Source organism: Felis catus, chromosome B1 (assembly GCF_018350175.1).
Source record: "Felis catus isolate Fca126 chromosome B1, F.catus_Fca126_mat1.0, whole genome shotgun sequence".
NCBI lineage: Eukaryota > Metazoa > Chordata > Mammalia > Carnivora > Felidae > Felis > Felis catus.
In genome coordinates this window covers 149571581-149643669 of record NC_058371.1, presented here as the reverse complement: position 1 = coordinate 149643669, position 72089 = coordinate 149571581, and the positions used below count along the sequence as shown (strand labels likewise).

General features: G+C 36.6%; 1 protein-coding gene across 1 annotated transcript; it reads right to left on the bottom strand.

The window, feature by feature from the left end:
* Positions 1-15229: 15229 nt before the first annotated feature.
* TMPRSS11A (transmembrane serine protease 11A) lies at positions 15230-68153 on the bottom strand. Its single transcript, XM_019829427.3, has 10 exons — positions 67901-68153; positions 54044-54168; positions 51426-51544; positions 36757-36824; positions 34663-34823; positions 31629-31667; positions 29536-29707; positions 21951-22210; positions 17266-17408; positions 15230-15519 (listed from the first exon to the last, which is right to left on the bottom strand). Exons 1-10 carry the CDS (start codon positions 67909-67911, stop codon positions 15358-15360), a joined length of 1260 nt encoding a protein of 419 aa, XP_019684986.1. The 5' UTR covers positions 67912-68153; the 3' UTR covers positions 15230-15357.
* Between the last annotated feature and the right edge of the window lie 3936 nt (positions 68154-72089).

Here is a 72089-nt window from a genome sequence, read left to right as displayed (position 1 = left end):
TCATGTCTTCTATTTGTTTTTTGGGTGTTAAGTTTGACAAGTTCTTTATAGATTTTGGATACCAACCCTTTATCTGATATGACATTTTCAAATATCGTTTCCCATTCCATTGGTTGCCTTTTAGTTTTGTTGATTGTTTCCTTTGCTATGCAAAAAAATTTCATCTTGATGAGGTCCCAATAGTTCATTTTTGTTTTTGTTTCCCTTGCCTCTGGAGATGTGTCTAGTAAGAAGTTGCTGCAGCTGAGGTCAAAGAGTTTGTTGCCTGTTTTCTCCGATAGGATTTTGATGATTTCCTGTCTCACATTTAGGTCTTTCATCCACTTTGAATATATTTTTGTATATGGTGTAAGAAAGTGGTCCTTGTTCATTTTTCTGCATGTTGCTGTCCAGTTCTCCCAGCACCATTTGCTGAAAAGACTGCTTGTTTTCTCTTGGATATTCTTTCCTGCTTTGTTGAAGATTAGTTGGCCATACATTTGTGGGTCTGTTTCTGGGTTATCCTTTTTGTTTCATTGATCTATGTATTTGTTTTTGTACCAGTACCGTTTGTTTTAATGATTACAGCTTTGTAATACAGCTTGAAGTCTGGGATTGTGATGCCTCCAGCTTTGGTTTTCTTTTTCAACATTATTTTGGCTATTCAGGGTCTTTTCTGGTTTTGAACTGTTGCAGACTATGAGTCTAGAGTTCTTTCTTGTCCAGCAAGAGAGTGAACATAGAATTGAATATGAGAGGGGCTAATGTCTAGGGGGAGAGAAGAGCCTTGAACAGGGGTTTTGTCTTCATATTTATTGAGCTTACAAGATATTACCCACATGGTGAATGAGAAGAAAACAAGATCTTGCACATGTGGTGAGTGTGAAGAAAACAATTAGATAGTAATCATTAACTTGTATGTGTAAGCAAAGGGTCTGGGGTGGGGGGCAAGTGGAGTTTGTGATCAAGGTACATTGGTGCCATATAGAAAGTAATTCTTTAAATGTCTGGTAGAATTCCCCTGGGAAGCCATCTGGCCCGGAACTCTTGTTTGTTGGGGGATTTTTGATAACAGATTCAATTTCCTTGCTGGTTATGAGTCTGTTCAGATTTTCTATTTCTTTCTTCCTGTTTCAATTTTGATAGTTCATGAGTCTCTGGTAATTTGTCTGTTTCTTCTAGGTTGCCCAGTTTGTTGGCATATAAATTTTCATAGTATTCTTTTATAATTATTTGTATCTCTGGTTTTGTTTGTGGTCTCTCCTCTTTCATTCATGATTTTGTCTACCTTTTTCTCTGTGACAAGTCTGGCTAGGGATTTATCAATTTTGTTAATTCTTTTAAAGAACCAGCATTTAGTTTCATTGAGCTATTCTGTTTTTTTTTCTATATCATTTATTTCCCCTGTAATTGTTATTATTTCCCTTTTTTCTGCTGACTTTAGGGTTTATTTGCTGCTCCTTCTCTAGTCCCTTTAGGTGTAAAGTTAGGTTGTGTATTTGGGACCTTTCTTGCTTCTTGAAATAGGCGTGAATTGCAATGCACTTTCCTCGGAGGACTGCCTTTGCTGCATCCCAAAGGTTTTGTACTCTTTCATTTTCATTTGCACCATGTATTTTTTTTTATTTCTGCTTTAATTTCCTGATTAACGTATTCATTCTTTAGTGATATTCTCTAACCTCCATGTATTTGAGGGTTTTCAAATTTTGTCTTGTGGTTGATTTCAAGTTTCATAGCATTGTGATCTGAAAATATGCATGTTATGATCTCAATCTTTTTCTACCTTTTGAGGGCTTCTTTGTGACCTGCTGAGTTTGTAATCTATTCTGGAGAATGTTCCTTGTGCACTTGAGAAGAATGTGTATTCTGCTGCTTTAGTATGAAATATTATGAATATATCTGTTAAGTCCATTCAAAGCCATTTTTTCATGTTGATTTTCTGCTTAGATGATCTGTCCATTGCTGTAAGTGAGGTATTAAAGTCCCCTACTTTATGGTATTATTCTCAATGAGCTTCTTTATGTTTGTGATTAGTTGATTTATATATTTAGGTTCTTCAAGTTAGGGGCATAAATATTTATAATTGTTAGATCTTCTTGGTGGATAGACCCCTTAATATGATAACAATGCCCTTCTTAATCTGTTATTACAGTTTTTGTTTTAAAATCTAGTTTGTCTGATATAAGTATGTATACTTCAGCTTTCTTTTTTTTAATTTTTTTTTAATGTGTAGTTATTTTTTTTTTTTTTTTGAGAGAGAGAGAGAGAGAGAGCAAGCGAGCATGAGTGGCAGGGGCGGGGGCAGAGAGAGAGAGAGGGAGACACAGAATCTGAAGCAGACTCCAGCCTCTAAACTGTCAGCACAGAGCCTCATGTGGGGTTCAGACTCCCAAACCAGGAGATCATGGCATGAGCCAACATAGAAGCTTAACTGACTGAGCCACCCAGGCACTTCTAGTTTTCTTTTGATGCCCATTAGCATGATAGATGTTTCTCCATCTCATTCCCTTCAATCTTCACATAACTTTATGTCTAAAATGAATCTCTTGTAAGTGGGATATAGATGGATCTTGGTTTTTATCCATTCTGATACCCTATGTCTTTTGATTGGAGCAAGTAGTCCATTTATATTAGGAGTGATTATTGAAAGATACAAATTTAGTGCCATTGTTTTATCTGTAGAGTTGGTGTTCTGGTGATGTTCTCTGGTCCTTTGTAATCTTTGTTGCTTTGGTCTTTTTTTTTCCCTCTACTCAGAGTACCCCTTAAATTTTCTTGTAGGGTGGTTTTGTGGTCATGAACTCCTTTAGTTTTTGTTTGTTTGGGAAACTCTTTATCTCTCTTTCTATTCGGAATGACAGCCTTGCTGGATAAAGAATTTTTGGTTGCGTATTTTTCCCATTCAGCTCATTGAATATTTTCTGCCATTTCCTATGGCCAGCAAATTTCAGTTGACAGGTCTGGTGCTAACCTTATATGTCTACCCTTGTAGGTTAAGGACCTTTTGTCCCTAGCTGCTTTCAGAAATCTCTTTATCTTTGTCTTTGTAAGTTTCACTATGATGTGTTGTAGTGTTGACTTTTTTTTTTTTTTTTTTTTTGGATATTGAGGGAAGTTCTCTGTGCCTCTTGGACTTGAATGCCTGTTTCCTTCCCCAGATTAGGGAAGTTCTCAGCTATAATTTGCTCAAATAAACCATCTGCCATTTTTTCCCCCTCTTCTTCTGGAACTCCTACAATATGGATATTTTATTCTGGGGAGTATTCCTACATCTTGTCATTTTGACTAAGTTTCTGTCTTATGCATTTTTTTAAAGCTTGTTATGTTTCCTGCACCTGAGAGTACTGCTATATTAAAAAAAGGTCATGCACTGTCCAGGGTCTGGCACTTCAGGAAGTGTTTCTGGTATGTACTGTATGCACTCTGATGTTGCATTCTGGGTGCTCTTTGACACTGGTCAGTCCTGTGCAGAGCTCCTCCTTGCTTGCAGTGGGGACTGTTTGGATCTTTAGGTGTACTTTGGTTTGTTGAAATAATTCCTGGAAAAAAGGGCAGAGGGGAGCCCGATTCCAAGAAAAGAGAAAAGGAAAGGGAACAAAAAACCCCAGAGAATCAAAAAACTGTAATGTTGATTCCAAAGAAAAAATGAAGAAGAAAAAGAAAAAGGAAGTAGAAGAAAATAATAATAATAAAAAAATCCTGATCCAAAAAGAGAAAGGGAAATAAAAAACAAAACAAACAAGAAACTATGAGCCTGATTCCAAAAGAAAAAGAAAATAAAGAAAAAAGTAAAAAAAAAAAAAAAAAGTAAGTCTGAATCTATTTCCACCAGAACTGTAAGTAACACTTTGAAGCACTTGATTTTCAGTATACTTGGTCCATGTGGGGTGCTGGCGGTGCTGCTCTCCTGGAAGAGGGCCTACTGCATTGGCTCAGGGTCAGTCTCCTCCCAATAATTAACCATTTGCCAGGCACAGGGGTTAGGGTTTGGTATAAGCAGGTCCCGCTTCTACTGGGGGCCGCTGTACTGCTCTCTGAAGACACACTGTGTTGGTGTTGGGGGGAAATGGCACCACCCCAATTTCTCAACCCCTGGACTGGGGATCTCACACTTCACACTGTTTAGGCGGCCCTCACAGAATATCTCAGTCAGTCAGCTTGCTCTAGGCCACAACTTTCCTGTGTTTATTCTTTGGCCTGTGGCTGGGATTCAGAGCTCAAGTCTTAAAGGACCGGGCACCACACAGATCCTACCCCTCTCCTCCAGAATAGAGCCTCTCCATGCTATGTCTGAAATTCTTTGTTCCTGAAAAAAAGTCTCAGGCATGCACAGTGTGTGGAATCTATGATGTAGCACTGCTAAAAGCAGCAAAGGTTGTATTCCCTCTGGGAGCACCTCTGTCCCCTGCTGATGAAAGACCACCTACAGGGTCTGCTGTACTTGGGGAGGCAATATACTCCAAAAGTACTCCAGGAAGGGGAATGTTCTTTCCCTATATGCCCTGGAGATTCCTACACCACCCTATGCACTATGGGGCCAGTTCTCTTCTGCTCAGGAGCAGGTGCTACAGCTCCACTCTGGAGAAAGGTGCACACTTCCAAAACCTCAGAGTTTGAGCTCCAAATGCTATTTGCCAAAAACAAACAAACAAACAAAAAAAAAACAAAAACAGAAACAAAACACCCAAGAAACAAAAAACAAAAAACTGCGACATTCAGGTTGCAAGTACTTCTTGCTCCCCAGTCCGTGGTCCAGAGAGGTTTTCCTCTCGTGCAAATTTGATGCTGCACTTTCTCAACCCCTCTCTTCCTCTCCCTTTCATCTCTCCATGGAAAGTGTACCTTCCCCTCCATGGCACTGCCATTTTTCTCTCCCCTAATTCACTTCTCACTTTGCATCTGCCATGCTCTCTCCCTCCAGCTGTGGAGATCCTTCCGCCACTCCACAGATCAATTTCCTGGGTGTTCCAAGTGATCTGACTTCAGTACAGCTGTGTTTGAAGGGCAAGGAAAGCCCAGGGTCCCCTTATTTCTCTGCCATCTTCACTCCTCCAGCTCCCATTTCTTTTTCTAGATGTTTAGTGCTAAATTCAAGGTAATGTACTGATTTTTCCTCTAGGTTAATTGAGATAATTGACACATAATATTATGAAAGTTTAATGTGTATAATGTGATACTGAGAAATGTTGTCCTTCATGTCAATTACCGTTTTGTTGTTGTTGTTATGAGAACATTAAAGCTCTACTTTCATAGAAACTTTGAAGTATATAATCCAGTATTATTTTTTTTCAACGTTTATTTATTTTGGGGACAGAGAGAGACAGAGCATGAACAGGCGAGGGGCAGAGAGAGAGGGAGACACAGAATCGGAAACAGGCTCCAGGCTCTGAGCCATCAGCCCAGAGCCTGATGCGGGGCTCGAACTCCCGGACCGGACCGCAAGATCGTGACCTGGCTGAAGTCGGCCGCTTAACCGACTGCGCCACCCAGGCGCCCCAGTATAATCCAGTATTATTAAGTATTGTTACCATGCTGCACTTTAGATCCTGGAACTTATTCATCTTCTAACTGAAAGTTTGTACTCTTTAACCACCATCTTGCCATTAAGCCCCTGACAACCTGACGTACACAGTAGTGACTACGGTTAATAATACTGTATTGTATACTTGAAATATATTGTATACTTGAAATATCTGTGATGACAGCAGAGAGCCTGATGCGGAGCTTGAACTCACGAACCACGAATCAGATTGTGATCGGAGCTGAAGTCAGACACTCAATTGACAGCCATGCGGGTGCCCCATGGATGTGTTAACTTAATGTGCTAATAATATCACAATGTATGTGTATTATCAAGTCATCATGTTCTATACTTTAAATATATACAACTTCATTCGTCAATTATATCTTAAACCTGGAAAAAAATATTAACATCATCTAAAACAACCTCTCAGAAACATCCAAAATAATGTTTGACCACATATGTGGGAACTGTGGCCCAGTCAAGATGACACATAAAAGTAACCATCATGAAGTTCAAATAATAGACCCATTGTCACTCTGCTGGAGGGTTGTGGAGCTGGGATTCAAATACATTCCATTGAACTTCATATTGTTTACCTCTGTGTTATAGTATCCACGATTCAGCAAATGTGTGATTTGGTGATGTAATCTTTTACAAATATTTTAAATGTTTATTTATGTTTGAGAGACAGAGAACACACGAACACATGAGCAGAGGAGGGGGGAGCAGCAGAGAGAGAGGGAGACAGAGTATCCAAACAGGCTTTACACTGTCAGTGCAGAGCCTGATGCACGAACTGTGAGATTACGACCGGAGCTGAAGTCCGAGGCTTAACCAACTGAGCCACCCACATGCCCCTACAACTGTTTTAAGAGTATTTGAACCTCTATTCAATAGTCCAGTTGATTCAAATGAGCACCAATGGGCAGGTTTTGTATTGGTGTTTCACTCTTTCACCAAACTATGAAATATATGACTGTAGAGAGGTACTTAAACAGAGCTTGAGGTCATTTGTAACCATGAAAGTGCAATATAACACCCTTCTGACACAAAGATAACAATTCTCAATTACTGTCAGAAGAAGATGTACTCAAGTTCTTCTTTTTTGTTTTTGTTTTCAGTGATACTGATGCAATTCCACTGATTCATCCTTATTTGTTTTCCAAGGCTTTTAGCCATTTAATACCATGATTAATACTTTTAATACTATGATAGTTGTCTAGGATTAAGGAATAGTCTATAGTTATGGAACAGGGAGAAGCTATCCAGCTCACTTTGGAATCTAGTCTGTATTTTTGTGTCTGTGTATTTTTTGTCCTATGTCTAATCTGTTGATCTGATCTTTTTAGAGATATCTAAAAAGGATTTTGGATTAAATAGGAGATGGCATAATCAGAGTATGTTGTTAAGTTCTTTTTAAAAATGGCCCAGTGAAAGGCAGTATGAGGGAAAGACTGTGTCTAGAATGGTTTTCATGAAAAGCCAGGAGTAATGTTTGTGCTTTTGCACCAAAGGCAATATTCATTGCATCAGACACAGTGGGAGAAAGGAGACAGAGCTGTTCTAGGCTGTGGGCATGACTCCTATCCTAGAAGGGGCTCCTCAATGTCTGTCTAGACTCCTGGGAAAGCATGAGGGGCTTTGAGAGTTGGAGGCTCAGCCAGAGGCTTGTGCTGGACCACCATCATGCATATGTGATGAAGCCAGACTGTTACCACTTTTAGTATAGTTTCAAGAAGAGCACTGAGAGGAACTGCAAATGATCTCTTCATCTAGACATAATCCCAGCAAGATAAATGACACAACAGTTTTGTATGTGAGAATCGTTTAGGTTAGTAACAAACATGTAAGTTTCCCCAGTGATTCATTTCATACTTTAATGTCTTAGTTACTTAAACAAAGTAAAACAAATCTTCATGTTGGAGGAGGTTAGTTTGGAACCCCAGGGTAGCTGTGTAGTTTATAGATAGTCATATAGATAATGACAGAAATCCCTCCAATCTCTTATACACTAACTCTACCTTTAATCACTGAAACTGAAACTGTCTTTTCTCAGGGATCTCCATTCATATCCAATTCTCCAGGGAAACATTCCCACAAAGATCAAATACCTTGAAGAAATATTGTTTCCTCAACATTAATCATGGTTTTAAGATTTATAAATATTCCTTTGATGGGAACCAGTGTCATGGAGCCATGTGCCTGGACTTCCACGTCTTATACTATCATAGTTACTGCCTCCGTTTTCTTTGAATGTGTTACGTTCGCTGAAGTAAACAGAGGATTTTGAGAATTTTGAAGTCCTCTAGCTGTCAGTTTCCAGCTAAAGCAGATGATCTCTCAAAGGAAAGCAGGAGAATTCCTGTGGATAAGAGTGTAACTGAATGCCAGAGCCTTCTGAGATGGCCCTGGGAGGCCCAGAGTGCAGATGTAGTCCACTTTATGAGGGCTGCATAACTCGGTCAGGGAGGTGCTCAACCTAGTGCCTTTTCTGTACCACGATATTACCCTAGTTGATGATTATAGCCCATGCAAAATATTCAACAGGTTATGCAGGGATTTTCAGTGACACTGCATACCACATAACATCATCTAGTATGTCTAAACCTGTAACACCTATTTTAAGACTGAGGACAGATTAGGGTGATCTGAGGAATGGTTGTTTCTTTGTCTCGTTCCTGAAACCTGCATTTTATCTTTGATTTTCCCAGCCAACAGTAGTAACACTGCCCTGGAGGTGTCCAGTACCCTCATGAGGTTGTCAGTCCCTGTGCAGGGCCTCACTCCACACTGTTACCATCAGTTTCTGTGGAATTTTAGACTACATGATATTCAGTTATTCATTGAAGAAAAATACTTTTAGTTTTTGTTCTCTGCTTAATTCTACTGACAAAAAGAGTTTAAGCTTGATCATTAGAAGAATATGTTTTATATTTTCTGCCAACAACACAATTTACCTCCAGAAGAAGAATTCCCTTATACTAACTACGTTGCGAGTTAAAACTCAGTATGCCTCTATACTATTCAACCCCATCTCAAGGGCCTCTGAGGCTCCAATGGCTTTTTTAAAAAATTGATTTTACATGTAGAGAAATTTTAGGTTTATGGCTAAATTGAGCAGAAAATACAGAATTCCCATACATCCATTGCCCCTGACACGCAGAGCCACCCCCACTCTTATCAACCAGAGTAGTACATCTGTTATAACCAGCGGGCCAACTATAAAACATCATTATCACTCAAAGCCCAGAGTTTACATTTGGATTCACTCTCAACATTGACATGCTGAGGGTTTTGACAAACATTATAGTATCATACAGAATAGTTTTACTACCCTAAGAATCCTCTATACTCTACCTGTTCATCCATCCCTCCCTTTAACCCCTGGAAACTGCTGGTATTTTTACTGTTTCCATAGTTTTACCTTTTCAGAATGTCATATACTTGGAAATATATGGTAGTCAGCCTTCTCAGATTGTCTCCTTTCACTTAGTAATATGCATTGAAGTTTCCTCCATGTCTTTACATGGCTTGATAGCTCATTTCTTTATATCATTGAGTAATATTCCATGATCTGGATGTACCATAGTTATTTACCCATTCACCTACTGAAGGATGCCTTGATTGCTTACAAATTTTGGCGATTATGAATAAAGTTGCCATAAACATCCACGTGCATGTTTTTGCATTGACATAAGTTTTCAATTTGCTTGTATAAAAATACCAAGGAGCACCATTACTAGATCATGTGATAAAATGTGTTTAGTTTTGTAGAAAACTGCCAAACTTTCTTCCAAAGTGGTTGTACCATTCTGCATTCCTCTGGCAGTTTTTTAGCACTTGGGAAATGTACATACAAAAGTAGCACCAGTATTGTCTCTGGGGTATCAAGATCAGGTGCCAACAGTATGTCAACTGTGTGACATCGTTAGGGATGCTGAATTTCCAACCATATGGAAGACTACTATGTAGAATATGCTCTCTTGACTGTCGTTACTGGCCAGTGCCAGGGTCTAGAGGTTTGGTGGGCCCTTTTGAGGTGATAGTAACTATTAATATTAATCTCCTAACTTTCAGCTTTAATTTTCCCGTTCATCCCCATCACTCCCTTCTTCCTCAGCTCTCCCCTATGCCAATTAATTAAGACCCCATTCTAGCTTATATCTACATATCCCAATTATATTAACCTGAAGCAGAAAACCTAAGTATATGAAGAGGTTGCCAGCTAACTCCTATTTTTGTCTACTGAGAAGTGTATAGGCTGAAGATGCTACTGTAGTAACCCACCTCCCACCTTAGAAATGTAGCAAGCAATTTGGGTCTTTCAATGAGTAAAACTGAAATGATACCTTTAACTCCTCTACCATTAGTTTTACAAATGACAATACTGTTACTCTATTAAAATCTGCCTCATTTTGCCTTTAGTTCTTCTAAGAATTAGGTTCTGAATTTTCAAACTTTCCTTTGAACTTACTCTTTCAGACTTTTCTTGTTTCCATTTAAGTGGCTTTGTATCTAGATTGCCCTCTCCACTGGCTTTAATCGTCAGGTTAAACATCTTGTAAGATGGTTTTGACACAGCTTTCTCTCTAAAGTTGTACCTCAGCAATTCTGACTTTAGCTCAGAATACCACAGTTACAGACAAGTGATTTTTCAGTTACTGAGTCTAAAATGTGGTATTTTTCTTCCAGCTTGGATATTCCTGGCATATACTTATATAGCAAAGGTCTTAACACTCTCGCTGCGCTGAGTTTCTCAGTCCTTCATTTAACGTATGAGCCCCAGAATCATTTCCATTAAGCATATTTTTGGATTTCAGTGTTGCATTTTGGGTTTTCCTTCCTGTATTTAATTTAGTGACTACTGGTGTGGAGGAGTCTTCTGAACTTGGAAAACAACAAAAACAGTTTTAAAAAATTAATCAATTAAATCTTGATTGCTAATGGACATGAAAAGGGCAATCTTATATGGATAATTAAAATCAATAAACCAAATATCATTTTTTAAAATTCAAATTCCTTTATTTCTGTGAACTTTAAAAAAGTATATAGTATGTATGTTTTAGTTTTATCTCTGTTCTTTCCTATTAGGCAGATTCAACAGAGAAGGACCTCAATCAGAAGAATATAATCATGGATATCTAACAGGGCCATGGGAAGTACCCAGATTTGTGAGGCCCATGGCAGAAAGAGGAAGAAAGGACAGTCTCTGGTAGGTAAAATAAAAATGATGAAAGAGAATGGGAGATTTTTAGCCTCATTTCCAAATATTCCTATGGGTTTGGGATGTACTCATTTAAGGGAATATAGAGAACAGGTTTTGATTTAGATGGCTTCCTGAAAGGCCACAATTATGCATGCTTTATTGTATTTTGATTACTTCTGGTGTAGGCAGGGAGGGGGGAGCCTTTAGGAACATTCAGGAATATAAAAGCAGGACCAGCGCAAGTTGGAAGGCCGTGTACAGGAAAGTGACATGGGGGAAGCAGTTAACAACTGAGAATTGAGGTCTCTTACCTTCATAGAAATCATAATTTGCCTCTGTTAATTTATTCTTTCGCTAAACATAATATATACTGAATGTCCTAAATACTGTGAGTGATACAAAAATGAATGATCAGTCTTTAGTCTTATGGAACTACTAGCACTATACTTCAGCGATAATACATGTATATTAAAAGTGCAATGCAGAGTAAAGTATGAGAAATGCTTTAGAGGGAGAACAAAAAAACTCCAAAAGCTTTTGAATGGAGAGCAATTTTATCTGGAATAATAAAAGTATTCTTGGTAGAGGTGATATTTGGGTTAGACCTTCTAGAGCGAAGAGAACATTGCATGACCAGAGAGGAGAATGTATTCAGGATATAAAGTGTAACATTCAGAGTTATGGACACTGAACACAAGCAAAACAAAAAGTCTGTTGGTTGTTAGCAGATTGTAAAAGGTATCTAAATCCATGGTGATAGGGATTTAGACTCTGTCAGGGAAAGAGAAAATCAGTGATGATTTGAGTGAGTGGGAATAATGTTATTGAGTAGCATCATAACTGAGCTGCAATTTGCTAAATGAACAGAGTAGGGAGAAACTGAAGGTGGGAAGAGCAGTGGGGGTAGGTGAGATAATAATAATATGATGTTAATAATTGTGGATTATTATTCTAGAAAGTGCTATAGGCACTGCAGGTCATGGCCTGCTAGGTTTTAAAATTAACTTACTTTGTGGGGTAAACATTAAAAAATTTGAAATAGAGGGGCACCTGGGTTGCTCAGTCAGGCAAGTCCGACTCTTGATTTTGGTTCAGGTCATGATCTCACGGTTTCATGACTTCAAGCCCCACGCTGGGCTCTGCACTGGCAGTATGGAGACTGCTTGGGATTCTCTGTCTCCTCTCTCTTTACCCCTCCCCCATTTGTGCTGTCTCTGTCTCTCTCAAAATAAATAAACTTTAAAGTAAAATAAAATGGTGGGCACTTGGGTGGCTCAGTTGGTTGAGGATCCAACTTTGGCTCAGGTCATGATCTCACAGCTTGTGAATTTGAACCCCATATGGGGCTTGCTGCTGTCAGCCTGTCAGGGTAGAGCCTGCTCCAGATCCTCTGTCCACCTCTCTCTGCCCCTTCCCCACTTGAGCTCTCTCAAAAATAAACAAATATTTTAAAAAATAAAATAAATGTTAAATGTTCATACCCTTTAAAAAATTGAAATAGAGTAGAAAATATTGGATTTTATTGCACTAAGACAACTACTATTTTATGAAACTTCTGTGTCAATTTTTAATATATATGTATTTATTTATGTATTTATGGAGCTGTGATGTGAAATATATTTTCTCCTGTGGATTGTGGTCAAGATAGAGAGACTATACAAGAGGCTGTATTTATAAAAGTTTGTCTTTATGGTAATGGTTAATGGGGCTCCACAAATATAGTCTAGGCAGGGGTATGAGAGAAATCCTTCAAGCACATTGTGTATAGGGAGCTCAGTCTGTATTTGAAATAGCCACTGACATATTCTGCTCTTTCTTTTAGAAACATGATAGTGAATGTTCAGTTTGATCAGGAGACCATAACTTTTGAATACTCAATGTCATAATTTTGAGGTATCTCTTAGTTTCTAACGTGACCAAATGCCTTCAGAACAGCAGTTCTCAACAGGGAACACTTTGCTCCTTTGGGGACATTTGTCAACATGTGGAGACATTTTTGGTTATCACAATTTGGGAGGAAGGAGTGTGTTGTAGGCATCTAGTTGACAGAGGCCAGGGGAGCTGCTAAATATTCTGTGCACAGGACAGCCCCTCACAGTAAAGAATGAACTGGGCCAAAACGTCAAAAGTGCCAAGGTTGAGAAATTCTGCTTCAGAATCACTCAAACTAGTTATTCAAAAGAAATGCAATTTGTAAGAGCAGTTGAAAGATTCATGCTAAGATTTGGCCTAACACAGATTCAGTGATATTATTTGTAGAATGCTCTGATCATTATTTATTATTAAATTTAAAATGATATAACAACATTTGCTTATTTGTAAGCCAGAATGATATGCTGCCCAAAACAGTTTAGCAATACAAAGTTTGTAACTCTAATATCATTTCTTGAATCTTAACATCGAAAGTCAGAATTATATACTACTACCATAATATTGACTAACGTATAAGCCTATGTATGTTTTTACATATGAAGAAGCAACTTTATCTTGAAGTGAGTTCAGAGAATTGGCAGTCAGCTGCCCAAGTGAATCATATCATTTAAAACTTTTACATTTAGGTCTATGACCCATCTTGAGTTAATTTTGTGAAAGGTGTAAGGTCTGCATCAAGATTCATTTTTGGTTTGTGGATGTCTTGTTGTTCCAGTACCATTTGTTGAAAAGACTATTCTTTCTCCACTGAACTGCCTTTGCTCTTTTGTCGAAGATCAATTGGTGTTATATATATATGACTCTACTTCTGGGCTCTCTATTCTGTTGAATTGATTTATCTATTCTTTTACCAAAAACCTGCACACAATGTTTATAGCAGCTTAGTCATAATTGCCAAAACTTGAAAGCAACAGAGATGTCCTTCGATAGGTGAATGGATAAACAAACTGTGTGGTACATCCATACAATGGTATATCATTCAGCAATAATGAGCTATCAAGCCACAAAAAGACACATAGGAACATAAATGCGTAACATTAAGTGAAAAATAAGAGTTCTAATTTAAAATAGATTCAATAGAAGTCACTGAAATTCTTATAGATCTGATTATTCCAATAAATATATGTGATCATAAAGAGACTTTGTAAGGAAAAGGGCATGTGAAATTGGTACCTCAGTTCTAGGCCCACTGGGCGTACAAACTACCTACAGGTTTACCACGTCATTGACATTTCCTGTCTTCAGTTATCTGAACCATAGGTGTGTTGGCCTGAATGACTCACAGTCTTCTTCAACCTTTAAAATTCTGTGAGTCTAGTTTATGGATTTGTGTGTGTGTGTGTGTGTGTGAATAAATTGTTAGTCTCTTTTAGATTATTGTAGGATTAGTTTCATGCCTTATCAATAGCCCATGGGGAGACATTATTATAAAGTAACTCAATTTTTCCATGGTTTGGCTTATATTTGGACTTATATTTGACTTATAGAATATAAATTATATTTATATGAATAAATGACAGTCTCTGCCCACAAACCTGATATTCCGCTGACCTTGTCAGGGAGTCAGTTTCCACAAAGCCTTCATTTAATTGTACCATGGAATACCCAAACCTGACTCTCCGAATGTCTTCATGAGACACTTAGGGGCTTTTTTCAGATTACTTTGTTTATGTGTTCTGTGCAGTAGGTCCTTGAAATTTACATTTCATTTTTTTTTTAACTAGTGTTTCATGGTTGCAATAGTTAGGCTACCGCCACAAGCCCTAGGAGATAATTGGCTGCATCAATTGAAAGATATAAATGTTTCTTTCTATGTAGAAAGACAAACTCATTGATTCTTCAACATATTAGGGAATTCTCATTTTTCTAGGCATTTAACCTTACAATAATGTAAAGAACTACCTCCTAGAGGTTCAAACATGTAAATGCATCTATGAAACGTCAAATTTTTGTGCCATTGTTTTGGAATGACAGGTTTTGTAACAAAGATACATTTGTGACTAGCTAATTATTATGTGCACTCATTTATTAATCAGGCTTTCTTTGGATATATCTAAGGGTGGGGATATTTCTCTTTTTTTCTGTGTGTGTGTGTGTGTGTGTGTGTGTGTGTGTGTGTTAAAAAAAATCACCAAAAATAGGGAGGTTTCATAGTAAAAATGGTTAGAAGATCTCTGGCCTGATTTATCACCATATTTTGTTTCCTAGATATAACTTTTTTCGAGATCCTTCTAAAGGGTTTATAAGTAGAAAATGTATTAAATAAAAAAATCTCTTTGGAAAACTTGGAATAATAAAGAAACAGAAAAAAGTATTTGTGAGCTCAGGAGAAATGATTAGACATTATATAACGTTTCCCTGAATTCTTTAAGAGATTAAAAGGTTTCTCACTTAAGGAGACACCCTTGACAAAGATGTTCCAAAAATCCAGATTATTTTCAAAAATTTGCATTACACCTCTTTTATATTCCAATTTGCATGATGTAAAGAGTTGAGTATCTCTGCTGTATTCTTCCAGCCAGGATAAATTGACCCACTACTTTACAAATTTATAAGGATTTAAATCCCTTATAAATTGACTATGTGTTGATTAAAGTGATTTTAAAATAAATCACATCATTTAATTTCACTTCATTGTACTGTATTCACTAAACATTTAAATTCTCATACATGTATAGCTTGCTTAAAGCTGTCAATATTTAACTTTTATAGAGAATTAGAGGCCTGTTTTTGAAGTGATCCAGTTTCGGTAATAAGCCACTTCTGTGTAGACTCCAGGTTTGTTCTTTTGACCACAGTTATCTCCCCAGCTCACGATTCCAATGAGATACCAGGTGTCTTTAAAATCCTTTATAACTAAGGGTCCCCCAGAATCACCCTGAAAATAAAAGAGAGAAATAAAATTACCTAAATATAGAACTTATTACTTAAAATATTCTGATGAAGCACATATTTTATTATAGACAGCATATTTATTGATTACCAATTACAGAACAATTAATTGAAACATGGATTTCAAAAGTTATAAAAACTTTAAAGTTCAGTTTCCACATTTTAATTTTCTCAGATTTATTGACATATAATTGACAAATATAATTGTATATAGTTAAAATGTACAATGTGATATTTAACATACATATATATATAATTTGTGAAATGATTACCACAATCAGTTTTATTAACACATGTATCATTTCACATAGTTATTGTGTGTGTGTGTGTGTGTGTGTGTGTGTGTGTGTGTGTAGAATGCCTAGGGTCTACTGGCAAATTTCAAATACACAACACAGAAAGTCTAGTTGGTGTTGGTTTTCTCCTGGCTCGAAGCAGGGTTCTTGGATCTCTGTTTTATCAGACAGACTAATCCCCTCATCACGCACCTCAGTTATAATTGCTGTATTCATGTCTTGGACCCTGTCCTTGAGTCTTTTCTCAATAACTTTCCCAGTTTTTCTGTGTCTAGAGCTTTGTTTTACTACTCACTTGCGCAGTCATGGAGCAGGAATTTTACCTCTGCTTCCCAATCTAGTGAAATCTCCTTATGACCACCTCCTTCCCGAGGCATATCACGAATCTCACCACTTGCCTAGATTCTCATATCCTGTCTGCTCCTGGACTCCTGTCACCACCTTCCCCTTCTCCGTCATGGCTTGGACCTCTCTGTGCATTCTCTGAATTCTAGCTGCCTCTCTCCTCTTTCTCAGCAACTGAGGCTGGATATGTACCCGATTCCACTCTTGCCCAGCCTATATGCTACAAAACTCCCTGTTCCTTTCTGACAGAGGTTTACATGTGTAATTTATGGGACTCAGGGCAGAGCTTTCTGCCACCTGACATCAAAACAACTTCCATTATTTCATCATGTACAATCATCTCCTTGAAGTTTTCAAGAATCTCATGTTATAAAGCAAGTACCTACAGGAAGAAACATACTTTATACCTTCATCAGAAAACGTACATCCAGGATAGCTATTAGACAGCAGAGGAAGGCACTGGAAAGGGCACCAGGCCTAATCCACCTTCTCACTCAGTGTTAACTGCCTCTCGCCCTCTCATTCTCCTTATGCTGAGAGCCAACAGATTACTTAGAATTCCTTCAAATATGAATTATAATTTCATACCTTCATTATTTTTGCAATGCTCTTTCTATGTATAGAAAAATAATAGTATTTTCTTGTTGTATAACTGCTAAGTGCCATTTATGCTGCAGGCCTCATTTAAGTGTGATTTCTCTGATATTTGCTGTAAAATTGTTCCCTTCACACTAAAGATATTTGCTCTCCATTATATCATTTAAAACATCTCATCATAGCTCATTGCTCATGATGATTTCCTTTCTAGATGAGACCCCTTTAAGAAAAGGGACTATGCTGTATGAACCTTTGGACTTGTGGTATTAAGAAAACTTAATTTGGTTGGTTAGTTTGTTTGATAGCTTTAAAGAAATGCTGCTTATATAATTTGCTTAATAAAACATCCAAAAATGTTTGTGTTGTGAAATATGCATTTAGAAATTACTGAACTGACAAAATATCTATATTGGTACAAACATAAAGAACATTGAATATTTCTTGAAAGATAAAAAATATTTTGAGTTAATGATATCAAAATAATTTCTACCTACCCTGCAGGCATCATAAATTCCTTCCAGATATCCAGCACAAAACATTCCAGATTTTATATCATGGCCATATATGTGTGGTTGTTTGCACACATCATCGCTTATGATTTTCAGTCTGGCTTCTCGAAGATTATTTTGGGATTCCCCTTAAGGGAAAACAAAGTAATTTTAGTGTTTACAATCAACATCCTTAGCTAGAAAGAAGTGAGTGGACTTTTTTCCTAATCGAACCTATGTCATATTAAAACTGTCAATACAAAATGAAGTTAATATTAGCAGCTTCTAGAGAATAAATCTGTCTTTAAAATCTGGCACATTTAAATGATAATTATTGTCCTTATCATATTTTTGTAAATACCTATACTTGTAAGAAAAACATTTTGTGTCTTTTTCTGGAAAACCTTTGTACATTTACTTTATTTTTATTATTTTATTTCATCTTTTTTTAATGTTTATTACTGAGAGACAGAGAGAGACAGAGCATGAGCAGAGAGGGGCAGAGACAGAGGGAGACACAGAATCCAAAGCAGGCTCCAGGCTTTGAGCTGTCAGCACAGAGCCAGATGAGGGGCTTGAACTCACAAACTGCAGGATCATGACCTGAGCTGAAGTCGGACACCTAACTGACTGAGCCACCCAGGCGCCCCTATTTTATTTTATCTTAATTCTAGTATAGTTAACACAGTGTTATGTTAGTTTTAGGTGCACAATTTAGTGATTCACCTCTTCCATGCATCACCCGACGCTCATCACAACAAGTGCATTTCTTAATCCCCATTGCCTATTTTATTCCCTCTCCCACCTCTCTCTGGTAACCATCAGTTAAGAGTCTGTTTCTTGGTCTGTTTATTTCTTTTTTTCCTTTGCTCCTTTGTTTGTGTGTGTCTTACTTAAATCCCACATATGAGTGAAATCATATGGTGTTCGTCTTTCTCTGACAGAATTATTTGGCTTAGCATCGTACTTTTTCTTTAAACCAATCCATTTATATATATAGGTAGGAAAGCACTCATTTTTAAAAATCCAGTTTGTATTTGTGGATTCCAGATTGTTTCTAGAAACTTGTCAGGTTTAGATAGTTTCCTCCCTTGGCTTGATAAAATAACTAAAATACTGTGTACATTTATTTTATCCTTTACATTTTATGAAGAACTTTTACATATATAATGACATTTAAAGTCAATGATTTAATTTCTAATGTATTACAAGTTTGGGACTCCAGAGTATAAACTAGATCCTGAGTTGTAGAACCCAATGTTATGACAGGAAGATAACTGCCTCTGGTGGAAACAAAGAATATCACAAGCATTCGGGGATTCTTTATATCAAACTACATACTGGTCAGGAAACTGACATGTGGTAGACAGAATCTACAATGATTTCCAAGATTCCTATGTGATCTCCTCCCCTGCTTCGGCCTCCAAGTGTGGATGGGATCTGTGAATATAATGGATGTCATTCTCATGATTAGGTTATGTTACATGGCACAGGTAAGGGAATTCTCCGGATGTAATCAGTTTGACATTGAGTTCATCAAAAGGGAGATTATCCAAGGTGGGCCTGACCTAATGAGGTGAACCTCATTTTCAAAAGGGTTTAGGACTTCCCTGAGTTCAGAGACTTTTTTCTAATGGTGTTGAAGAAGCAAGCTGCTATGAGTTCTATAGCTGCAAGAAACTGTATTCCATAGCAACCAGTGACCTTGAAAGAGAACCCAGAGCTGCAGATGGAGACCACAACTCCAGTGGACACCTTGCTTGCTGTTTTGTGATACCTTGAAAAGAGGACCTAGCTAAGCTGTGTCTGAAATTCTGACCCATGGAAACTGTGAAATAATAAATGCTTGCTGTTTGAAGCTGTTAAATTTGTGGTAATTTGTTACACAGCAATGGGAAACTAATAGACATACCAATTTTAGTAGAATACCAGTTCAGGATTTATTTCTGGAGAGGTGATTACTGAAGTGTTTAAAAAGTGCTTAAGTTATTCTGTTCTTTGTTTTTTTTTGTTTTTTTTTTTTAATTTTTTTTCAACGTTTTTTATTTATTTTTGGGATAGAGAGAGACAGAGCATGAACGGGGGAGGGGCAGAGAGAGAGGGAGACACAGAATCGGAAACAGGCTCCAGGCTCCGAGCCATCGGCCCAGAGCCTGACGCGGGGCTCGAACTCACGGACCACAAGATCGTGACCTGGCTGAAGTCGGACGCTCAACCGACTGCGCCACCCAGGCGCCCCAAGTTATTCTGTTCTTTGAATCAATTGGTGTTTTGTCTTTTTTTTTTTTTTTCCTACGACATTGTCAGTTAGAAAAATTCATGTCCAGTGTCAGGAATGGTAAAGTGAAATTGACAATCTACATATTGTACCTGACAATATAAATTTATAACTTTTTCAGAAAACTGGTTGGCAAAATTTATAAAAAACACAGCACATAAATTCCAGGCATCCCTGAACTATTTCTCAACTATTGTGGGAATGCTTAATGATGTTTCTCACAAAGTATTGTTTTTTAAAAGAGTCAGCCTTTTATTTCACTAATTTTCTCTATTTTTTCTTAATTTTGACTTTATTCATTTATACCTATCATTATTTCCTTCCTTTTGCTTGTTTTAGGCTTATTTTGCTATTTATTGCTGATTTAAGTAAAAACTTAGATTATTGATTTAAGAATTTTCTTCTTTTCTAATGTCTTCAGTTGCTATAAATTTCCCTCTCTGCATTGTTTTAGCTACATCCTGCGCATATTGATGTTGTTTTCTTTTTCATTTTCAGTCTTTTGTATACTTAAAATTTTCTTTAAGACTTCCTCTGTAACCTATGTATTATTTAGAAGGGTATTGTTTAATTTCTAAGCAGTTAGAGATTTTTCTGTTCTCTTTCTGCTAATGGTTTCTAGTTTGCTTTCATTATGATCAGATACTGTGTATGATTTCAGTTCTTTAAAGTTGTTGAAGATTGTATTAGGGAGCTAGATATGATCTACTTTTGGTCAGTATTGGTGAATATTTTATGGATACTTGAAAAAAATGGGTTCAGCTTTGGGTTCTATACATGCCATTTAGATTCCATTGCTACTCAAAAAGTATTACGGCAGGTATATTTCTGCCAGCCTCAAACTCCAGGCCAGAACTGATTCTTCCCACCAAACCAAAGGGAAAATGAAGTGCCCCTCCCATCATCATGAAGCAGGGAGTGTAAATTCTATATTGTAAGAAAACCCATCAGAGAGAGTGTTGACATAGAGGTGTTATGCTTACAGCTCTACTCAGCTGCCCTGCGATTAGTAAGATATGAATAATTTCTGTGATTGGTAATATGGCTGTAAAGAAAGCCATACATATCTCAGTTTGTATAATAGTAATGAAACCATATGAGACACCGGGAAAAAAATCTAGAGACCATCAAGACTATTCTTGGGTACATTAGTGAAAGATATTCCTAGTTCCTTAGTGGAGACTAAGAATTAACGGTTTATTCTTTAGGGTTTTTATATATAAAGGAATTGTACAGAGCTCTGTGAATGGATTTTGTCATTCCCAGAAAGGCTTTTCTTTATCTTCTTATGCCCAGAGTTAAGGAAACTCTCTTGCTGTTGTTATATGTAAGTACCTAGACCAGATTTTACAATCCAGAGTGTATCTGACTATGCCAAAAAAGCATTCAAAAACAAAATCATTTTTACTTATTAGAAGTGTAAGGTAGTATATCAAGTTAAATCAGTTTAGAGAGAGCCACGGAAGCTTTGTTATCAGAGACGATCTCTAAATTAGCCTCTGTAATTCTGAAGCAGATTTGGCTGTAATTGGACATTGTAGCTGAGAAACAGAAAAACTTGTGAAGTGACCCAGGAAAGTGAAAATGAGTAGTGGAGCAAACCAAGGGAATGAATAGATTAAAAGGGTAGAGGGGGGCTCACAGAGATGAGGCATAAAGGGAGGGAGCGTTGGAGGGAAAGTGGGCATGAAGATGACACCACATCTGATGCACACATGGCATTGCATAGACAACAGCACATAGAAATAGACTCTAGTGTTGCTGAGGGAACATTCACTTCTTTTATGTCTTCCTTGAAGCCTACCCCTTTGGAGCTCCCTCTCCCTATTCTATGTGAGTCTGACCAGGCTGTCTATCACACACCTTCCTTTCTTGGTATAGGCACAGGAGTGAGTACCTGAGTTAGTGAGTCAACCCAAGTGCCCTGGACACAAACGGGACCAAAGGAAACCTTTTCAGGGATTAATGTAGATTCTGGCAAAGAGCAGGATGTGTTCTTCCCTCCGCATCTGTTAGGGGAACATGATGTAAACCTTGATGTTGTTGGCCACCTTTGACACTATGTGGAACTAGAATCCCTACATATGAAGGCAATCTAGGGGAAAACAGAGCCAGAAATGAGAAGATTCAGAGATTCAGCATCTAATGACATACAAACTCCTGAATCCAGCTATGTCTAAAACAAGACTCATCTCCTCTCTCTTGATTTCCAAATCACAAGGGCCGAATTTGCCATTTTATTATTGTTTTTGCTTTAGTTTGAGTTGAGTTTCTGTCACTGACAAAGTAAGAGCTCTAACTAATCCAATCAAGCTGTGTGGAAATGGCTGGCAGGATATATTAATGGAGATTAGATTAAATCACACTGTCCTAAATTGGATTTAGAGCTCTGTGTCCTTTCTGAGATACCTACCACCGTAGAAAAGTGCTCCAAATCCTGTGATATAAACAGTTGAATTGGGTTGGAAGGATGCAGAGGCTTCTGGCAAACAAACCCGGCGGATGTCATTAGTAAAGGTGACCTTGGGAGAGAACTGTACAACAGCAATGTCGTACTCTCTTGCTGGGGAGTGATATCTCTCATGGACAATAATTCTTCTGATATTTCTTTTCATTAATGGAGGGTTGATTGTTGTTCCAAAGCTAACAGTCCATTGATGTGGATTTGCATTACTGGAAAAGGTTAGAAATGCATATAAACTGTACATATAAACTGCAGCACTATAATAACTGCATGAAGGCTAATAAAAAACTCCATCTTAAAAATATTTGGTTGTATGGTAGTTTCCTTTGACCTTTAAATATAGACTATTGCTATTTTGAAAGATAAACTGTATACAAATAGCATCTTAGAGCTGAAATCCAAATAAGAATTATTGAATTCTAGAACTGTAAAGCATATAAGCTATCATTCATTTATCTCTTCAGCAAATATTTGTTGAAATTCTGTATGCTAAGTCTTATTTGAAGTGCTGGGATTGAAGTGGTGAACCAGACAGAAAAGGTCCCTGCTGGTGGCAGTATTCAATTCCAGTGAAGGAAAAAAAACAAAATGAATTAACAGATAAATAAATCCAAGCAGTGATAAGGGCTATGAATAAAATAAAATAGGATAGTGGAATAGAGTACAGGGGGGTAGTTAGATAATTCTCTTTTGAGAATAGGATGTTTAGGCTGAGACATGGTTTATGGGGAATTAGCTGTGAGAAGGCAGGGAGACAAATTTCCAGACGAACTTCCCAAGGCTTACATCAGATGGGCTGCAGTTCGAGACCCAAAGGAAGAGTGGTGGGGCATGAGGCTGGCGAGGTAGGCAGGAACCAGATTTTTGAGTGTCTTATAGGTCATGGATAGTGTGTTTGGATTTTATTCAAGTGATATGGGAATTCATTGGATGATTTTAAGACAAGAGTAATGTAGTCTCATTTACATTAAAAAAAATCACATAAGTTCTTTCTGGAGAATAGATTGTTGGAAGGTAAGAGTGAATGAGGTAAAAGTTGTCAGAAGTAGGAGCGCCTGGATGCCTCAGTCAGTTAACCTTCTCAGTTCAGCTCAGGTCATGATCTCACAGTTCTTGGGATCGAGCCCCTCATTGGACTCTGTGCTGAAAGCACAGAGCCTGCTTTGGATCCTCTTTCTCTAAAATAAATAAACGTTTAAGAAAAAAATTTGTCAGAAGTCTTGTGGAAGATGACCAAGTATGGATGACTTCTAGCTTGTGAGCAACTTTTAGCTTGTGGGCTTGCCCAACTGGCAGATCATGGTACATATGGAGATTGGAAAGGTCATTTAGTAATAAAAGATCATCTAGTAAAGCCTTTGTTTTATACATAAGGAAAATAAAACCTAGATAGGTTAAACTATTTGCCATGTATCATGTCTGCTTGCCTCTCTCTGCTCTTCTCTTTATTGGACATGGTCTCCCATCAAAATCTATTTATTAGTAGCAAGATTAGTATTCTTAACTAAGTACTTAACTAACACCGTCCATGAGGGATAAGCAGAAACAGATACTGCCCATATAGATACTTGTTCCTCAACCTAATTATTTCCTAATAGGTAGCTTTAGTCATAGAAAGAAGCATATAAACATATCATAGGGTTTAAGTACAATTTGACAGCTGTAATTGTGTTGGGATTATTATTTTTATCTTTACGGGAACTTAAATTTAAATTTTAAATCGTGTTTTTATACACAGTTTTGATGTGCAAAAATAATGAGAAAAGCTAAATAAAAATGGTTTGTGAACACAATTATTCATTTGCATAAATATATTGACATTTTTGTTTATAAATAAATCTCTTGTGAATTTTATTTGTGCAAATCTGCTCCCTCACCTTAGTCATACCTAGATAAACTTAATACAAATCAAGTATTTCGAACTTGGAAGTGCAAAGGACAGACCTTGAATTGCATTTACTTAAATGATCATTTCAGAACTTTCAAACAAAACCCTGATACTATTTAATACAACTTGTATTTTTTACATTGTGGACAGAAAACCTGAAAGAAACACCTGACATGAAAGATCCTAAGTGAAGATTACAAATAAACTTAAAAAATTTTTAAACTGGGCCCAAATAAAAAAAATGATAATGATAATGAGTATAAAACAGTAATTCAGATCCCCAACTAAATTGTAAAAATTGAAAGTGTAATTCCTGGGTTGGAAACTATCCCTATAAAAAGGATCTGGGAATTTTGTTGATTATTAGCTTGAAAATCGATCCACGTGATAAGAGTTCTTAAAGGGTTCAGTCAGTATAAGAGTGCAATGATATCAAACAATCTCAAACTAGGGAAGGCCATAAAAAGTCATTTGGTCCTCTCACTGATCCAGTGCTTGAAAGATGGAACTTTGCATGAGGCAGACATACATGCTTGTGTTCAATTCCACCCTCCCCTAACATTGTGACCTTGGGCAAGTTACTTAACTCTTCTTATTTTGCTCAGTGAAAAAAAAGCTTATCGAGCATTGTTTACTTAATGAGGTGAGTGTGAGTGTAAGAATTATGTAAAATCAATCCTTTAAAAAATTTTTTTAAATGTTTATTTACTTTTGAGAGAGAAAGAGACAGCATGAGCAAGGGAGGGGCAGAAAGGGATAGAGACACTGAATCTGAAGCAGGCTCCAGGCTCTGAGCTGTCAGCACAGAGCCTGATGCAACGTGGGGCTCGAACTCACCAACCATAAGATAAGATCATGACCTGAGCCACAGTCGGAGGCTTAACTGAGTCACCCAGGTGCCCCTATGTAAAACCAATCTTAAGGATCTAATAAAAAATTTGTACCATACTGGAGCTTAATAAGTGCTAATAGTTGTTGTAAGAACACAGTCTCAGGTAGCAATTGTCTATGCTTGAACCCTTCTGCAGATGGGAACATCGCCTTTCCCTTAGAATCTCTTTCTTCACCTTAGAATCCCTTGCATATTTGAGCAGCTCTAACTATTGAAAGTTCTTCCTTGATTCCCTAATTCTCTTGCACAGGAAAGTGTCTCAGACATAGGCTTTGAATGGCAAAGTAAACTATACAGTTATATTATCACCTTTCTTTCTTTACCATCCAACACTCTATAGTTTGAGAACATTTCATTTTCTCAATTTTTCTTTGAGTGTGTTGTCCAGGACAGAACTCACTATCCCAGTCAGGATTTGACCAACAAAGAGTCTAATGTCTCCTTTATTTTGAAATCTGCATTTCTTTTAATTCAATTTAAATCATAATGTAGTTTTGTGAACAACTAACTCATAGTAGGCTATTTTCTGAAAAAAATTTTAAGCAATTTGCACATGTTAAAGCACAAATATGCTTTTGGTACTGATATACTTAGATTTTTTTGACTCAGTGTAGAGCCTTACATTTATATTTACCAAAATTAATCATTTAGTTCTTGCTTATGATTCTAACATAATTAAAGTCCTGTTGAAATTTGTTTTTCTTACCCACATTTGTTATCCTTTCCAGCATCTATCATCAGCTACTTTGTTGATTATAACTTCCACATCACCTACCAAGCCTAGAAAATACATTGTCTAGGACACAGTGCAGAATAAAGATCTTTGGTGGGCCATAAAAAACATCTGCAGTCTTTCAATAGCAATTCTTAATCATCATCCTTTAGATAGAGTTGTTCAGTTACTGAGCTAACTATAACCTTCCATTCAATTTATATTATTTTATTTTTTCAAAAGCCCTCGCATTTTACTTTGTCATTATGACATTAGTCATGCTATCTCATTTTTTAATATGTTTATTTATATTTATTTGGGAGGGGGCAGCATAGAGGTGGAGAGGAGAGAATCCCAAGCAGGCTCTGTGCTGTCAGCACAGACCCTGATGTGGGGCTCAATTGCATGAAATGTGAAATCATGACCTGAGCCAAAATCAAGAGTTGGACACTTAACTGACTGAGCCACCCAGGCACCCCAATCATACTATCTATTTTGAAGAGTGTTTTGGTTCTTGGAAGCATGATTTAAGGAAGACACTGACAAAATCAAGAACATGTAGAGGAGAAGAAGTAAGATTGTAGGATATCTGAAGCTGATGTTGTGAAATAAAGTAGTGATATTTATTTTCACATATGGTTTTGAGATTCTCATTTATTTTATATTATCTGGCCTGAAAAAGAGAAAATAAGGAATTAGTTCTCTCCATGGTTCTATGGAGAAGGAAATAAATTTGATCCCTGATGTTCCAGATTAAAAAAAACAAATATCAGTGGATAAAAGTTATTAGGTTGCAGATTTGATGTTCATTGTTATAAGGATATTTGCAAAAGTGGATCCCTCTACCACAAAATTGGCTGACTTTGGAGCTAGTCAGTTCTCCTTACTTTGAGATATTCGATTCCCAACTAGGAAACTAGGGATTTCCTTGCATTCTAACATATTGGCCTGTTGAGCTCTGATGTCTTTCAAACTTTAAGAATCTAAGTCTCTATATTCAAATTTAGACTCCGGTAGACAGAATTACCATGGTATCAAAAGTCGGAATTTTATTTGCAAATATCTTCTCCCATTTGGTGGGTTGTCTTTTTGTTTTATTTTGTTGATGGTTTCCTTCACTGTGAAAAAGTTTTTGAATAGTAGTATAGTTTTGGTATAGTTTAATTTTGCTTTTGTTTCCCTTACCTGTCTAGACATGTCTAGAAAAATGTCTACAGCTAATGTCAAAGAGATTGCTGCCTGTGTTTTCTTCTAGGAATTTTGTGGTTTCAGGTGTCACATTTAGGTCTTTAATCCATTTTGAGTTTATTTTTGTGTATGGTGTAAGATGGTGGTCCAGTTTCATTCTTTTGCATGTAGCTGTCGAGTTTTCCCAGCACCATTTGTTGAAGAGACTGTCTTTTGTCCCATTGTATATTCTTGCCTCCTTTGTTGTAGATTAATGGGCCATATAATTATTGGTTTATTTCTGGGATCTTTATTCTGTTCTATTGATTTATGTGTCTATTTTTGTATCAATATCATACTGTCTTGATCACCACAACTTTGTAGTGTATCTTGAAATCTGGGATTGTGGTTCCTTCAGCCCCATTCTTTCTCAAGATGGCTTTGGTTATTTGGAGTCTTCTGCACAGTGAAGGAAACCATAAACAAAACAAAAAGGCAGCCTACTGAACGGAAGAGTATATTTACAAATGATATACCTGATAAAGGTTAATAATCAAAATATATAAAGAACTTGTACAACTCAACACCAAAAAAACAAGTGATCTAATTGAAAAATGGGCAGTACGCCCAAATAGACATTTTCCCAAAGGGGATATACAGATGGCCAACAGACACATGAAAAAATTCTCAGCATCACTGGTAATCAGAGAAATGCAAATCAAAACCAAATGAGACATCACCTTATACGTGTCAGAATGACTAAAATTAAAAAGATAAGGAACAACAAGTGTTGGACAGGTTGTGGATAAAAAGGAACCCTTAGGCACTATTGGTGAGAATGTAAATTGGTACAGCCACTTTGAAAAATCATATGGTGGTTCCTCAAAAAATTAAAAATAGAATTACTGGGATGCCTGGGTGGTTCAATCAGTTAAGCATCTGACTCTTGATTTGGGCTCAGGGCAAGATCTCACAATTTGTGAGTTTGAGCCCTGTGGCAGGCTCAGTGCTGATGGTGGGGAGTCTGCTTGGGATTCTGTCTCTCCCTCTCTCTCTGCCCTTCCCCTGCTCCAATGTGTGGGCTCTCTCTTTCAAAATAAATAAACTTTAAAAAAATAAATAAATAAAAACAGAATTACCATATATGACCCTGTAATTCCACTACTGGGTATTTATCCAAAGAAAACAAAAACACTAATTCAAAAAGATCTATGCACCCCAAATGAAAACTATAGTGAGATATCACCTCACACCTGTTAGTATGGTTAAAATCAACAACATAAGCACCAGCAGGTGTTGGTGAGCTTGCCAAAAAAGAAGAACCCTCTTGCATTGTTGGTGGGAATGCAAACTGGTGCAGCCACTCTGGAAAACAGTATGGAGTTTCCTCAAAAAGTTAAAAATAGAACTACCTTACGATCCAGCAATCATACTACTAGATATTTACCAAAGGATACAAAAATATGAATTCAAAGGGACACATGTACCCTGATGTTTATAGCAGCATTATCTACAATAGCTAAATTATAGAAACAGCCCAAATGTCCATTGGCTGTTGAATGGACAAAGAAGATATAGTATATATGTAATGGGATATTACTTAGCCATTTTTTGCCAAAGAAATTTCAAGCCAACCTTGCCAATTTCCAAGCTAATTTCAAGCCAAATCTTGCCATTTGCAACAACATGGATGGAGCTAGAGACTATTTTTTTTTAAGTAGGCTTCAAGCCCAGTGCAGAGCCCAGTGCTGGGCTTGAATTCATGACAATGATCTCAAGACCTAAGCTGAGATCAAGAGTCCAACGCTTAACCAACTGAGCCACCAGTCATCCCAGAGCTGGATGGTATTATGCTAAGTGAAATAAGTCAGAGAAGGACAAATACCATGTGATTTCACTCATCTGAAGGATTTAAGAAACAAAACAAATGAACAAAGGGAAAAAGAGAGAGGCAAACCAAGAAGCAGACTCTTCACTATAGAGAACAAACTGATGGTTACCAGAGTGGAGGTGGGTGGAAGGATGTGCTTAAAAGGTGATCGAGATTAAGGAGTACACTTGTGATGAGCTCTGGATGTGGTATGTAAGTGCTGAATCATTAAATTCTACAGTTAAAACTAATGTCACACTGTATGTGAACTAACAGGAATTTAAATAAAAACTTTAAAAGAAGAAACTAAAACAAAAAAGGTATATACACCCCTATGTTTTATTGCAACATTATTTACAATAGCCAGGATATGGAAGCAACTTAAGTGTCCACTGATAAATGAATAGATAAGAAAGATTTGATATATATTGATATATACATATATGTACATATGTGTGTTTATATATGTGTGTGTATGTGTGTGTATGCATGCATATATACATATGTGTGTGTGTGTGTGTGTGTGTGTGTGTGTGTGTGTATATATGCATACATGGTGGTTGCCAGAGGGGAGAGGTATTGAGGGATGGAGAAAATATGGAATAAATAAGTCACAGGAATAAAAGCAAGCATAGGAAATATAGCCAATGGTATTATAATAGCGTTGTATGGTGCCAGATGGTAGCTACATTTGTGGTAAGCATAGCATAACATAAAGAAGTTGAATCACCATGTGATACACCTGAAATTAATGTGACATTTGTGTCAACTATACTCCAAAAAAGCCACCAAAACCTGTGAGGACATGACGAATGAATGCTAGGATAAGGACTACTACCCTCACTGACTTTGCAAATACGTATGCAACTATAACACATTAGAAAAAAGCCTGAAAGAAAATTTTCTCATTTACCTCGGTAATATTGGGGGACGTTGGTTATTAATCAGAACATAATACTCAGTTTTTTAGCAGTAGTGAGGGCCAACTTACAGTCAATAACTTACTTCTTAAAGCAGTGTGCTGCGGTGATGAGCCATGTATTACTAATCAAGGTGGCCCCACACTGATGTATGTTATTTCGCTGAAGGGAAGCTTGCCATGGCCAGGCAGCCTTGGCTGCAATGTCTCCAGACATTATTCTGTTGACTATTAATGGAACAACTCGTTTACCACAACCTGTAAGAGATAAAATCACTAAGTTATAAGAAATATCTCCATAGTCTTTGATTCAGAGTACCTAATAGAGTACTAGAATGCAATATTTGCATCTATCATTATGTAAACATGTACAATATTAACACCTATCCTCTGTGTTTCCTGATATGCTGATGTTTTGCTCATCCCTGCATTTATAGATGTGGGTATATATATTGCCTACTAAAGTTATGTTAAACTACAAAGGGTTGATATATCACAAAGTTCTGTTTCCTGAAGACTTATGGTATCAATTATCTAGATATCCTGGGAGCTCCTGCTATAATTTTTGCTTCCCAGTTTCAGATGATCCAGCGTGTTACTTTGACACATTTTTACACAGTAAAAGTGCAAGTTTTTATCCATAGAACTCACCAGACAAGTAATTGCCCATTTGCTGATACTCCTTCTCCCATACATTTTTCTGTATGACTAGTTCCTAAGGTGTGCATGGGTTAACATATAATGACCAGTTTCTTACTCTTCAGGGTGAAGAGTTCCATGTTTCCACACAAACATCCCATTCACTATTGGTGGGACTAAATATGTACTCTATTATGTGCGTCAGATCAGAGATTACTTTGCTGCTTAAGTTCCTAAGAATTAAGCCTGTTTAGAACATGGTGCTAATAAGGAAAATATAGTAGATTCAATTCTTGTTCCAACTAATTGGGTATCACAAAAGAAAACTCATTTTACTGATACTGACTACACTCGATTGTGGCCAGTCATTGTAGAAATCTCCACCATTCTGACATTACTCTAGTTTAGACAACCATTTTTCTCATCTGGAGGGTTGCAACAGCTTCCCAGCTCATTGCCCTGACTCTAGTCCTGCTCTTCTAATCCATTCTCTATACTGAAATCTGAGTAAGTGACTTCCCACTGCCTTCCAAATGAAATTGAAATGTTTCAGCATCATTCTGGTCCTTGATCACTATTAATCATATCCATTTCCTATGCTCCCCACCCCCCATTCTATGTTCCAGGTACACTGACATTTTTCAATTACAATAAATGACCATGTTCCTGCTTTTCTAATGACATTTTTACATACTGCTCCCCCTGGCAAGGACACTCATCCCACTTGTCACTTGACTCATGGTCTCTCCTGTCTTAGGGATCACTTTCTGACTCTATGAGACCAGGTTAAGCTGACTCTGTGATTGGCTCTCATAGCACTGTGCACTTTCTCTGTTGTAGCATTTATCACCCTATTTTAACATTTCCTGATTTATTTATATTTTCCCCTACCTTTGAACTCTTAATTTTAGAGGAGGGATCTTGTCTTATTCATAGTGGTATTCACTTTCTGGCACTAGGTAGATGTGAAAAAGATATTTGTTGAACAAATAAATGAATGAATGAATGGATACATATAGTTTGTTTGTAAGACATAGAAACAAATGCATGAATGCTTTTGCTCAAAGTCATCACCACTTTGATTAAATCTTTCAAAATTTAGGCCATAGTGATATGAAGGGAGTGAGTGGAGCTGGTGTCAATCATGAAAATGAACATAATAAGCACATTTTATAGCTCAGTCACGAATAATGGAGTCTATTTCCTCCCCATTTATCACTTTCTCATTATTTCCTTTCTCAACAGAAAGAACATTTCATAGCATTTTTCAAAATTAGAAAACCAAGCCCATTTATTCCAAGCCAGAAATACATAGTTTATTCAAATTGCCCCCAAATTCCTACCATGTAAAATGTTTTTCTTGAACATGATGTAAAGATTTGTTTCAGAGCTAGAAAAAAAATACTTGTTTATTGTCCAATTGTTATTCTCTTCCAAAGAAAATGTATGACATGGATGGGAAATTATGAGCTAATATTTGAAGATATTTTCTCTTCTGATGTGGAAATTGAACTTTTCTTAATAAGCTAACTAGACTTACATGCTTGGACAGTTAGCTTTCCTGTTGATGAGCTCATTGCTGAAAAACAAAAGAGAACATAGAATGATAATATGATATTCTCTCAGTTGGTCTCAATAACCAGAAATTACCAGAGGATATTGACTATGTATGGATTCTAGACAGTTGAACAAATATTCAGGAGAATGGCTACCCAATAAAACAGGATATGTATACAGTTTTTATAGAGATTTGTAGGCAACCTCTAATTAGCAGTGGGTGATTAAGGCACAAACAGTGGATGATTAAAATTCATAAATAGTTTGTGTTAATACAGAACAGTTGTTTTCTAATTGTGCAGGATACAACCTCTTTGGATTTCATTTCAGGGGTGAAGTGAAATGGGGAAAGAGGCAGCAAGTAGACAGGATCTCCAGGCTCAAATCCAGCCTCAGTCAGAACAACTCTGCTTTTATTTCTTCTATTTAAGCTTTCGCATAAGCATTTTTTTGGTCAAAGCGTTTAGGAATGAAAAAATAAAGCACCCAAATAAACTATATTGAATAATACTTCTAAAACACAGTTTCTAAAGTATCAAAATGATTTTTTTCTGAAGAATAAACTTGTGTATTCTTATCCAACATCTGCTAAGTATTAGTAAAGACCAATTATTGGAGAGAATATAAAGTTAAATTCTGTCAATTTCCAACAGTTAGGATTCTGACAAAGGAAACATGAGCATTTAAATTGAAATCAGTGGAAGGTTATATGAAAACTGTGATGATTTTCAAGGTAAAAAGGCTTATGAGCAGAATGAGGATGAAGTATTTTATTTATTTTAACCGGTGAACATAACTAATTTTTACCAAAGAATTTTACTTTTCATGTGTAGGAGAGAAATAAACTAATGCCTTAGACATGAGAGTGACCCTCTAACATACTTCGAGTTAAGAGTAATCTAGTAATTAGGGCTCTGCACGCTGTAAGTAACATCAGAGGAACTGGAGCACACATGAACCAAATGTGAACAGTGAGCTGCTCTTTCATAACTATGGTGTTTGCAATGCAAAGAAGTTGATTTTAGCTTTGCTTTGACACATTGCAACCCATAAAGGACCCACACCACATAGTTTTGTTTTTTCCTGAAAACAAAACAAAACAAAACACAGATTCTTGACAAATGACAGATAATCTTGGGCTGCAGGCTTATTTCTAGACTTGGTTTAGAATTTTGGCAGTTTTCCATTCATTGGGAATCCCCCAGATTGAGTGTTCCTAGAGAGCAATGATTTTGCCTGTAAAAATTGCCTTGAGGATAATACTGAGCTTTTCACTAAATGGGTTTTCCTACGTGCTAGTAAACACTGATCCTTTTACATTTGGAAATTTTGAAACCATGAAGGTTCTGGCTTATTCTACTACTAATCACATGCATTGTGTACAAAGCACATGTACAACTTACTAGCTTTCTAAGTGGTAATGGCCTATTTGTTGCATATGTTCTTTCTTATATATCCTCATGCTATTTCTATGGTTGTAGGAAGAACAAACATTATTAGTGCAATTTTACTGTTGAGAGAATGGAGGTAAAGTCATGGGCCAATTACTTGGATGGTCTTGCAGTGACTCAGTGGGATCAAAATAGGTTCTCAATCAGCACACCCTGCCTTTTAATAATTTCTTAGTCATTAAAATAAACTATAGCACACAAACTGACCCTGTGAAAAAACAAAAGGTAGGCAACTGATAACCATTTCATGCTTCATTTCTGGTTTCAGATAGCTCAGGCTTTTAAATTTCTGCCAAATTAACTGGTTATTGGAAATTATAATTGTAACACATCATATAATTTATCAGAATTGCCACTATTTCACAACCTTGATTCATTTGTTTCCCCACCTAACAAAGAAGGTGGATTAAGCCCTTCCCTCCTGGGTTGGGAGAGGTCCCAGGCTTTATTCCCGGAGTAGCTGACTCTTTGTCACTTCAGCAGACTCCTGCCCATCCCATTCCCTCAGATTTTCACTTCCTGGTCAGGTTTCCTCTTGAAGAGTCAGCCAGACCCTTACAAGGGCAGGGCATCCTGTTTCGCCTCTGATATTAATCACTTCCTTTGTGCTTCTCTTAAGTCTGGTGTCCATTGGAATTTGTAGGGGAAATTTGCACTTGTCTGCCAGAAGTAGGTGCTTGTGGAAGCAGCTTAATGTACAAGGGTGAACAGGTTTCTGTCTGGCTGGACTCCTCAGAGCCTTTAATATGCTAACGTAAGAGATGAATATCATAGACAGAATTTCTAAGATGTGTTTGACCACAGAACCCTTTTTATATAGAGTCTCTCAAGAAATTAGAGATCTAGACTTGAATCTTATATCATTTTAATGATTAGGTCCTTACTTTTTTATCTCTCTTTTATATCTATAAAAGATAAATTTGCCTATTTCATAAGAATATAGAAATTAGATGCTGCACGTGAAGGGCATAGAGAAGGGCTTGATAAAGACTGATTTTCCTGTTCAGAGAAATGATAATGGTATAGTATAATGGTTCTAATGATTTTTTTCTAGCTCAGTGATTTTTAAAGCATCACTTAAAAGATGGCTTTAGTGGCTACAAAGTTGGTTTACCATATTCCCAAATGCCCATAGGAAAAAACAGAAACTTCATAACTTGACTATATACAGAAACTATCCATATTTTTAAAAGGCAACAAATGACCTCATGTTTTAGGAAGGTCCCACTTAGAAAAGTAGTTGTTGCTAAATGCTTGGTATTTTCACTTGCTTAGCCATGAAGGCAGTGGCTGAGTCAGATTAATTCTCTGTTAGTGGTAAGGTTTCCTTATTTTATGATGAGTACCAGTCAATACCTATAGGATAAACCACTTGACAACTAACTTCAGACATGTTTTCAACAGAGAAAAATAAAACCTTAAATGTCATATTTTTAACTTGAAATTTTTTTCCATCTAAATTCTAGCTATTATTCAGAAAGGAAATAATGGCAAGTAAGGTTAAGATTAGACATAAAATGGACCTAATAGAAAACTTCACATACCACAGAAGGTGCACCTACTTACCATTAACTTGAACTGAGGAGGCATTTATTGACAAGGCTCTTGTGGTCCTTATCTTCTGATTTAAGATGCTATGGATTTTCTCTTTTATCATGGCTCTTTGCCCAGGAGAGGGGAACTGGAATATCATAATGATATCTACTTTCACACCATCTTCCTCTGGCCTACAACATACAAGAGAAAGGTATTTATTCCAAGAATACATTGGATATCATACTCTTTCCTATACTTAATGCTCCTAAATCATATCTTAATTGCTGCAAATGTCAAGGACTAATCCTCTCACATTGACATTCATCTGTATGTCACTCTCTGACCCAAGGTCATTTCATATGTTGTCTCTTCGAGTTTCCATTATGTTTTTTGTAAATTTCCCCCATTAATTTGAAGGCTTGTTATAGCAGTTGGGTAAGACTCAGATATCAGAAAATATTTTCTCAGAATCATAAAGTCTGAGAATTGGAAGAAACTTTGGTGGTCTCTTTGGCCAATCGCTCATGTATCTGATACCTAAACCACCTCTACAGCATTTGTGATAAGTGGCCCTCTAATCCCAGTACAGTAATTAAAGTGATAGGAAATTTACTTCCCTCAAGAGGCTATTTCTCTTTGGTCAGCTCTGATTTTAAGAGAGCTCTTCATTTTGAGTTGAAATATGTCTTCCTATATCTTCCATTACATTAAGCTTAGGTCTAGTTTGGGACATATATAGAACCTTAATTTTCTCTTCCACATAAAGTATTTGAAGACAACAGCATTCTTGGTTTTGAGTCTTCCCTAGATTACACATGTCCAGTTATTTGAATTTTCTTCATATGAACAAGTTCAAGTCCCTTTACCTGTAGTATTCAGTTTTTCCTCTTAAATTAGGAAAGCCAAACAATTAAAGGTCTTTAAAAAATTGAAATCTATGTATTGAACTATTATATCTCTTATTTTTACACCTAAAAAGACCCAAGCTCTGAAAAGCACTATAGGCCTTATTGTCTGAAATCTTTTGACTAAAAAAAGAGGAAATCATATTGATTTTGAGGCTTTTTATATATTGTGGTACATTTAGGCTCTAGAATGTAAAGATATAATAACCAGAATTTTATGTCCAATTGTCAAATGTATTCCCTCTTGAATCAAAAGGAAGACTCTGTTTACAAGGTGGAGTTTCTCTGGATACACACAAAAACTTACATAATGATAATGACTATAAATTCAAATGAGTTCATAAGACTGTAATAATATTGCTAGAATGGTATGGCAAATCAGAATTTGAAAATAGAGGATGTGAACTCTAGAAAATTTCAACAAATATGTGCTTTTTATCTCCTAAATATTATACAATTTATCCAATTAATATTATAAAATTCTTCTGGAGGTCACTGGCTATTTAGTAAAGGTATAAGGAACGTGGAATAAGTCTTCCAATAAGGCATTAGTCTATTGGTGATAAAAGTGATTATTTCTTAATATAAATCTCTTTGAATATATACATTTTTAAGAAGATGAGTCATACAGGTCCATAGATTTGTATTTATTATGTGTGTGTTCTGCTACATGCTTTCCAAATAACACAATTGAAACCTCTGAGCTATTTCAGCAATTGATATGAACTTCCCCCTTCTACCATAACAAACAGAAAACTTATTAAAACAGGAACATCTTTTTGTTTGGGCATGCCTCCTGTTACTGGGACTTTGTTACAAGTAAAACTTATGATCCCATTATGTAGCCAACTTGGCCTTCTTATTTTTGAAATGACATGTCTGAAAGAAAGAACTTGGTGTATGCAGTGACACGCTGCTGGGTTTTCCCAAGGCCACAGGTTCTGTTAGTCCCAGACCTTCTAATCAGCTGATGGGGTTTAAATCCTTGTTCTGTCACTTGGGGAACTTTGAATGTATCACTTAACCTCCCTGCATCTTAGTTTTTACATTTTAAAAATGGTGGCCAGCAGTATATCTCCAAACCACTGTAGAGATGGTATTCATGAGAAATCCTAGGCAACAGCCAAGCTCACAGAGGCAACAATATGTGAAGAATTCCCATCTCCTTTGCCCTATGTCCCTCCAGGCTGTGACTCCACCTTTGCCCAAATATACATACGTCAGTCTCACTACTTGGTTCTTGATATAATGCTTGTTCAAGGCCGAATCTATAAATATCTCATCCACCTGTTATTACAAGACAGAAACTCTGTGTTAATATTTTTTAGTAAGGATATCCCCCCGACTAAACGCTAAAACAATAAAAAGAAGTTTTAACATGAGTAATATTATTTAAAAGAGTGGTTCTTAACTCTCACAGTACAGCAGAACCATTGGCATTTTTTTCCTTAAAATTATAGATGCTGGAGCCCTTATCTCAGAGTCTTGGTTATAATTGATCTGGAGGGAATCTAGGCATTCATATTTTTAAAAATCTCCCCAGGTGATTCTAATGTGCTGACATAGATATCCAGAATAGAAGATATCTTCCTAAAATTATATAGAAGGTAAAGTAAAAGATATAGAGCCAAGGTGGGACATCCAGGGAAACCTTGAGAGAAAAGGTGGAGAGAACCTTGGTTGAGTACTGGATTTGAAGCCTATCCTGCCGCTCATGAACTGGGCAACCTTGTAAGTGACCGAACCCAACCTGAGCCTCAGTTTCCAAACTGAGATACTGATATACTGCTCATAGGGTTATAAAGATTAAACACACACACAAAAATGCTAAGTATATTTTGGCAATGAAGTTCTGGTGGTTCCCTAGCCCCCATCCTGGTGTTTCAGGTCTCAGATTTCTTTGTAGGTCTTTGGTGGAAAGTATAAAGAGGCATTAGGGATATGAGAGAGCCAACGATTTTTTAATTGTTTTTGATTGTGGGCCCTAGGGTAAATCAGAGAGGAATAAAGAGTAAGATGGTGTTGAAGATTTAGATTAGAGTTTTATCACTCATTTCATATCACGAAGGAAGAAGAAGATAAGCCTTATTGCACAGAATTTTAATTGCCTGATCTGACATCATGTGGCTGTGGCTTAGCACACCTGGATACTGGATTGCAATATCTCCTGGTGACCACTTGGTGGCGACAGTGTCATCTAAATTCGAGCATTCCATTTCACATTTGATGAATGTGATGAGCCAAATGTGTAAAAACAATGTCCCAAATCCCTAAGGCGCAAGAAGACCAACTCTCATTTTGAAAAAAACAAATATAAATGGAAAAATAAATGGAAATAAATGGAAAAAATAAATGGAATAAATGGAAAGCTGTTTCAGAGATCAAGGAACAAGTCAAGACTCCCTTAGCACTATCAGGCATTCCCAAGTGCTTAACTGGGAAACAAAATACTCCTAATCGCATTTAACCCTTACAATAACGGTATAGAATAAAAATTATTTTGATTCTTAGTTTATTTGAAGAGGAAGCTGACACTTGAAGACATTATATAAATTTCCCTGGCATCAGGTGGATAATAAACTGGGACTTAAGTTTAGATCTTCTGCTTGTAGTTTCATCTCTTCTTATCAATCACACAGCCTCCTTGATAAATATGATGTACATGTTGCTTCAGGTTCTTTCACAGAACCCATAACAATAAGTTATAAAATAAACGGTTGATTGAAAGTATAACATTTATCAAGCTATAATTGGTAATGTATTTATAAACCTGAAGATCAAAGGTAGTATTTAGAAAATAAAAAAAAAATGCCAGTATCCAAAATATACATTTATTTGTATTTACATAAGAAAAGCTTAAATGGACTGAGGAAATGTGCAGTTCATATGCTAGAAATAGAACTGTTTAAATTTAATTTCTTTTTTTTTTTACACAACACATAGCTAGTCTTTTACTCAGTATCTGGGGGGAGATCCAAAAGCAAAGAAAAGGTAAAAACAAAACAAAACAACAACAACAAAAACAGGGAGAGGAGTGTCAAGTAGTAAAAGGAAGAAAAGCAAATAGCAGTTGCGTATTTATAGAAGTTTGATTTGTAATTATCCTCTGAAATTCCACCCACAATTGTTCTGCTGACTGTTCATAACTTGTTGGTGAAGATATTGGATTAAGTTTTTGGCTTTAGATGACATCATTCATCTGGCCACATGCCTGCTGAGAAGAATATCTGCACCCAGCATCAATTCCATCTTTGGTTTAAGTGACTTTAGTAATCATAGAAATAAAGAAGTTTTCTTCTTTCTAATACAAATTCAAAACACTGCCCCTATAAAGCCTCTTTGATTAGCCTGGGATGAGCCCCAGGATCTTCAGGTGATCCTGGTAGCCTGAGGAAAACACTCTGAGAAATACTAGGGCATAGGGACTGGCTAAATGGGTTTCTACCAAAAAGGGATTTTCAGCAAGGGAAAATCAGGGAAAACATGAACATAAACTTTATTGCTGAGTGGATTTTACGTATGAACTAGCTTTCTTAGACCCTAAAATAATGATTAATCTTTCCTAGAAGATAAGGCTTGCCTTATAAGAAACATTCTGCCAATAATTTGGCATTCCAAATTTGTAGAAGTTTCAAAGGACGCTTTTTTTTTAACTGCGTGCCAGTTTGTTATAAATTTATTATTCACAGAAGCTAATAGAGATAGTGATTAATAAATTTATCCCACCTCCTTTCTGGGGGCATTGGCAGAGTCTGATAGTTGGGATTAGTCTCTTAATTTAACAGAGAGCCTCCCCCTTTCAGGCTAGTACCTCGTTATGCTTGATGATTTTGTAATGCTGGAAGTTGCACTGAGATTAAGTTCTAAAAGGGCAATTGAAGGTTAGTTGGGTGTTTAATAAAAGAGTGAGGGAGAGGCTGTTAACTCCAACACACAGCCTCGCCCAGCCATTCAGCTCTCATTCCGGAAAGAACCCTGTTTACACATGTCGCCAGCCTTTCACTGTCAGATGCTCCCCAACTGGGCTCCTCTCAGCAGTCTTGGTAGTTACGTAGGAGGTGTTTCCGGGTTGACACTGTAAACTTAAGATAGATATGCCACTGAAGATTGGCCAATGGAATATAAAAGCAGTTTCTTCCACTGTCACAGCAGATGAGCCCTGAGAATTAAAGGACTCACCAATGTGCCACGAAGAAAACTTCAGATCCTGTTGCTTTCTCCTAATTACAGTAAGATTAGCACACAAAGAACAGTATAAGAGATGCTTTAGAAAAACAACACTTGTTTTGCCTTACATAAGTCCTAATTGAGATTGCCTTGCTACAAGAGCTGAACTCTAAGTACAAAGAGTAAAGCACAATTCATTTGGGCCTCTGGTTACAGAGTCAGATATTCAAGGACTTCCCCTTCTGCCCATTTTCCATCCTGTCCAGTCTTCAACCATGTGTACCTGTCAGCCCTGGCCCTTGTTTCCTTTATACTTGCCCTTCTCAGGCTATTCCTTGAAACTATAGCACCCTCCCCCATTCTGCTGGCTCTGCTTTTCTGAATCATATCTCTCCTTCAATGTCTATTTCAGATAATACCTTCTTTGTGGTTATTCCTTGAAGCTTCTTTGTGGTTATTCCTTAATCTTTCCTCTTTCTGTTGTGATTTTTCTAATCCATCTTATACTTACTACTATTCCCTTAATATAGTTATTTATGCAAATATAGTATCTCCTTTATTCAACTGCAAACCCTTTATGTTAAGTGTGGTGATTGATCTTTTCTTGTTCCATACTATGTAGAAATGTAGCATGTTTTTGTTGAATGAATGCATGAAAAAAAGTGAGAATTTATCAGAAAGCCTTGCCATTACCAGGAAACTTGCAAGAGTTTTTAATGAGCTTTTCATCAGATTTAGATCAATGCTTCTGGAGAAAAAAGCAAATTGACTATGAATTACTGATGGGAAGTCTTTTGCCTTATGGACATTTTCAGGTAATTTCATTGCTTGTGGAAAGCCCCTCCCAGGTGAGACTACAATAGATATTATAGTAGGAATAGTCATCACTGTTGTGGATCACCTATGCAGCAAGCACAAAGTCCACTGTATTTATGAGCTCCTTTGCTTTTTTCCTCAACCCTCTGAGGTGAATACTATTATTATCTGCATTACAGAGATGAGGAAGTGACCTGCCCAAGGGGAAGAAGTAATGAGCCAGTTGACCTTGGGATGAGCACACAAGTGTGTTTTTAGTAAAAGCCTCTATTGGGGCATTTGGGCAGCTCAGTCAATTAAGCATCTAACTTTGGCTGAGGTCATGATCTTGTGGTTCGTGGGTTGAAGCCCCTTTTTGGGGTGTGTGCTAACAATGTGGAGCCTGCTTGGGATTCTCTCTCTCCCTTTCTCTCTCTCTGCTGTCCCGCCACTTGCACACGCTCTCTTTCTCTCTCTCAAACTAAATAAGTAAACTTAAAATAAATAAATAAATAAATAAATAAATAAATAAATAAAACTCCTACTCACTGATGTGTAGCAGACAGCATGTAAGAGATCAAGAAACTGTTATATCCCTTTCCAAAGGCAGTCTGTTTTCTTTGTCCTTTAAAATTAGGACTATAATCTTTATAGTTCTTATTGCAATTTTAAAAGTTCTATCTATTTAAAACTCTAGATCTTTGGTACAACCCAAGAATCAAAAAGTCAGCTATGAATAATTTTTCTAAACCTATGTATGGCATGGCCAACCTGAGCAGTGATGGTATCTACAGGATTCTGAAGCTTTGGTGGCTTTCTGGGTATCACGTCACTTTGTGTTCACAAAAATCCTTAAAAAAAAAAAAACAAAACCTCCCACAGCTGTGAACCCAGTGCTGTGTCTATTAGAGATGGCAGTTGGATCCTGTGTAATAAGGGTGTGTGACTGGAGTACTATGGACATATGATTACTCTAAACCATGAGGTAATAGTATCAGCAAATGGATTGTGACATTATAGGATATTATCAAAGTTATTTATTTGACTATACTGGTCCTTCCTCAGTGTTTCCTTGTAGAATGTGAGAAAGAAACAGATGGACATCTCTGACTGTTTAATCACACATAGTAAGTAGCAATATATTGGATAACCTTATCCCAAATTGGTTTGTATTCCTGAGATTGAGAGGCAAAGTAAGTTCAAGAAATTAAAATGTTTGCAGTGAAGGGTGATAAAGGATAAATTATTAACTTTCAGTATACCACAAAAGCTTAGATCTCTGAATTACCATTTTAGAAGAGGAAAATATGTAATTTGTGTGTATTTAAAGTTGCACTAAAGATAGTTAAACCAGATGCCTGAGGCAAGGAAAGGTCATTTCTTTAGAAGGTTCCTGTCCTCTCCAGGTGTGTTGTCTTTGAAATCTCTAAATTTGATTAATCTGTGAGAAAGAGAGGGTATGAATCATTACTCTTAGACTCTTGTACAGTTCCTGAATGATGAGCCATCATCTAAATAGATTATCCAGTAGAGTGAAGACTGTGCTATATTCATAACTTTATCAGGAAGTTTTGAGATGGTTCATATTGCTTCCTTTCTCAAAAAAACTTCTCTCAGAAAACAACCATCCACATTTTCCCTCCAGTCATAGATTATTTATGCTAAATAAATATATGCTGATATTTCCATCCACCTCCTTCCCATATTATAGTTGTTTTTCTGTTGTCTTCCTCCTCAAAAACTGGTACAAACAAGAAACCATAAGCCAAAACTAGTAACAAGAGACAAAGAATGTCATTATATAATGATAAAGGAGTCAATTCATCAAGAAGATAGAACCATTATAAATATTGTACCTAACATCAGAGTACTTAAATAAATTTAGCAAAAACTGACAGATCTGAAGAGAGAAATAGACAATAATACAATAATAATAGAGGACTTTAATATCCCATTTTTAGCAGTGGATAGATCATCCAGACAGAAAATCAACAAGTAACCCTTGGACCTAACGATTTTTTACATCAAATGGACTTAACAGACATATAAACAACAATCCACCCAACAAGAGAATACACATTCTTCTCAAGCACACACAGAACATTCTTTAGGGTAGATCATCATAGGATACAAAACAAGTCTTAGCAAATATTTAAGAAGATTGAAATCATACTATCTTCTGTGACCACAATGGTATGAAACTAGAAGTTAAGAACTGAGGAAAGCTAGAAAATTCACAAATATGTGGAAATTAAGCAATGCACTTCTCAACAACCAATGAGTTAGAGGAGAAATCAAAAGAAAAATAAAAAAAAATATCTTGAAGCAAGTGAAAATGCAAACGCATACCAAAACTATGGGATGCTGCAAAAGAGCTCTAAGATAGAAGTCCATAGTGATGAATGCCTACATTAAGAAAAAAAGATGTTAAATAAACAATCTAACTGCACACCTCAAGCAACTAGAAAAAGAAGGAAAAACTATTGTTCACCTGAAACTAATATACCACTATGTTAACTCAACTGGAATTAAAACTTAAAGAAAGAAGTAGAAGAAAAAACTAGCATTAGCAGAAGGAAGGAAATAACGAAGATCAGAGTGGAAATAAATGAGATAGAGACTAAAAGACAATAGAAAAGATTAAAAAAAACCTAAGAGTTGTTTTTTTGAAAAGTTAAAGAAAATTGACAAAACCTTTGGCAAACTAAGGAAAAAAAAAGTGAAGACTCAAATAAAATCAGAAAATGAAAGAATATTACAACTGATGCTACAAAAATACAGAAGATCATAAGGGATGACTGTGAAAATTTATATACTAACAAATTGGATAACCTGGAATAAATGGATAAATTCTTGGAAATATACAACCTACCAAGACTAAATCATGTAGAAATTAAAAATGTGAATACATCAATAAGGAGTAAGGAGGTTGAATCAGTAATCAAAACCCTTCAATACAGAAAAACCCGGGACCATATGGTTTCACTAATGAATTCTACGAAACATTTAAAAAAGAAATAACACCAATTCTACCCAAAATCTTCCAAAAAATTGAAGAGGAATGACCACTCCCACATTCATTTTACAAGGTAAACATTATCCTCATACCAAAGCCAGATAAAGACACTATAAGAAAACTACAGGCTACCTCTGGAAAACAGTATGGAGGTTCCTCAAAAAACTAAAAATAGAACTACCCTACTACCTAGCAATTGCACTACTAGGCATTTATCCATGGGATATAGGTGTGCTGTTTTGAAGGGACACATGCACCCCAGTGTTTATAGCAGCACTATCAACAATAGCCAAAGTATGGAAAGAGCCCAAATGTCCATCGATGGATGAATGGATAAAGAAGATGTGGTATATATATATATATATATATATATATATATATATATATATATACATACACACACACATGCACACACACACAATGGAGTATTACTTGGCAATCAAAAAGAATGAAATCTTACCATTTGTAACTACGTGGATGGAATTGGAGGGTATTATGCTAAGTGAAGTTAGTCAGAGAAAGACACAAATCATATGAATTCACTCCTATGAGGACTTTAAGAGACAAAACAGATGAACATAAGGGAAGGGAAATAAAAATAATATAAAAACAGGGAGGGGGACAAAACAGAAGAGACTCATAAATATGGAGAACAAACTGAGGGTTACTGGAGGGGTTGTGGGAGGGGATAGGCTAAATGGGTGGGGGCACTAAGGAATCTACTCCTGAAATCATTGTTGCACTATATGCTAACTAATTTGGATATAAATTTTAAAAAATAAATTAAAAAAATTAAAAAAAAACAACTATAGGCTAAAATCTCTGATGAACATAGATGCAAAAATTCTCAACAAAATTAGTGAATCAAATTCAGCAACATATTAAAAGGATCACACACTATGATCAAGCAGTATATATTCCTGATGTGTAAGGATGCTTCAACATACACAAATCAATAAATGTAATACACACATTAATAGAATGATCACATGATAAAGATCACATGATTATCTCAATAGATGCAGAAAGATCATTTGACAAATGAAACACCCTTTCATGATAAAAACGTTCAGCAAGTTGTAAATGGAAAGAACATACCTCAGTATAATAAAGGCCATCTATGGCAAGTCCACAGATTATACAATATACCTCAGGGAAATGTTGAAATCTTCCTAAGATCAGGCACAAGATATCTAGGATGCCCACTCTCACCACTCCTATTCAACATGGTAGTGAAGTTCTAGCCAAAGCAATCAAGCAGGAAAAAGAAATAAAAGGTATCTAAATCAAAAAGGAATAAATTGCCTTTATTTGCAGATATATGATTTTATATAGAGAAAATCCTAAAAATTCCCACAAAAAAGCAGATAAGTAATCAATGAATTCAGTAAAGTTGCAAGATACAAAATCATACAGAAAATGGCTGCATTTCTATATATTAACAATGAAATATCTGAAAAAGAAAGTAAATAATCCCATTCACAGTAGCATCAAAAATTATAAAATACTTAGGAATAAATTTAACCAAGGAAGTGAAAACTGTAACACTTTGATGCAGGAAATCAAAGAAGACAAAAATAAATGAAAGATATTCCATGTTCATGGATTGGAAAAATTAATGTTGTTAAAATGCGTATACTACCCAAAGCATCTATAGAACAATGCAATCTCTATTAAAATTCTAGTGGCATTTCTCACAGAAATAGAAAAAAATCCTAAAATTTGTATGGAGCCACAAAAGACCCTGAGTAGCCAAATAGTCTTGAGAAAGAAGAACAAAGCCACTTCTTGATTTCACTTCCTGATTTCAAAGTCTAATACAAAGTTATAATAATCAAAACAGCATGGTATTGACATAAAAAGGCACATGGAACAATGGAAAGGAATCAAGAGCCCAGAAATAAATGCTCACATATATGACCAGCTTATATTTAATAAGGCAGCCAAGAATACTCAATGGAGAAAGGATAATCTCTTCAATACATAGTGTTGGAAAACTGGATAACCACATGCAGAAGAATGAAATAGGGCCCCTTTACTCCTTCTCAAAAATAATTCAAAATTAAAGATTAAACTGAAAATAATTAAATTAAAAATTCATTCAAAATTAAAGATTAAAGATTTAAACATGAGGCCTGAAACCGTAAAACTTCTAGAAGAAAATAGAGCAAAATGTTTCTTGACATTGGTTGGGGCAACAATTATTTGAATATGATTCCAAAAGCATAAGCAACAAAAGCAAAAATTGCTAAGTGGAACTCCATCAAACTATAAAGCTTCTGCACATCAAAGGAAGTCATCAACAAAATGAAAAGGCAACCTGTGGAATGGGAGAAAATATTTGCAAATCATACATCTGATAAAGGGTTAATATCCAAAGTATATAAAGAACTTATACAACTAAAAAAAAATCTGATTAAAAATGGGTATAAGATCTGTATAGACATTTCTCCACAGAAGACATAGCAAAATAGTCAACAGGTACATGAATAGGGGCTTAACATCACTAATAATCAGGGAATGCAAATTAAAACCCAATGAAATATCATCTCACACCTTTTGGAATGGCTATCATCAAAAAGACAAGAGATAACAAGTGTTGGAGAGGATGCAACTCTTTTGAAGAATGTGCACTCTTTTGAAGAATGTAAATTGGTACAACCACTATCATAAATAGTATAGAGGTTTCTCAAAAAATTAAAAGTAGGACTATAATATGCCCCAGTAATCATACTTCTCGGTATATATCCAAAGGAAATGAAAGCAAGCATACAGAAGAGATATTTGTACTCCCATGTTCATTGCATCATTATTCACAGTAGTTAAGATATGTAAACAACCTAAGTGCCTGTCAATTGATAAATGGATAAAGAAGATGTAATGTTGTGTGTGTGTGTGTGTGTGTGTGTGTGTGTATGTATGTATATACGTATGTATATATATATATATACACACACACAATCACACAATACAACAATATGTCATATATATATATATATATATATATATATATATGTATATATACATATGGAATATTATTCAACCATGAGAAAGAAGGAAATCCTGCTATTTAGGACAACATGAATGGACCTTGAGGGCATCATGCTAAGTGAAATAAATCAAAGACAAATACTGTATGATATCACTTATATGTGGAGTCTAAAAAGATGAATTCATAGAAACAGAATAGAATGGTGGTTACCAAGACTGAGGGGGAGGGGTGGGAGAAGCAGGGAGATGTTGATCAAAGGGTACAAACTTCCAATTATAAGATGAATACGTTCTAGGGATGTAATGTACAGCACGGTGATTATAGATAATAATACTGAATGCTGCTTGAATGTTGCTAACAGTATAAGATCTGAAATGTTCTCACCACAAAAAAATAGTAATTATGTGACATGATGGAAGTGTTACAGTGATAATAATTTTGCAATACATCAAATCAACATGCTTTACACTGTAAACTGACACAATGTTATCTGTAAATTGTGTTTCAATAAAGCTGGACCAAAAACTGAACAGGAAAGTGAGGATACTATGGAGGAGGACACACTTTTATAACAAGTAAACCCAATGTGTTGCTTAAATTACCTAGCACAGCATATGGGATTTATAATCTTTATAAATTTAAATATTAAATGGGAGAAGAATTGACACAGAGTTGAGCTTCCTATATTAGCTGAGTTTCTTCCTGACAAGTTGAACAATTTAGTGGAAAGAGCACATATTCAAATTACCTATATGGCTTCAAATCTCCCCTCTGTCATTTACTGGCTATGGACCTTAACTTCAGAGGTTTAGTTCCCTTATCCTTAAAGTGTGGATAATAATGCCTCCTTTGCAGTGTTACATTGCAGATTAGACATGAAATATACAACAATTATCTTTTTCTTCCAGGATTCAAATTAAGGTAGAGGTGTTACGCATCTTCCTCTTTTAAACATGCCTAATCTTTAATTTCAAAATAAATGTAGGTCTGTGTTCTCAGGAAAGGACTTGGCCATACTCTCCATTCAATTTTTCTAACCTCTGAACATGAAGTTTCTTGATAATGTCTGCTTAGTTTTTTCTTAAATCTTCCAAATCCAATATCTTCTCTCCAGGCATAGGGCCACAATCCTACACCAAGCATGGAGCATCTTTTACTTCTTTTACCTTCTGCAAATCCAAACTTTGGGACTAATACTTTTGCTAAGTTTAAATTTATCTCGACTAATTTTTCTCAGTAGAAGCACTTCCTGCTTCAGTGTTGATCAGAGCCCAATCTCTCACTTTTGTTTTCTAATTCCTTTAGAGTGTTTCTAACTAGTTTATCTCTGCATCTCTTTCTGTTTCCAAGCTCCTTTTTTTTCTACAGTTCTAGAGACATAGCATTAAGGATATTTGGAGGATCATTTTAAGCCCTTTTCTGGTGTCCCTGAGTGCTCCTTGGGCACAGGGGGAGTGTTTTTTTATGGGGAGACATCCCTAAGAAAATTCCCAACTGTTCGCATTTTTAATGAGACGATGGTCACTGGCCTATGTTGACAGTGTAATTGAAATAGACTATCTGAGGGTTGATGGGGGGTGGGAGGGAGGAGAGGGTGGGTGATGGGTTTTGAGGAGGGCACCTTTTGGGATGAGCACTGGGTGTTGTATGGAAACCAATTTGTCAATAAATTTCATATAAAAAAAATAGACTAATGTACCGGGGATAATTACTTGATTTCTGGAATTTTGTGCATAGTAGGTGGGAAATAAAGTCACACAGATTATTCTTATGGATGACAGAAGTTTATTAAGAATATGTAATCATTTACTAGCTACATTTGCTAGCTCTATGATCTTGAGTAAATTAACTTTTCTGTACCTTGATTTTCTCATCTGTAAAATTGTGATAGTAATTGTAGTTACCTCATAAAGTTTTTTTGAGGATTAACTAAAATACATGTAAGGTGCTTTAGCGTAGTGCTTGGCACTCAGTACATGCTAGCTATTGTTATGGAATTACAAGGTTATGACTTTCACATCTGTAATGACCCTGTAATTTAAAAGTATTTCTTGATATTTCTGAAATATGTTTCTTCAAATGAAGTACTACATCAGACAGTGATCCTACCCGAACTTATAATAATGAAGAAAGTGACCTACCTACCTATTTGGGAGTGTCATGAATTACAGGTGTCTGGTTACTGAAGTCTTTTTAGCAGTATCTGAGCATGAGCTCATTTACTTTTGCATCTCCATTTGCATTCAAATCAGTAAATCCCAAATTATGAGGAAGAGCAGGACCTGCAACCTGTCTTTCTTGGCTGTCTAATTAGCACCCATATAGGGCAGAGAGAAGAATCTGGTTTCATTCATTGGGATTCAGCAACAATAAACAGGAGTGGCAGGATGAGGCATGAACCATTCACATACTTCTTCTGAAGGTAACTGGGTGGTGAGTGGAGGAAAAAGGACACTTGTTTCATTTAAACAAGGCTTAATAATACAAAGCCTTTCCTGACCATGGGAAACCTAGCTGAATTTCCTTTTCTTTGAAGTTCTTCTGCCCTTATGGTCCTCAGCATACAATTTAGTCCTTAATTATGTCATGGTGTTCAGTTTCATGCTCATTACTCTCATATCTCCAAAGAGATATGAAGCAGTTTGAGGAGATAGATCATGTTTCCTTTTCTGCAAGATTCAGGTGTGAAGAAATGTAAAGAGCTGAACAACCATGCCATTGGGAGGAAAGATTGTTTAGTTAAATTGGGAAAACTTATTTGGAGAATACAACCTGGGTTCCTACCTAACATCACACACAAAGGTGGACTTTAGATACATTGAAGGCTTAATATAAAAGGTAAAATTTTGAACTTAATAGAAGAAAATAAAGTAAAATATTTTTATGACTTGAAAGAGGGAATATCTTCTTAAAAAAACTTTAAAAACACAAACATAAGACAAAATTGATGAAGATCATCATTTCAAAATTAGGGATTTCTATTTCATGAAGGACAACATGGTCCAAATTAATAGAAGATAGAATGGATGATTATAATTTCCTCAACCAGCAAACTGTTCATATCTAGAAAATATAAGGAACTTCTAGAAAATAACACTAATAAAACAAAATGACTCTAACAGAAAAACAGGTAAAGGATAGGTACAAAGCAATTTATAAAAATGAAAACTCGATAAAGGATAGGTACAAGCAATTTATAAAAATGAAAACTCGAAAGGCTAACAAGCATATTTAATAATGCACAAACTCAGTAATTAGAAAAATGTAAATTAAATCACAAAAATACATAACTTATTGCCTATTAGGCTGGCAGAAGTCAGCAAGCCAAATAATACCAAGTGTTGGCAAAGATGTGGGGACATAGGAATCCTTATGCACTGCAGATGGGCGTGTACACTGGGTCAGCCATTCTGAAGAGCAATCCACACTAATTAGTTAAATTAAGTGGGTACACACCCAGTGACCCAGTAATTCTGCTCACAGAAGAACTTGCACAGGTCTATAGGGGACAAGTAGGAGGCTATTTAGTGCAGCATTTCTTGGGATGATAGGTAGGAGGTAAAATATGGCAAAACACACTATAAACCATTTTGTAGTAGCCAATAGCAGTGAATTATGTGTACATTTAGCAACATGGACAGAGCTTTAAAAAAAGTTCTGAGTAAAAAGTCATGAAACAAAAAGTGATGCCATGGACTGAATATTTGTTTCCTGCCCCCAAATTCATGTTGAAATGCTAACCCTCAATGTAATGGTGTTAGGAAGTGGGGCCTTTGAGAAGTGATTAGGTCATGAGTGGGGTTGGTGGTGCCCTTATAATGAGACCCAGAGAGCTTTTTAGGTCTGTTCTCCACTATGTGGGTATACACTGAGAAGTCTGCAGTCTGCAACCTGAGAGAGGGTCCTTATCAGAATCTGACCTGGCTGTTCCCTGATCTCAGACCTCCAGCCTCCAGAACTTTGAGAAATCAATATCTGATATTACAAGCCACTCAGTATCTGGTAGTTTGATGTAGTAGCCCAAAATGACTAAGATGAATGATTTATAACACAAAGAATAAATTAAAAGCATGTGCACACAAAACAACAAAATACATTTTTACAGGAATGAATACAAACAAAACAATACATGTGGCACAAAGAAGGGTTGCCTGCTGAGGGAGGTGAATGGGAGTACGTTTTGTGAAAAAATGAGAGTAATAAATAATGACAGCCAGCGAAGGGCCTTGCATGTGCTCATGATTGTAATCTGTCATTACCTATCTCAGTCTTTGCATGTGAAGCTCCTTCACTCTGAGAAATACATGATTTATTGATATTTAAAAGTCCACTTTCAAACACAGTATTACTATCATAAATGCACTCTGCATTTGTTCACTTCCATTTATGGATTTTTATTATTTTATTTATATTTATTTATTTATTTATTTATTTATTTATTTATTTATTTATTTATTTATTTTGAGAGAGAGAGAGAGAGAGAGCAAGGAAGAGAGAGGGGCAGAGGGAGAAAGAGAGAAAATCTTAAGTAGGCTCCAGGCTCAGTGCAGAGCCCAACATGCAGCTTGATACCATGACCTTGGGACCATGACTTGAGCTGAAATCAACAGTTAGACCCTTAACCAACTGAGCCACCTAGATGCCCCAATTCTCTTACCTTTAGATAAGGTGGTTGAGTCACAAAGGGTGGTTTATCAGAATCACTGTTTATCAGGATGGAGATTTCCTTGTTCCCCCGTCCCTGCCAACCCATCCCATTAGACACTGATTCAGTGGGTCTGGAATGGGGCCTAGGAATTTTCAAGGTGATTTAATGCAAGTGGTCTGAAAATAGTCTTTTGAGAAATATTCAGGGAAATGATCCACAAATCTCTTCCTTCAACATTGTTTTAAAACAGAAAGAATACATCTGACTTACCAAATTCTCACTCATCTCCTTTAAGTCCTTAAGGTTGTATGTGTTGTTTTGTCTAGAATTTCTATTGACTTGTAGATCTGAAATTTTAAATGTTCCATGATAATACTCCGTTTTCTGTCCTGTGATAAAAAGGAACAGTAGGAAATTACATGATTAGATTTCAGGATCTAAGGCACAGATATAATGGCGTTAGTATAGAGTCTTGAATTATTATTGAGACTTTTTTTCTAATTTACTTTCTTAATAAATATAATGAAGATAATAATTTTTATGTTAATAATAACTGGAATTTATTGAGCGTCTACTATATTGCCAAACACTGTTCTGGGCACTTTACATGTATTAATTCATTTGGTTCTCACTCTAGCTCCCTGAGATTGGTGTCACCTCCATTTCACAGGTGAAGAAAGTGTGGCACAGAGGTGTTAAGTAACTTGCTCTATGCGATATAACTAGTGAGTTGGCCTGAGTTTAAACCTAGAGAGACTAGCTCTAAAGCTGAAACATTTAATTCCTATATTAGGTCTTGCTGAGGTAAAATGTATACCACCTTATACTCTGCTAGAAGTAGATGTATATGAACATCCTTGTGAATTTTGATTTATAATGGGAGAGCCAGGCAAAGTAAGAAAGACAGGAAAAGAAAGGGAACAAACTGTCAGAGGTGGGAGATAAGAACAGTGTGTAAGTGGGGTGAATCAGTCAGATCTCTGCTTGGCTGCTGGGAAAGATAAGGAAACAGAGCAGTGGGGCTCCTAAGAAATCTAGTAATCTTAGGAGTCTGGCCTTCTGGGGGTGGGGGGCAAGAAATTTACGAAGAGTTAATTTTTTTTTACATTTATTTATTTTTGAGAGACAGAGACTGAGCGTGAGCAGGGGAGGGGCAGAGGGAGAAGGAGACAGAATCTGAAGCAGGCTCCAGGCTCTGAGCTGTTAGCACACAGCCCAAGGCAGGGCTCAAACCCATGAACCATGAGATTGCGACCTGAGCTGAAGTCGATGCTTAACTGACTAAGCCACCCAGGCGCCCCTACAAAGAGTTGAAAATAGAAAAACGGACCAGCCACAGAATAGCATCTCTCCTTAGGGAGCCTGGCCTAGGAAGGACACAGTGGGCACAATGGGTTTCCCAGCTATGGACCTAGGAAAGAGAGAGGGATCTCAGAATGGTACATCTTCTAGGTGGTATGTTTCTGGGCTCTGTAGTGCTTTTTTTTTGGTCCCCCTGATACTCATCTGCACAATCCATATCATTATCAAACATTATACTCCTAGTAAAGGGGCTCGTAGGCAGTCAAATGAAATGACCTGAGAATCTTTTGCCATTAGCATAAACTACAGGCAGGGTTGTTACAAAAAGCCCAGAAGTGTGTTCTTAAAACCTTTAATGATTGTGATAGAGTCTTCACCAGCCCCCGACCCAAGTCTGAGGAAGATGACAATAGGTAAGGCCATTCAAGTAAGAAGCCTGAGGTAGTTGTTTTATCAAACACATCTGTGTGAGTGACCCTGTGGAGATTTGTCAACAAATGTTAATGCTTTGCAGTCTGTGCAGAGAAAGATGTAATTTAAAAAGAATTCTGAAATGCATTATTTGTGTGATTATAAGTATATCAGGCAATTAAAAAATACGTGAATATCATTTAGGAAAGGATAAAATTTTCTCTAAAAATAAGTAACAATATTTGTCATATTTATAGTTTACCAATTATTTCAAAATTCATTATTTTGTTGGACATGTGTTTTTCTTTCGCCCTTGAAATGTTGGTGGACATAATGATGAGTAAATGAGTCAGTTTTAATAGCTAATATAATAACTAATTTATCATAGTTTTTCACTTGAATGGTTAGAGTTGTTTATTATGATTACCAGTAGATTTAAGTTGCTACTTTTTTTAGTTTTTAAATCTTTTTTAGAGTGAGAGAAAGTGTGTGAGTGGGGGATAGGGGCAGAAAGAGAGGGAGAATCTTTTTTAAAAATTTTTTTAAGTATTTGTTTTTGAGAGAGAGAGAGAGAGAGAGAGAGACGGAGCATAAACAGGGGAGTGGCAGAGAGAGAGGGAGACACAGAATCCAAAACAGTCTCCAGGCTCTGTGAGCTGTCAGCACAGAGCCTGATGCAGGGCTCTAATCCATGAACTGTGAGATCATGACTTGAGCTAAAGTCAGACACATAACCGACTGAGTCACCCAGCGGCCCCAAGAGGGGAGAATCTTAAGCAGGCTCCACGCTCAGCACAGAGCTCAACGTGGGGTTTGATCCCATGACCCTGAGAAATCAGGAGTCAGCTGCTCAACCTACTGAGCCACCCAGGCGCCTCTTTCAGTTACCATTTTTGATCTTTTGTGTAGTCTTAAAAGAATATTAGCTTGTGAGCTCCAAGGAGATAGGAAACTGGTCTGCTTTATATAATGTTGTACCTTGAGTCATCCAGAAAAGTACTCATATACAATAGGCATTCAATAATTATTTTTATAAAATGACTGAAAAAAATTAAATTCTAAATGCTGGTAAAAGCACAAAAATACTTTTAGATAAAATTACATTTACATATATACAAATGAAAGTTTGCAGAAAAATGAAATCAAGCTGAGTGAAATTCACAATCTTTACCTACCAGAGACTAACAAGTGGGCCAGAATACCAATGGTCACTGCCACCACTGTCAGTAATAATAACACAATGAGAAGGGCAATCATCCATGGTTTCAAACTTCTGCTCTGGGTGCCAAATCCTACTGTTCTGTAAAAAGGAAAACTCAGCAGGTTACTCTTACACTGTAACAGTTACAAGCTTTCTGGTTCTCCTTTGGACAACAGCAAGTTTCTTTGGTCTACCTTTTCCAGCAAGAATACATTTGTCTTGGATATGCATCAAGGTTATCTTGGGGTGAAGGGACATATTAAGAAGATCAGGATCTGGGAATGTACAATATTACTCGTGGTTTCTATTTCTAGAGGCACTGGCTCTCTGTGCTGTCAGTCCACATCTCTTATCAACAATAGTGCTAATGACATTGTGTCAAGTATTTGTTTGCATGTATATTAATCTAAATTTAATTGTGAACTCCTCAATGAGCTAGACTGGTATTGTTCATCTTTTTATCATTAAGATTTAATAAGGTGCCTGGTAAAGAGTAGGAATTTTACAAATGTGTAAGAGGAAGATATTATGCCAGCTTTATATATGAAATAACAGAGGCTGAGAGAGAGGACACTTGATTAGAGTCAAACGGTTTAAAAAGGTCCTGGTCTTCTAACTCATTTTGTAGTCTCTTTCTCTACAACTTGCCATTATAATCAACTTTATTTACCTCTTTCATTAGAATTTAGCTTTGGGTGGGTGTGTGTTGCTAAACCAACCTCTTTGGGGACAGAAGGTATTTTTCCTTTACAAGATTTAGTCCAATGCTTTGCACTGAGTGTAATTTTATTTTTTATATTATTTATTTCATTAATTTTTTTAAGTTTATTTATTTATTTTGAGATATACAGAGAGTGTGAGTGAGAGAGAGAAAGAGCAAATCCCAAGCAGGCTCCACACTATCAGCATAGAGCCTGATGTGAAGCTCAATTTCACAAACAATGAGTCATGGCCTGAACTGAAATTAAAAGTCAGATGCTTAACTGACAGAGTCACCCAGGCGCCCCTGCACTGAGTGTAATTTTAATAAATATTGGTTGATTTACAAGAAATTTTTCTTTTGAATATAGACATATTTTATATGTAAATGAAAGCATAAAAGATACAAGTCATATGGACCTAAATAATTAAGAAGATAATAGCTTTGGCATAAGCAATACATTTACCCAATAAACCTAGTGGAGCTTGAGAGGCTTGAATTCTGTTGGGTATAGAAAATATTGACAATGTATGCATTGGCTGATTAAAAAGAATCTGGACAGCTGGCTGTGGAGAGGCAGTGTGTCTTCCAATGGACAAGAATTAAGGTGCCAGAATATAACAACAAACAGAAGCTCTGTGGAGTGTAACATTATTTAGCCTCTTGAATGATTTAAAACCTAAATTCAGGGGTGTCTGAGTGGCTCAGTGGGTTAGGCGACCAACTTCAGCTCAGGTCACGATCTCGTGGTTTGAGAGTTCAAGCCCCGTGTCGGGCTCTGTGCTGACAGCTCAGAGCCTGGAGCCTCCATTGGATTCTGTGTCTCCCTCTCTCTCTGTCCCTCCCCTGTTCACGCTCTGTTTCTCTCTGTCTCTCAATAACAAATAAACATAAAAATTTTTTTTAAATAAAACCTAAATTCAGAAGTTAAGGATAACTTAGAAACTATTTGGTAGAATGTAACACATTTTCCAGGTGAGAAAACTGACGCCCAGAGATGATTAAACGACCTCTGATGTAACAGAACTAGTGGTCATCTCAGACTCACGCCTTCTAACTCCTAGGGCACCATTGTTTTTCCCGCAGTGCCACACTTCCACTCCATTGAGTGCATTCTCTTAAATTGATTTATTATTTATATATTCATCTATTCACTCATTCATTCATTCTTCATTTATTTGACCATTCATTTTCTCAGAGAATCTTAGTATGTTTCCAAGACCTTCAAAATCAATAAGAGAACCAAAGAAGGAAGGCTAGAACTCAAGGAGACTTAAGGGCTTTCGAATCTGTCTTCTCATCAGAGTTTCTCTGAATAGGGCAAATGGAGAAAGTAGATGACAGGAAGATCACATCACTGTTACAGACTGAATGGTAGGACTCTTAGCAGAGGAGTTGTTCAACAACCAATAGCCCACTGCTTCAAGTGCCGTGGCAGTCATATCTACAAATCCCATACAAGGAGCTGTGAACATCTGGGCAGGGGGAATGGCAACCAACAAATAGGTGTGTTAGGTTCTCCGTTTGTGAGAACCTCTGGGGAATAACAGGTGTACAATGCCACATTACAAAAGCTTCAGGAGCCATAGTCTAAATCTGCAGCTATTTAATCCTGTATGAATAAACTGTCAACTCAGTATCAACTTTTATGAATAATATGATAATATGAAGAGATGCATGAAAGCCAATATGCATCATTGACTTTCCATTCTGGAGAGGTCCTGCTAGTGATTTGCATAATATCACTTCAGATTTGGAGAAAAATAGGCTCAGTAAAGCCTTGGGAATCTAGCCTGATTGTAAGTAGAGATGCACTGCACCATTGTGCCCATGCATTTTTTTTTCCTGCTTTACTTGCATCAGAAAACAAACACTGATGTATTAATTTTTTATTGCTGTGCAACAAATTACCACAAAGTTAGCAGCTTAAAGCAATACCAACTTATTAGCTCACGGTTCTGTACATGTCATGGCTGAGATTTCTGCTCAGGATCTCACAAGGTTGAAATCAAGGTGTTGACTGAGGCAGCTATCTCATCTGACATTTGTGATCATTTTCTAAGCTCACTTAAGTTCTAGGCATAGCTCAGTTCTTTGAAGTTGAACTGGGGTCCCTGTTCTCTTGCTGGCTGTCACAGGCCTCTCTCTCTCAGCTCATAGATTCCACCACATTCTTTGCATGTGGCCCATTCCATCTCTACAGCCAGCAATGGAGAGTCACCCTCCCAACAAATCTCTTACATCCTGAATATCTCTCCAGGTAGAGCCTAGTCCTTTTCAAAGGTGTCACCTGATTAGAGTAGGTCCACCAAGGACAATTTCCCTATCTTAAAGCCAACTGATTTGAGACCTTAATTATATCTGCAAAATTCCCTCACAGCAGCACCTAAATTAGTGTTTGAGTGTCCAGGAGTGTGTACACTGAGGGATGGGAATCTTAGAGGTCATTTAAAATTTTTATCATAGCTGGAAATATAACTTTCATGAAAATGGACAGAAATCTCTATAGCCTTCAGAGAAAGCATGTGATATTTAAAATTTCTAATTTTTGTGGGGGTTGTAGAAAACTATTTCATTAAAAGGAAATTTCTATGTTGAATGTGCAATTAGAAGAAGACTAAGGGATATTTTATTCAACTAAAAATTTGGGGGAATACAAAATAAACTCTTGGAACTTGAAATGGGAAGGCAGCTAAAAGTAATCCCTGTTTAAGACCCATTTGGCATTCTGCATTCCTTAAAGGAAAGGGCAAGTACAGATGATACTTAATTCAGAGTAACACAATTTATAATCTGTATGAAATCCAATTTATCATATTCATTTACTTTCATTAAGTTTGAGTATTCAGTGTTTAAAAGGGCATATGCATGGCATCATTTTTCCAAAGATGCCAATGAAAACATGGTGATAATTTGAATAATTTTGTGACTTTGCTTTCTGCAGTTTTTCAGACTGAAAAATACACATCCTGAGGAATATATAGGGCAGTCTGAACTGTTAATGATCTGAGTTGGGATATTCTTCAGTAACCAGACTCTAAGCTGAGGACTTTTATATGTGTGAGTTCAAAGAGGTTTGAGTCAGCAAAAGACATCATAGACCTCTTTATCCACATGGATTTTCCTTTTTCTAGAAAGGCCTTCCCTGAAGGCAGAAACTTAGGCTTGCTCTACAGTCAACCACATGCCCATTATCGTTTTATCTATAAACTCTAAATTTTTCTAATTTCAGGATCAGTCTTCTGTTTTCTTGTAGATGCATGTTATCATTATACAAATGTAAATGCATGTGAATAGTATTCAAATGCCAATTTGCAGACAGGTTCTGTTCCCATAAATCTTCATAAAGATAGTTTCTTGAAGTTTAAAACATGCAATCTTATTTAAAAATAAATTATTGGTTAGCTTCCCAGGCCACCTACAAGTTTACTGAACTTCTAATGTAACTGAACAAAGGTGTTAAGTGCATCAAATTCCTAGAAGGCATTTGGTGCAAAAAACTTTGCTCTTCTTTCCCTAGCATGGTGCCCATCCCTGGAGGAAAGTTGTTCTAGAGCCAAAGTGCCAAATTGTCTTTCTACCAATGAAAATCGTCATTTCCTTTGAGTCACTCAAGTCAGATATTTGCTACAGAAGAGCAACATTTTGTGGTAACCTAATATACTCTGACATGTGAATATTTGTTTGGGTACTCTGGGACTATTTTGTTTAATTATTTAATTTAATTTAATTTAATTTTTAAATTAAGTGTTTTATTATAGTTCCAGTATAATTAACATATAGTGGTATATTAGTTTCAGGCATAGTATATAGTAATTCAGCACTTCCACATTACTAAGTGCTTATCATGGTAAATGTGCTCAATCCCCTTCACCTGTTCACCCATCCCCCACCCACCTCCTCTCTGGTAACCAGCAGTTTGTTCTCTATAGTTAAAAGTCTGTTTCTTGGTTTATCTGTCTCTCTTTTTTTGCTCTTTTGTTTCTTAAATTCCACATATAAATGAAATTGTATGGTATTTGTCCTTCCCTGACTTATTTTGCTTAGCATGATTCTTTCTAGCTCCATCCTTGTTGCAAATGGCAAGTTTTCATTCTTTTCTATGGTGGAATAATATGCCATTGTATGTACATATGTGTGTGTGTGTGTGTGTGTGTGTGTGTGTGTGTGTGTGTGTGTGTGTATACCACCTCTTTTTTTATTTTTAAAGTTTATTTATTTATTTTGAAAGAAAGAGAAAGAGAGAGAGAGAGAAAGAGAGAGAGCAAGGGAGGGGCATAGAGAGAGGGAGACAGAATCCCAAACAGGCTCCAGGCTGTCAGTGTGGAACCTGACATGGAGCTCAATTTCACCAATTGTGAGATCATGACCTGAGCCAAAATCAATAGTTGGACACTTAACTGGCAGAGCCACCCAGGCACCCCCACCTCTTCTTTATCTTTTCATCTATCAAAGGACACTTGGGCCACTTACATAATTTGTCTATTGTAAATAATGCTGCAGTAAACATAGAGGTGCATGTATCCCTTTGAATTTAGTGTTTTTGTATGTTTTGGGTAAATATCCTATAGTGGAATTATTGGATCATAGGATGCTTGTATTTAAGGAACCTCCATACTGTCTTCCACAGTGGCTATTTTAGGGTGACCATTTAATACTAAGAGTGACAACAAGAGCTACTAGGTAGTAAATGCTGACTTTATAGGAGTTGTTGGTATATCGTCGCATCTCATCCTCCAAACATGCTTGTCAGTAGAATTATGTATCTTTGCTTCACAGGTGACTAACTTGCTCCATTCATGAAGCCAGTATGCAGAACTAGAACCTAACTTGGGCTTCTGTGACTCAAAAGCCCATTTTTCTCTGTGATATCAAACTTCTTTCTGAGAGTGATTTTTACGTTTTTTTAGAACAGGTTTCCTATGAACTCAGATGAATAATGGGTGGTATTTCAAGCAGCATGAAAGGCAAGTGAAGAGTTTTAGGAAGTGAAAGTAGAGGTTGTTTGATCAGAGAGGCCACCCACCCTCATTGTGGTTAAGTCTGAAATTTATTTTGCTTTCACATCTTCCTTTCTATTGGCTTTACACTTTGATGAACTCTGAAAAAGTTAGGATTCCCTTCTCTCCCTCCCCGTAGAATCTCCTATAACAGTGGCAGAGGTCACCTGGAGTGGGCAGAGGGGAGGTAGGGCTGATAGAATGATAACCATATCGGGGGTTGTCTGTAAACTTTGAAGGCTTTTATCTAATTTGACACTTTTTTTCATACTCCTGCAAGTTCTCTATGTATTTTATTTCTTGAAATGTGTATAAATATCCTTTTACCCCAAAGTGGGCAACATCTTGAAGATAGTGAAAACATCATATATAGCATTGAGACATTTCTCCAAAAATGTTCCCAGGTGGTGGGGGAAAGGAGGTTTTCCATATTCAAACAGGTTTGAAAAAAATGGGTTAAATAAAATTAGAGAGGACCCTCACTTCTAGAAGTCTCAGAATCTGGTTTTAAGTGGAAGTAAATGTGAACAATATTTCTGTCTTGGTTTTGTATATATTCTTTTCACTGATACAACCCCAGTGCCTCATACATTATCTGATTCTTAGCAGAATCTTGAATACTATTTATTGAATTGGACTGAAATAAAGGTTTTTTAAATTATGTTTCCTTCCTTCCTTCCTTCCTTCCTTCCTTCCTTCCTTTCTTTCTTTCTTTCTTTCTTTCTTTCTTTCTTTCTTTCTTTCTTTCCTTTTCAATATTTATTTTTGGGAGAGTGCAAGTGGGGGAGGGACAGAGAGAGGAGGACAGAGGATCCTAAGCAGGCTATGAGCTGACAGGCTGAGAGCAGTGAGCCTGATGTGGAGCTCAAACTCACAAACCAGGATATCATGACCTGAGTCAAAGTCGGCCACTCAACTGACTGAGTCACCCAGGTGCCCCTCAAATATACGTTTTTTTAAAAAACACCCTATCTACTCATATCCTGTGGGATTCTGATGTTCTACAGAGCACAGCTTTGAAAACATAGCTCTCGATATATTTATGCCACTGTGATGCTCCATGGAATGCTTGTCAGGAGGTTAAAAAAGAAGAAACAAAGAAAACTTTTTATATTCCTTCAGTGTTTAACTCCCAGATATGGGAGGGACAATGGGGCGAGGGGCAGAATTGAATAAAATACCATTATGAGTCCAGAGCAAAGAAAAGTTTCTGTGGAAAATGTTGAAATTATTCAAGCTGAGCTGAATTCAGAGGTCTCAGGGAAGGAAAATTAGGACCCAGAGAAGAGAAGACTATTTCTTCACCTATCTAAGGAAATGTCTTTACTCTGGTCCCAGGGATGGAAATTGGGCACACGGGCAAAAAAGGAGCATGAATGAGAATTTTAAGGCTGTAAGAGGAAAGCATAAGCTAAAAGGATTGAGAACACCTTTCCTAGATTCCCCATGGATACTTCATCCCCATGGAGGGAAACTCCCACCTCCTGCCACTTCCCTGCACAGTTACTCACTGCTTAGTCATGTCTGGCTTGCTAAGCTGGATTTACTCTAAAGCCTTGTAGCTCTGTCTTTAGCAACTACCCAACCCTAATGAGTGAAATCAATTTCAGATTCTTGTCCCTTCTAGATCGTTCTGTCTTGATTCAGTAAGAGGGATTTCTTGGCTGTATTCTGAGAGGTTAGGCATTTAACTCTCTTCCATCTTCAGATAACAGGAAAATGAAGGTTCATGGTGCTAGCTTATAGCTGCAAAGCCTTTCTTAAATAGTTTTGAACTTAGACTTTGGATTAGGGGTAGAGCACAGTCACATGTTAGTTTAAATTAGTGCACCATCATTGAGCTAACTTCTAATTGAGAGTGGTATAGCATTAAATGATAAGAAACGAGTCTCTGGAGCCAGACTACCTGAGCTCAAGTCCTAGCTCTGTCATTTGGTGGCTCTGCAATATGAAGCAAGGTATTTGGCCCTTTTGTGTTTTAGTCTTCCCATTTGGAAAATGGAAATGAAATTAATACCTACCTCATTGGATTTATATAAGCACTAAGTACATTAATTCATGTAAAGTGACCAGCCCATTGTAAATACTATATAAATGTGAATTAGTATCACGATTTTTGTTGTTATTATTATTACACACTTGATAGAAATCAGCCATGCTGAGACAATGGGCATTTTACTATGAGAATTTTATGGTAGGTAATTGAGACCAGTAGTATTTTAGATTTTAGGATCATCTTGGAGTGGCCCTACAGGAAAGAGCTTATATAGGAGGGGTATTAGTAAATACCCCAAATATTTTTAATGCAGTATTAATCCACAAAAAATATGTTCCACTGTGGCTGGCCCAGAGTGACAATAAAATGCACTAAAATATTATAAGTACAATATTAATGTGGGAATAAGGGATTGAGTAACAAAACAGAAACTTATTATGGAATGTTATACTTTATAGAAAAGATAGCACCAAACATTATGTGGTGTATGTGCACGTGTGTTTGTGTGTGTTATATATGTGTGTTTGGTATAGTCCTGACATGTTTTGGCATAAGATGCAGTCCCACCTATTAAAGTTTGTAAAATGTGTATCAGATAAGAGGCAAAGGTCCACACTGGGATACTATGCATGTGTGAAAAATAAATTGTATTCAAATGCCTTGGTCAGAGCCTTGTATACCATAAATATGCCCTAACAAACTACTTCTAAGAATTGATTAGCTATTACAGTGTTATTCCTCCTTTGTCCTTTTGTTTGTCTGTCTATTCAACTATCCATCCATCTGTCCACCTATCCACCCATCTTTCTTTTTTCACAATATTTTATTGAGCCTCTATTTTGTTTTAAGGCATCATTCAAAGCTTAGAAAGGCGTGGATGAATAAAACATGGATTCTACCCTTATGTAATTCATGGTACAACCCATAGTGTTTTTGTCTCAATCTGTGCCATGTGATTGAAAATAATGAAGTATTATAAACTTCTTTTCTATAAATATTTAAAATTACACAAATAATAAATTTCCATTAAGGTAACAAAAATGAGCATTAAAATTTTTGATATAATAGAAAAAGTATATATTGATCTCTGGTCCCAGTTCTTGGCACAGAGTTCCTAAATCCCTTATAATTTCCTAAGTGATAAGAGCACCAGGAACATCATTTGTTCTGTTTGGTCTTTAACCTTGGTTCCTGACACAGAGCTCTTAGATCCCTTGGAATTTCCTGGGTGATAGCAATGTCTTTTGTTCTAATGGGGTAACTCTGGGTGGGCTCCTACATAGCTTCAGGATAGGGACTAGTCACCAGAAAGACCAAGCTATAGTTACAAGCTTGGAATTTCAGCTTCATTCCCCTTCTCCCCCCCAACGAACCCCTCCATATAAACCTCTGGGAATGGGAGAGAAGCTGAAGATTGCATTCAGAATTTATCATGTCTATGCAATGAAGCCTCCATGAAAATCCCAATAGTATGGGGTTCGGAGAGCTTCAGAGTTGGTGCTGGGCATCTCTGTCCTGGGAGGGTGGTATACCACCAACTCTACAAGGACAAAATCTCCTGTACTGGGGACCCTTCTGAACCTTATCATATGTATCTCTTCATTTGGCTGTCCATTCATATCCTTTAATATCATTTGGAATAAATTGATAATCTACTAGGTAAACTGTTTTCTTGAATTCTGTGAGCCATCCTAGCCTATTAAAATAAAGGAGGGAGTTGTGGGAAGCTCCAATTTATAGCCAGTCGTTAAGAACACAGGTAACAACAACCTGGACTTGGGATTTCTGTCTGAAATGGGGGCAGGGGAAGTCTTAAGGACCAAGCCCTTAACCTGTGGGGTCTGTGCTAACTCCAGTTAATGTCAAAATTGAATTGATACCCAGCTGATGTTGGAGAATTGCTTTGACAAAAACCGACACAGCTGGTATCATAAGTATGAGTAGTGACATAGGAAAGGAGTGTAGTGGTTTAGTAAAGGAAAACACAGGGAGTTTTTCTGAGAAAAGTATTTTAAAAATTTCCTTTAAGTCTTTACCTGCCCAGGCAAATCCTCTCCAGGCATCCTCTGCCTTTTAGGATCAGAAGTCTTTGGCCTCAGTCCTTGCATTTAATTTTTTGACATATATCTTGAGATGTTTTTGAAACCTCTCTGAATTTCAGTTTTTCCACTTGTGAAGTGGTGATAATAAATAGTACCCAGAGACATGAGGCAATAAAGTGAGTAAATGAAAGGCTCTAGCACATATCAAATTCCTACTCTGGCTCAGGAGTTTTCACGTGACTTATCTCATGTAATTGTTGACACAGCTTTGTGGAGTAGGCCTTGTTACCTTATCACCGACTCACTAATGAGGAAACTAAGAATAAGAGAGGCAAACAACACAGGTACCAGAGATAAGGGAAAGGAAGTCCTTAACTGTCTGACTTTAAGGCTGTCTGTCCCATTTGTAACCAGACCACTGTGATAATGAACGTGAAGCCTCTCATAGTATATTATTCAAATGTTGCCTATCTTATTTCTATATCCGCAGTAGGTCAGTTTCTTGTCATTGCCCAAGATGTTTCACAGCCCCAGCTGTTAATGAATTGGGAATATAGGATGGTGTGTACAGCTTGGGTTAAAGTCACTAACTCTGATCTTGGGTAGTTTTTTTTTCCCTTTAAAATAGGCTAACTTGTATGAGGACTGTAAATAATGAATGAGACAATGTATGCAAAATGATTCACATTTTGTAAATAGGTAATAAATGGCAGATGTTATTCTAATAATTACAAATAAACTACCACCCAGTAAGGATTCCTACACTTACCTGATCATAAATTCTTAACATCTGGGTTTCCAAGTACTTTATATACATATCTGCCAGAATGCCTATTTTTATCCATAAGTATGTTATTCCCTATATGCCACACAAGTGGAAAAGTAGGAAAGCAAAACAAAGAAGATACTAGCCTTTAATCTTGATGATATGAACACATATTTCAATTTATTGACTACAGAAAAAACCCAACTCAGTGAATCATTTTTAGCACTATGAATTTCATACTCAATTTAAAAAAATTTTTTTTAATGTTTCTTTTTGAGAGAGACACAGAGAGCAAGTGGGGGAGGGGCAGAGATAGACACACACACACACACACACACACACACACACACACACACAGGGAAATTGAAGCAGGCTTCAGACTCTGAGCTGTCAGCACAGAGCCCAATGCGGGGCTCAAACTCATGAACTGTGAGATCATGGCCTGAGCTGAAGTCGGACATTTAACCAACTGAGCCACCCAGGCACCCCTCTTACTCAGTTTTTGTATGAAAAAACAAAAAGTTGTTTTCTCTTGAAAGTTATCAAGGAAAGAAAAGCAGGATATCCTAATAGTTAAGTTCAGATTCTGGCTCTCTTAGCCTGTAATGTAGGGCCAGTTAACTTTTATCTATACAGTGGAGATAATAATGGCATCTAATTGTAGGATTGTGAGAATGAATGAACTAATATAATATAGCATGCATATGGCACTATGAGTTGTTGAAAACTAACAAAACAGTAAAATTTAGTTACTAATTTACACACAATTTAGTAATCAGTAAGTAACATGAAGGTTTTGTCATTTTGGTTTTAACCCTGAAGATACAGTTTTTGAATAAATTAGAGAATGAATTTGGCAAATTAACAAGTTGATTGACATGAGTATTCAAAATGAAATTAAACTTTAAATCATCAATATTTATAAAGATTTGCCCAGAACTACCTTTTTCTCTAGAAGATGATAATGAAGGGGCGCCTGGGTGGCTCAGTCAGTTAAACATCTGACTTCAGCTCAGGTCATAATCTTATGGTTCATGAGAGTTTGAGCCTCGTGTTGGGCTCTGTGCTGACAGCTCAGAGCCTGGAGCCTGCTTTAGATTCTGTGTCTCCCTCTCTCTCTCTGCACCTCCCCTGCTTGCACTCTGTCTCTTTCTACCTCTCTCTTTCTCTCTCTCAAAATTAAATAAACATTAAAAAAATTTTTAAGGATGATAATGAAGAGAAAGAACCTAATTTTTATATTTATTAATAAGCAATATTGAAAATAATGAGCTGTAAGAAGAGAACGATGCCAGACTTCTGGGAACAAGACAGTAACCTGTTTGTTGATATGATGAGTCATTTGATATTTTATCTTTTATATGAAAAATAATTGAGATTTTTAAGTGAATGAATCACCCAATTAATACATGTATAGGAAGGAGTAGGGGTATGGATATTGCTAAAGGCAAATGAAGATGGGTATTCACAGCAAAGTCTGAGCACTAAGGACTATCTCTGAAATACAGTGAAGATGGTCATGAAACATAGAGAAGTAGCCAAAGTTCAATGTAGCAGAAACAGCAAAGATATGGATCAAATATATTTTGAGAAGGTGTCCACATTATATTTCTTGTTAATAGAGAAGAATGGTGAGCATGGCTATAAAACATATTGTAGAAGTACTATATGTGGAATGTAGGGTGTCATAGTAGTAATTAAGCATTTGCTTTTCTTTAATCCTTAAGCCTGCCTATTAATGTGACCTGCCATCTCCTGAAAATCTTCCAAATCCTGGATGAGTGTTCCATGAAGTTATCTCAAAGAAACCATACACATTCAGTTTCCCACCTTCTCCTTTCTTTACCAAATGTGATGGCTATCTCGAACGATAGCCCCGAACTGACCCCCAATATTACTCCTAATTTTTTTCCCTGAAGTCAAAAAACTTTCTGTAAACCCACAAATATTCATTAGAAAAGAGGACTTTTGGTGTCTATAATCGTGATATTTTAAAGAGAATAATTTTGGGGATGTGCAATATGAAAGGTTGGAACTACTTACTGATTTACAATATCATGACTTCCATAAACATGAAATAGGCATTTTCAAATTCAATGAATTTAATGAATAAGCAAAATATTATGCTAGACATTTCCATTTGTGTACTCATTCATTTGTTCAACAAATATTTATGGAGTGCTGCTTATGTGTGAAACCTTGTAGACGCTGCCCAAGGATCTCAGAGACCCTTTAGCAATTCACTATAGGACTGATACAAATGTGTATTTTATTAGTGGGAAAGGAAGCCCAGGGGAGTTCACTAACTCAGCAGCTGATCTCTGAATTTCCTGATTTCCTTAGTGGCTGATCTCCTCTCTGAAATTTCCCAGGTAGAATCCTTGCCACCCAGACAGGCTGCAGGAGTCTGGGAATACTGGACTTGGAAGTTGTAGATGGCAGCTCTTGGACTCTGTCATCATACAGCTCCATAGATCCAAAGAAGCCCCTTAACTTCTGTTTCCCTCAAATTCCTCATTTCAAAAAGGGAGTTAACGATATCTATTCTGATCTCACAAGGGTGTCCTATTACATGAATGGCATACGTAAAAATACTTTGAAAGTGGCATAAATCAAAGCAATCGTGAAGTATTATTGTCATCATGGATGTTTAAAATCATGGTTTTAATTCCATATAAAGTTATTCCAAGGAATCTTATTTTTTCCTCTCCTTTGCATGTGGCAAATGCCCTTTTGGGAAATAAAATGAAAGAATTCAGTTTTTTTTCTTTAGTATTTAATGGGAGAGTTTTAGGGAATAGACAGGTTTGGGTCTCCTGTTTCCATTCTTCCCACAGGAATCCTAGGATTTCTATGAGAAGGCAGGTATCTCTGTAGCGATGGACCTCCCAATCCTATTAGTTCCCAGGACTGACTATAAGGTATAAGAAAAAGCAACAAAACAGAAAATGCTGTAGAAGATAAATTTAGTCAGATTACTTAAAGAAGGCTTTCTGTAAAACAAAGGAACACCTTCCACAGGTCCCCAAACCAGACTCAATCAGAACATAATATAATACAGTTCTTCATTAACTTCTTCTAAAATCCCAACTATTGAACCTGGCAACATGAAATAATGCTAAGAATGATTTTTAATACAAAGATATTGATTTCAATTACAGAGATTAATTAATCCAGCTGTTATAATAATTCCAGAAATCTCACAAGATCCATACAGATTGAACGCATTGAGGACATCTCACAGGCAGTGCCCTGACATAATAGGGAATCTAGACACTGACAGACGGTGGAGCAAATAAGCCATTTGCTAAACAAAACTGAACTTACCGATACATCATCTGTAAGAGGAAGAATTTGGTCTTGCAGGTCTGCACCCACTGAACTTGACTTTCTAATCAACTGCATGTCACCTCTAGATGTATTAGAAGTCTATGGCTGAAAGAAATTAAAACAAATTACAAATAGTTGAAATGAAACTAGTTAGACAAGTCTGAACAGAGAGCCTCAACCCGCAGGATAGCTTGAAGAAAACAGCCCAGAGATAGCATAGTCCCAATAAGAAAGCAACATAGTTTCTTTTGGTATTGACTAATTTTGTTAAAGGGAGATAAACTGGTTGAGAGGATTTGAATGAGAAATACCTTAGGAATGCACTAGGATTAAGAATTTAAAGAAGATTATTGGTAGGTATACAAATACTTTAAAGAAACCTTTATATAAAAGCTCTTAATAAAAACAATCAAGTACCCTTAAAACCTAGATTCATAATATAATTCAAGAAATAGTGTTTAATTTTTAGTTGAATAGCAGCTATCTCCATGTATGACAGGGGTAGAGTGAATTTATTAATATATAATTATTTTTCTTTAAAAAATACGTACTTCTGAGAGTATGTGCAAATAAATTCATATCAAACCAGATTTTTTTCCTAAAATGGCTTAATGTGATACGTACACATGCTATAATTTATATTTATGTAATATGAATTACAAATATATTTTCTATACATGTATATATATATATACATATATATATAGAGAGAGAGAGTGCAAGAGAGAGACATTTATCAATGTGAAGAAAACAAAGAATATAAGTAAACAATATTTTCAATAAATTTTCAATCAGACATGAATACCTGCTTTTTGTGTATACTGAAACATTAGAAATGAGGCTGAAGCTGTTTCACCATGTTGTGGTCATGGTGCCTTTCCTTCTCCTTAGAAGCAACTAATGTTATTAAGGTCCATTTTCTTACAGAATATACTAAGCATTTACACACAAACAGACACATGCATGTATACCCATAGAAAAACATATATGAGTATTGATTGAACAGTATTATATACTTCCTTGTGCAGTTTGGTTTTTCTTCCCTTGATACTCTATTTTATGTTGAGAGAAATGCATTTACCTTATCTTTTTTAACAGCTACATGCAGTATGAATATACTTAGTGTTTAGCCTTGATTATAATCTCACAACCAAATGATAGCCATTTAAAAGGAAACCCTACTTTATTTATTTATTTATTTATTTATTTATTTATTTATTTATTTAAAAACATTTTTTTTTCAACGTTTATTTATTTTTGGGACAGAGAGAGACAGAGCATGAACGGGGGAGGGGCAGAAAGAGAGGGAGACACAGAATCGGAAACAGGCTCCAGGCTCTGAGCCATCAGCCCAGAGCCTGACGCGGGGCTCGAACTCCCGGACTGCGAGATCCTGACCTGGCTGAAGTCGGACGCTTAACCGACTGTGCCACCCAGGCGCCTCAAGAAAACTCTACTTTAAATGAAAATTTAATGTTCATTGCTTCTAACACTTAGGGAAAGTACCATTCAAAAGAATCTTAGTATTGTAGAATGCTTTAAGTGCATAGACTCTAGAATTAGATGTGGGGTTCAAATGTTAGAAATTTCTATCTGTAAAATAGGAATAATACTTTCCTTAAAAGGTGACTACCTTTTAAGGTTTTTAGAAATGTAAATGTGTCAATATATGTAAAATACTTAGAATAGTACCTTGTGCAATGGAAGCACTACAGAAATATTAACTTTTAATATTACACTTGATCTTAGCCAAAAGGCCAAGAAGCAATATTATTAACTTTTAATATTAAGATCTTAGTTTATTTGCATATATTTTCTTCCTATTTAACAGAGAAGCACTTAGTGAAGCTCATTATGTTGAGCTATACAAGGAGCACACGTAGTTACATTCTTCCTTTCCATCTTTTCCCTGCTGTTTCTCTGACACAGGGTTCCATGGAATAGTCAACAGTGGCATGGACTTAGAATGGAATACTGTTTTTTTTAACTTTTTAAATGAGTGTTTATTTATTTTTGAGTGGGGGGGGTAGAGAGAGGGAGACAGAGGTTCTGAAGCTATCAGTGCAGAGCCTGATGTGGGGCTCAAATTTATGAATGGTGAGATCAAGACCTGAGCTGAAGTTGGACACTTGAATGAAGAAGCCACCCAGGCACCCCTAAAATGGGATTTTGACTCCTTGGTAGTTACGTGACCTTGAACAGACCACTTAAACCCTTTGAGCATCAATTTCCTCCTATATGAAATGAGCTGATACCATTTATGTTCAGGGCTTTCGTCAGAATTAAATGACATGGTGTGTATAACACTGCCCAGCACAGTGTCTAGGAATAAACGGCAGCTTCCATAGTGTGTGGCAGAAGGCCTGGTAAACAAAGCCCAGATGTTGAAGGGAGATGCACCTGCCTGTAAATCCAGGCTCCCCTAACATAGCTGCTGCTTGACCTTTCTTAGCTTCCTCATCTGTGCACAGAATTAACGATAGCTTTGCAGACTATTGTAGGAATTAAATGAGAGAGTACATGTAACATGCTCCCCATACTGTGTGTTGTATACATTCAAGAACTGAATGGTAAACTGTATTAAGATAAAATGGTGATGTCTCTGAATGTCAGCACAGCAGAACCTGGCAAGCCATTTGCTCAGGACTCCTCTTTTGGCCTTGATGTCCTCTGGGTCCTCAGTTTTCCAGGTCTCTGTTTATGGGAAGGTAGAGGAATAATGGCTGAATATGAAGATAAATTCCAGAATTGGTAGTGGAAGTTCAGTAAGCTGTAGGCTAACAGAAGGCAACATGGTGTAGCAAACAAGAAGCACACAGCTTGAAACAAATAAAGCGAGGACGAAATTTCTAACTACAGCTTTGAGTAAGTTATTTAACTTTCTGAATGTAATTTTCCTTCTCTGAGAATAGTAATATATGTGCAAATTAAATGAGATTACCTCAAAGGCACTGTATTGAGTAAAAGAATCCAGACTCAAAAGACAACACGTTGTGTGATTCCATTAATAGGCTGTCCTAGAAAATGCCCAGCTTCTAAGGACAAAAATCAGAGTTTCCAGCATCTGGTGGTGACAGGCAAGCATTCACAAGAAGGGAGTTTAGGAGTTGGGGGAAAATGTTTTATATTTTGTGGTGATGGTTATAAGTTCAAAGAACTTATTTGTCAAAGTTCATAGAACTAGTCACTAAAAAAAGGTGAATTTTACTGAATGTAATTTACACCTCAATACAAATATATAATCAATATAGAAAAACAGTTTAATGAGACTATAAAAATTGCAAGTAAACAGTACTTATCAAAGGCCAAGCAATACAATCAATACTTTGCAACAGCTCTTTGGGATACAAATTAACCCCATTTTACAGAAATAGAAACTGGAACTCATAGATGTTAAATAGTTTGCCTAATCTCACATCTGAAAGTGGTAAAGATGGCATTTTTCCCCTCAGGTGTCTCTGACTCTAAAAGGCCCTTATCTGTATCACTTAGATCTACTTTATGAATGGCACTTGATACAAAGCTGACCCTTAAAAATAATTTTATTTTTTCTTATCACTAGCTGATTACAGAGGCTGTAGTAAGAGGTAGCAGTCCTTGGCCACTATTCTGGTCTATCTTTTACATCCCAACCTAATTAACCTAATGTGACAAGGTAAGATGTAAAGATGTAAAGAGTTATGATGGTCAATAATCACATTTTTATATGGATTAAAATTGTATATATTTTCATTTTAGGCATCTGCATAAGTAGATCTCAATAATTCACTGTTTCAAAAGATTGTATATAGTCGTCATGTCCAAACCTATACTTTTAAAGTTGGAGGGGTGCCTGGCTGGCTCAGTTGATTAAGAGTTTGACTCTTGACCTCAGGTCGGGTCATGATCTCACAGTTCCGTGAATTTGAGCCCTACATTGGGCTCTATGCTGTCAGTGCAGAGTCTGCTTAGGATTTTCTCCCTCCTCTCTCTCTGCCCCTCCCCCACTTGTGCTCTCTCTCTCAAAATAAATAAATAAACATTAAAAAATTTTTAAGTTGGAATTTTTCACAGAAAATAAGTACTAAAGAAAGTTTGTCAGTGTAACTTAAATTGTCATGCTACTGCTTTGCTTTTATCTCCTATTGTGCTATTAAATGATAAAAACTCGGGGCGTCCGACTTCAGCCAGCTCACGATCTCGCGGT

Excerpts from the sequence above, each read along its gene's own strand:
- TMPRSS11A (XM_019829427.3), bottom strand. Across the intron at positions 51,545-54,043 it reads GGCCCACTTGTTAGTCTCTG|GACAGAAAACGGAGTATTAT; the intron begins GTAGGTAAAGAT and ends TTTTTATCACAG. Across the intron at positions 36,825-51,425 it reads AGGAGATGAGTGAGAATTTG|GTGGATGAGATATTTATAGA; the intron begins GTAAGTCAGATG and ends TTGTAATAACAG.